This window comes from Rhododendron vialii, chromosome 12a (genome assembly GCF_030253575.1).
Source record: "Rhododendron vialii isolate Sample 1 chromosome 12a, ASM3025357v1".
In the NCBI taxonomy this organism is placed as follows: domain Eukaryota; kingdom Viridiplantae; phylum Streptophyta; class Magnoliopsida; order Ericales; family Ericaceae; genus Rhododendron; species Rhododendron vialii.
In genome coordinates, this window is record NC_080568.1 from 19,775,897 (window position 1) to 19,847,030 (window position 71,134).

Sequence of the window (71,134 nt, forward strand, 5' to 3'; positions counted from 1 at the left end):
TTTTTCTTAGTTCTTTTCTTGAATGGTTCGAGAGTAAGGAACTATTGCAAGGCGGGACCAGACAGAGACTTATGGAATAGTTGCGCCATAGCTTTCTTTTCGATTCCTCGCATGGTGAGAGAGCCAACATACCCCTGAAGGTGCGCCTTTGGATCACTAGTATCGTCAAATTTCGCAAAGTTCAAGCCTTTGAATTTTTCCAGTAGTTTGGCGCTTGGGAATAAGCATAGCTTGTTTATGTCGACCTCTCATTTCCCAGGTCGCTTGGTTTCTTGAACAGACTCCTCTAGCTTGCTGATTTTGGCAATAAGAGCGACCAGCTTGGGATCTGTAATAGACGCTTCTTCTTTGGGCTGCTCAGACTGTGGAGGAGACTTGGTTTGAAGCTTATCACTAATTTCTTGTATACTTTCCACTACCATGATCATGTCATTCTTCATGGATGCAACGGAAGCCTTGAGTTGTGCGTCGACATTGGCAATGGACTGTTTGAGTTGAGCATCCAAAACGGCCATATTTTGCCTGAGTTCTTCTACCCCATTTCCTTGATCAGCCATTGGTAAGGGATTTTCGGGCGGGATTTCGGTTAATGGTTCTCATGATGTTTCTGCTGAAGGTTGTCCTTCCTATACTACCTGAACCTCAAATAACTGAGTGCCTTTCAGGGTGTCTATGCGAACCAGTCTTTGGCGCGGACGAAACCAATTGGGTACAGTTTCTTCTCGCAGACGACCAATGTTTCAGAGCTGGCAATAAAGCAAAAAGGATCAACTCACAACTAATCTCGGATGCTCGCCCTGCCTTCTTCGTGCCTTCTAGAGACTAAACCTAAGACCTACCGCGATCCAGCCCTCACTTAAAGTGTTCGTACAGAAGATTTCTGATAATCCGGGTAGGTGCTGTCAGGCAAGTTAAATTCCGAATGCTTCGGAACTAGAGCCAATCTTCTTACCTTGACCATCTGAGGCAAAGCAATATGACTGCCAGAATCCAGATATGTACACACTTAAGGTTAGTCCTAGATCAAGGGAGTTGTTCGGGCACGACAAACACCGGAGGTATCTCAAACTCCATGGATTTAGAGTCTCCTAGACTGACCGGGAGAAGACAAAAAATCCTAAGGAAGCCCTATCCTCTAGCCTGCAGGATGCAATGATGCATGAATGATATGTTCATACAAAAAAGACGGGCACGTAAACAGGATATATCACATAAGTCCTAACCGGTTCCTGTCTTAATTGAGAAGGTTCTATGGTTATGTATAAGTGCAAAAGCCGGTTTTGGTCTCAGCAGGATTCCCTAGACTAGAGCTAAGATGCACTTCCAATTGTCAAGTGAATTGCAAAACAATGGTCGGGCAGTACGATGGCTCATCACGATCGAGGGTTGCTAGGCATCCTGGGAGAGCTTGTCGCCGACGAACCGGGCAAGATTGCCAGAACACACTAGCGAGGCTTGTGCAGTGCAGAGTGTGCAGGATAAAAGAGGTTTATTTTCCAAAAGATATTGAAAATCCCATTTGAATATGTCTTTCAAGTTTGGCTCTCAAAATTATTCAATTCTTTGAAAAAAAAAAAGTAAGTTCCAAAGTTTCGAATAATATAATTTCCCCAGCAGAGTCGCCACTGTGGGCTCCCCCGCCCGGCACGCTCGAAGAGTCGCCACCTGGATTTTTGGGATGGATTATCCGAGAAACCGAAAGTTTATTTTGAAAAAAAAAGGCTTTTGGTCTAGCAAAAACATTGAGATTTTGGGTTCGGGAGCCACGTTACGAATGGAGAAGGTTTTGGTGAAAAAGCACCCCGCTCGCCCGGCAAAATGAGTCTCTACTAAATATTTTTTTAAAAAGGGAGAAAATTTCTTATATCTTTTGAAAAATGGAACTCTTTAATAAACAAGTAAGGGGGGAAGGGATATCGGAAGATATATCACGTTAACGTGCACGTGGTGTTGTTTGTGCAGAAATGACAAGAGTATGATATTGTGAAATAAAAAAAATAACTAATCAGCAAACTGTCCGGATCAGAACCATTACTGCACGGCTTACCATAATGCCGCGCATGGCCTTATGATATACCGTGCGGTTTACCTGCTCTACCATCAAACTGTCATCAGTATCCAGAACAACGCCCTGTGTATTGTACATCCTGTGCGACGTTCCTTAAAAATATCAGAAAATTCACGACTACTAGCCCATTTCGGGAATAACACCATTTCTTCAAGCCATGGAGATAAAACAACTTTCGGTGCATTTGATCACTCGAGGTGATCAAGAAAACCTGTTTTAAAAATGAAACATGACTTCTAGATATGGTCTTGTTCTGAAAGTACTGGTGACAGTATCTCAGCAATACAAGCAAACCTTTGATCTTGAGCTTGAATAAGGATGGATAATAATGGATGAGTGTGGACAAGATCGGGTGAGAAATGATGAGTATATGTGTGAGTGGTTATTGTGTGTTTTTGGTAGGTAAGGTCTCAAAGTGAGTAAAAGACTAATTTTGATGGTGAGAAGAAAAATGGAGCATTTTAAGAAAGAAAATGCCTAGAGAATGTCTTTTTAGGACAACATTTCTCAAGGCTTGGAAATGGAAAGGGGATGTAAAGGCAAGATGAGAGAGAAAGATTCGGGAGCCCAGGGCCTTTTCTCTTGAGTGGAGGGGTGTATTTATAGGCAAGAGCCAATGATTTTGAATTCAAATGGGAGAGGGGTTTTCTAGGAGGGCTAGAAGTGTTTTTTCAGCTAAGCCATTTTTGCAGTTGTGGCTCAAACGGGCATGGCCGACAGCTTTCTGAGCCCGTCGGAACTTTTCCTTAACATGTGACTTCGTGCGGCATAATATGTTTTATTACACCGCGCAGTGTAGAAGTGTTCCGTGCGGTATTCTAGGTCCAGTCCAGGGCTTTTTGGGCTTATCTGGGTTTTTTGGATTTTTGGGCTTTTGGTTTGTCTGGGCTCTTGGTTTGTTTGGGTTTTTGGGTTAAGGAAGTCATTTATTCATGCTTTCAAAGGTATTGTTTCATTTATTTCATCATCGAGGCGTTCAAAGAACCTCCGAGGTCCAGATTGTAGTGTCTACAGGAAGGGGAGAGAGAAATGTCGTGGAGGTAGTTTTGATTTGGGGCAAAATTGATGGCTTATTGACACTTTTGGTCCCCAAAATATTACTTGCGTGCCATTTTGGTCCCCAACATATCAATTGCAGAGATTTCGTCCCCAACATTTGCATTTTGAGTTTAAAAGGTCCCTGAGGCCTCACTCCGTTAAATTGATTGGATAATTATAAATATCACCCTTAAGTTTTATATTTGGAGAACAATTAAGCCCCTGCATAATTTCTACCACGTTTATATATAAAAATTCGCATTGCTTTGATTTATGTCTTCTTTATTCTTGGATTATCTCAACGAGATGAATCCAAAAAGTAAAAAAAAAATTATTATCCAAAGTAAACTTTTTCTAAATAAATTACAAATATCACCTGATAAAACACAAACACCCAGAAAAACCACCTCCAATTTTTGTTTTTTTGAACAGTACTAACGTATAGTGACTAATGGCAAAGACCTATACAATGCCCACCAATCCACCGCCACACAATCACAGAAAAGTATCCAATTCAACACCACACAAAGGCATCCAACCACCAATATCTTTCTCAATTACAACACTATAAACCCCCACCCCCACCCCCACCCCCAATGACTCTAAATCTCTCACTAAAATTTGCCCAATCAGATACTTGCAAGTTCAATCCAATACACAAATTTTTTGCCTTTTTGAATTGTTGGTATGTCTTGACAAGAAGAATTTAAAAAGTAAACTTGTCTATTATTGAAGATATTTGAGCATGTGGTTACTAATAGTTGCGAAATATGATCGATGGGAAGAAGACATGATATCAATCTTTAGGAAACTTACCTCGTACTACCTGTAGTAAAACAGTGTGGAAAAAATAGTTATCGATTTTACTAATTTCTGAAAATTTACAATTGAACAGAAAATTACATGAAACGGAATTACATGATATGAAACATAAACATAAATTGTAAGCAAGGTATAGAGATACTGCAAACCGAGACCCGTTTTTATTGAACGGCCCCCTTGAGACAAATTCACTGTCTCACCGGTGCTGGAGGTTTTGTCAGTGTTTGTCTTATAGGGTTAACTTGGTTACCACTCATCTGCCGGAGCACCGCCGTAGATTAGTGATCGAACGAACTTGTGATTGTGTTCTCTCTCTCGAAAAGAACAATTGGATAGCAGAAGTAGAGAAGCTTTGGATTTTTGGTGTGTTGAAACAAAGGGAGAGAGTCTCTTTATATAGCTGAGGAGGAGCCTTCTCACTGAATACGAGAATTCAATAGGGGAGCCTACCCATTCTATAGGGTCAATTCAATATTTATATTGAATATAGGGAATTGAATTCGGGGAATTCAATTTCTGGAAAAAAAAAAAAAAAACTATTGCAGTTATTAATCCAACAATTGATTCCATAATTAAATCGGGGGTTTTTTTTTTTAGGTCAAACGGAAATTAAATCGTGGGTTTTATTCTAGGCATTCTATCCAGTATTAATCAGTCGCGCATAACTAGTTCTGTAACTAGACCATCCAAACATCCAAACACGAATGGTTCAGATCCAATAAAGCACAATCAATTCCAAACCTATCTAGACTAGACCATAGACTACAGACTACAGACCACAGACCTCGAACCACAGGTCGCGGGTCTAGGAATCTTAAGTCCTGGCCCCGGCCTAGGTCTCATCTAAATGTCTGGCGACGGCGAGCGCGCGCCCCTTGGCTTTTTCAATTCCCATAATGAGACAATTTCTCATTCATCTCTTAATAAAATTTGTTCACTACTGTTGGACCACCCCACGCGATGTGAATTCCACCAAATTATCTTTGGTAAAATTCCATTTTCCAAACACTACCTTCCATCAAAACTAATGTGGCACATCGGCCATGAAACTATCCACTGCTGACTGTTGAGGCCGTGATCTGAAATATAACTGGGGTCAACATGATTTCTACTATTTGAATACAAGATAGTATTGTTTTTGCAACAAAGAATGTTAAAAAATAAAAAAATGGATAAAATTGAAAATGGCTTAAGCATGAATAGAATAAGCCCCATCGGGGACAGCTGATCTATAGCAGATTATTGGGCCAATAATCTGCCATAGATTATTGGCTCAATAATCTACTTAAATAAGGTGATTAATTGTTGGGTTCGGAGTGCCCCGGCCCATGAATTTGGTTATACAATGTCACTCCCTGCGACCGCTTTAAAAACAGACTTATGGGTGAGATGTCGAATGTCATAAAAGACTTAATTGAAACCCTTCCTAACACCAAATTGATTTTAGGAGAGACAGTGAAAAAAGTGGTCCGACAAGTAGTATCAGAGCGGGTCGCTCTTCGGATTAAGAAAGTTTTTTTTCTTGAGCATATCCTTTATTTTATTACGATGAACTTGATCACGTACGCCTTCCAATCGTATATACGCCTTTACTGGATAGTGAAAACTTTGACTCTTGGAAGCCAAAAATTAAGAAGAAAAAAGGGAGGAAAAGGGAGACCCAAGTGTTTTCCATGTCATGGGTACGGTCATGTAACCCAAGATTGTGCTAAAAAAAGTTAAAGAAAAAGGCATACAATGTGAAAACTCGGGATGATAACAAGTCAGTTAAATCAATAGAGGACAATATTAACGGAAATTAGATGACATTAATGCTAACAGTGTTTTTGAGTGATGTAATACAGGTTTAAAGAAATTAGATGACATTCTTGGTGCTCAAAGACCAACAAGTGACATTTAGTCAGGTCCTGGCTTTCATGGAGCTTCATTATCAAATCCTTCGGAAGGTAAAGTGAATGTGGTGAAACCTATAGAGGTAACTCCTAAATCTCAAATCATAAACATTGCAAAGAAATTAACCTCATGATGTTAGTATTAAGAAAGCTAAGAATGCTAAATTTATTCCTATATGTTATTACTGTCAAGTTAGAGGTCACATTAGGCCTAACTGCTTTGAATTGCACGAATATCCTTGTATTGCTTACAGTAATTTCAATCATCAGAAAACAACTACCAGGCGTGACGAAATTAAAAAATCTAGGCCCAATTACGCTAATCATGATAAGGTCAATAACATGAAACCTATTTATGTGTCTAACAATTTGAGTAAAATAGTTCAAGTCAAAACTAGGCTGATTTGGGTTAGAAAGAGTTATTTGCGCTGCATGGTTGGTCCTACTGGGAATGGGGATGGTGTTGTGCAGTAGTGTGCGCAGCACCGTGCTGCACACTTCTGAGCTATTGGATCGTGCATCCGACAACTCGGATCTCATCTCGGCAATGAACGGTTCTCGATCGTTCATTGCATCCGAGCCGTTGGATGCATGATCCAATAACTCAAAGGTGCGCAGCACGGTGCTCCGCATATCACTGCACAACACCAACCCCAATTCCGTCATACTGCTTTTAAAGCCCAAAAGTCATATGTGCCATTTGGACCATGGCTGCTCTTGTTATTTGTCTGGCGATAATTATGTTTCATTGATTGAATCTTATCCGTTCATTCCATCTATTTTGGTGGTTCGATTCTATTTTTTCTTTTTCGTTGGCTATTGTTTTTTGAGTAATCATAATTTTTTTTCCTACGTGCGTTCTATTAACGAGAATCAAAAAACATTTCTATATCAAAAATCCCAAAAAGATTTTAAATTTTTTTTGTATGGGGCTGCATCCTCGATCTATCGAATTGCTTTCATTATTTACCATTAATATAGACATTCTGAATAAGGCATGAGCATCTGCTGTGATTTCTCTCTCTTAGATGCACTTAGATGGTGAGTATTGCATGCTACGTACATGGCCGTGTGTTTTTCACCATCTCACGTAAATGATAGATTGCTCCTTATTACTGTTCATCTAGTCTCATGTACCTTGCCATTTTCTTGTGTTCATGAGATTGACCTATGGCTACCGTTTCCTTTGTGATGTTATCATTTTTATTTTCCATTCTCTCCTGAAAGCACCTATTTGGTATTAGTTTATTCTATACCTATCCGGGCGTTCATTGAGTAACCGGCAATTGGAGTGAGATATTCTTCCTCTAAGTGTTCGCGTAAAAAGGTGGATAGACCTTGTGAAGGTACGCTTGTTGGACCACTTGCTTAGTAATCGGACAATTGGAGTGAGGTATTCTCCCTTTGAACGTTCGCGTCAAACGGCAATGGGATAAGAAAGAATTTCATTTGTACGATTATACGTACAAAGAGAAAAAGAAAAAGGGAAAATTATTATAATAAAGAAAAGGGAATGTGCTTTTGAGGGGGAGTTTGTACTTTCTCATTCTCTTCAAACCACATTGAGAACCGAGCTTGGTTTGACTTATTGAGAGAGAGTCGTTTTGAAGCTCCAAGTGTACATGAGAACCAACCACATTGACGAGTTGAGCTTGATGTGATTTCCGTGATTCACACACACTTTAACATTCGGCCATGTCTTATGTTACATTTTCCCTCTCAATAACCATTTGATGAGGCTTTACACCGTTTGCTCATGTTTTGATCTTGATGTGTGTGTATTGATGGTTTTAAATGATAGTGATAAGATCGGGTGCGTCGCCTTTGTTGCTCTAAAATTTACTTAACATATTGGCATTCTTGAATACAATTTTGTTTTTCCTTTTTTTGGTGGTCGTAGGTGTTGTTTATGTGATTATTCTTTTTCAGCCTAAATCTTAGTTGTTTTAAGTAAATAGAAAATGGATTAATCGGTGTGTTGATCTGCAGTCAGTCGGTGCCTCCTGACTTCTTCTTCTTTTTTTAACTTGTACATAATGGAATCAATCGGGTTTGCTAGTATTGTAACCCAAAAAAAAAAACAGAGGGAAATCGTTCCATTATCTTTTCATTTAGGTTTTGGGATCCTAAACCTAAATGAAAAGTTAGATGATTGGATCGAGCACCTTTAGGTATCGGACTGAGCTAGTTTTTTGAGAGAGCCCTTAAAAAAATATTTTAAATTTAATAAACGACTCGGATCATTTGTGTAGGATCCGTAGTGGGCCTTACTGTATGGGTAGACTTATTTGTAATATAAATACATGTGTTATCAAGTCTTTCGAGGGTATTGGATGAAAAAAGCGGCAGTCGGTTTATGCGTGTCATATAAATACACTAGTGCTTACCCATGCCTATGGCACTACTCACCGTAGTGCCGTAGGCACAGACATTTTTGTAATATATATATATATATATATATATATATATATATATATATATATATATATATTTTTTTTTTTTTTTTTTATGCCAACGCTAGAAGTCAAGCAGTTGGTAAAAAGAACCGATGACATTTTTGTAATATATTTGTAAAAGTGAGGGTATTTTTTTAAGAGAGCTGGAAAGCACACATCAGCCCTTGGATCAAATGAATCTTAGCCCTTTGTGTAATATAATTACACTAGTGCTTGCCCGTGCCTATGGCACTACGCACCATAGTGCCGTAGGCACGGACATTTTTTGTAAGATATTATTATTTTTAATGCCAACGCCAGAAGCCGAGCAGTTGGTAAAAAGAACCGATGGATTTTTGTAATATATTTGTAAGAGTGAGGGTATTTCTTAAGAGAGCTGGAGACCACACATCAGCCCTTGGATCAAATGAATCTTAGCCTTTCTTTCAACTTGTGTCTGTGTGATCCCCACACCTTTGTGTTTTATTTAGGTAGATGTTTTCTAGGGTACTGAAAAAAGCGGCAGTCAGAGGAACATAGCAGCCAAAACATATTGGCCTTGGGTTTTCAAATGCCGTGAAGAGTATGTCAACTTTGTACCTTGGAGTTGCCTTCAAAATGGTTGGAATGTCGAACCATTAATTAATCTCCAAGAGGTTCACGTGGATTTCTGGAAGGGTAATCGGAAGGCTTGAGGATTTGAGGCGGCGACAATCAAGTATGGGGTACGAGGATTCGGCTATCGTTTTTGAGTCGATTGTGAGGATTCTCAATTGTAGAGTAAGTTTGATTGTAATCATATAATATGTTTTTTTATAGTACTTGATTCGTTTCCATGGTTGTTTTCCACTTATATTTAGTGTTCATCATATTTTTCTTTGAGTCGCAGGAGCATCATCGTGAGGGAGGAATTGTTAGGCTTGGAGTGCCCCTATGGATTAGAATATGTGATTGCTATTGCAATTCAGCAATTCTTCTTCGATAAGCAGCCAAATTATACCTTTATATTTTTTTAATGACATATAAGGATTTCTTTGTAATTTCCTTATTCTTTGTTGCCAAAATCTAATTTTTCTGCTAATTGTCATTTATCCTTGTAAAAGTTCTCTGGTTAAGAAATCAGAAAGAGAATTATTTTCTCATTTTATATATTCAATATACTGCTTCAGATGAGTATTGGTGGAATATTGGGCATATGACTCCATTGTAATCTTACCCTGATTCAAGATTGGTCTACAATAATAAACTGTATCATGGCAACTTGACTTGAATTAAAATAATCAAACCAAATATTCGATGATGTTAACTCGATTTCCTTTAAATTGGTTTCCTGCTCTTGTTGCATGTAGCACGTTGTTAATAATTAAATGACTTCGCTAGTTCATAAGTATTCTGAAAACATGCCCTTATCAATGGACAAATGAGTTTTAAAACTACATTCTAATCCACCTTTTTGTTTTCTTCTTACAGGTCTGCCGGAGAAATTAGAACAGTTACTCTCTCTTTCTCTGGTTTCAATCTGAACGGACGGAATGCGATTGGCTGGAATGGCTAGACGGAAAACCAAGTTGCAGTCACAGTCAGTGCAAAAAGGGTACCAGACGAATTCCCCGGTACCTCCTTCTCACCCGAGATTTGCCAAAATCTCCGGTACTTGCCAGAAAGCAGCGGTATTGAAGTCGGGACGGTATTAAAGGTGTGGGATACCGATTTCATGCTGATCAGGTGCGTACTGGCCGGTTGATTTTAGTTTGGAAAGATTGTTCTTGGTTGATCTTGAGGTTTGGGGTCCGAGGACTTGAACCAACACCATATATTTCACTAACTTCTGATGCTTCGAAATCCCATTAAGGGCCAAGAAAGAAGATAACTGGCTATGACTTGCTTAGTATCAGTAATTAATTTAGTGCCCTTTCACTGTTTACAATAATATGTTGTCTGTTGGTGCCAATCTTAATTTTGATTAAATGGATTTCAAATTTTTATTGGTGTTGTAACTTTAAAAAATATTAGGTTACAAGTACTTTCAAAAGGCTTCACTTGGCAAAAGGCTTGAGGCTACCCAAAAATCCATCAGCACCTAGATGTGGTTGTAAAGATGCCTGCATAGATCTTACCGTTGCGCTTGTGCTAAACTCAATGGAAAGGATTTGAAGTAAGGAAAATCCGATCCATTGAGTTTAGCACAAGCGCAACAGTTAGGATCCATGTAGGCATCTTAACAACCACATCTAGGCGCCGACGGATTTTTGGGTAGCCTCAAGCCTTTTGCCGAGTGAAGCCTTTTAAAGTACTTGTAACCTAATGTTTTTGAGAGTTTCAACACCAATAAAAATTTGAAATCTAAGCAATGCAACATAGATAGATAAAGATAGAGTGATGATTTAATCTAGGGCTGTTAGCCAAGACCGGAAAAATCGAACCAGACCGAATTTTTTAAACCGGTCGAATAATTTCGATCCGGTTTATAAAATTTTATAAACCGAAAAAATAATTTCGATCCGGTTGATGTGTTTTAAAAACCAGTCGAAACCGGACTGGTTATATATATATATACAGTTAACCTCAAAGGAGGGAGTCCTTATTTTAGTTAAAATGCAGACCTTCTCATTTCTCCCATTTTCCGATCGAATTTTGATGATCTGAGCCGCTCAATATGTTCAGAACATGATTTTAAGGGTACCCGCGAGAAATCGGAAAAAAAAATGACCGAGAAGAGCTTCATCCGAGCAGTTTTTGTTTGAACCGTTCGATAAAAAACAAACAAAAACTGCTCGGATGAAGCCCTTCCCGGTCTTTTTTTTTTATTGATTTCTTGCGGGTACCCTTAAAATCACGTTCTAAACACATTGAGCGGCTCGGATCATCGAAATTCAATCAGGAAAGGGAGGTCCGCATTTTATTAAAATGAGGTGGTCCTTACGGGAGACGGACTGTATGTATGTGTGTGTGTGTATATATATATATATATATATATATATATATATATATATATATAAACATAGGGGAGGGTTGAATTAGGGAATTGATTTTGCTACTCCCCTTTTTGTTAATGTCACTTCCATTCTCTCACAAAACAAATCATCTTATATAGACACAAAGGGGAGTGGCATTAACAAAAAGGGGAGTGGCAAAATCACTCCCCGTGAATTATCGATTTTTGGTTGATATTTTGTGGTGTATATTTGTCTAATATATATATTTATTATATAAATACAATCATATATATATATATATATATATATATATATATATATATATATATATATATATATATATATATCGGGGCGGTTCCGGGGACCCTTAAAAAAAACCCCCCAAGTTCCCGATCGAATTTTGATGATTTGGGCTGCTCAATGTAATCAGAACGTGATTTTAAGGGTGCTTGTGTGGAATCAGCAAAAAAAATGACCGGGAAGGGCTTCATCCGAACAATTTTTTATTGAACTTTATTGAACGGTTCAATGAAAAATTGCCCAAATCAAGCCCTTCCAGGTTAGTTTTTTTGCCAGTTTTTTGAGGGCACCTTTGAAATCACGTTTTGAACACATTGAGCGGCTCGGATCATCAAAATTTGATCAGGAAATGTTTTTATGGGCTTAATTATATTTTTATGGGTTTTTTTTATGTATTGGGCTCAAAATTGATCCTTTTGTTGGGCCCAAAAAAAAAAAGGTTATTATGGATTTTTGGTTGATATTTTGTGGGTTGAATTGTGAATTTTTTGATGTATTAGGCCCAAAATATGGTCCATGAATGAAAATCGGATAAATCGGACCGAAATCAGTTGAGCCGGTCGAAACCGAACCGATTTATCTCAACCAGTTCCGGTTTCTAAAAATCTCAAACTGGATAACCAGTTTTGACCGAAAAATACACCCAAACCGATCGAAACCGGACCGCTATCACCCCTAATTTAATCAAAATTAAGATTGGTACCTATAGCACACCAACGGACAACATATTATTGTACACAAGCAATGAAAGGGCACTAAATTAATTACTAATACTAAGGAAGTCATAGCCAGATATCTTCTTTCTTGGCCCTTAATGGGATTTCGAAGCATCAAACACATCAGATAATTACTGATACTAAGAATGTCGTGCCATTTGGTCTGAAGATTGCTCCTTTAGAATTTCAAAACATAATGAATGAGATATTTTATTCTTATGCAGAATTTGCAATTTGTTATATAGATGATGTATTAATATTTTCTTAGAATATAGATCAGCATGCCAAGCATCTTCGAATGTTTAAAGGTGTGATTAAAAGAAATGGTCTAGTAGTGTTTGCACCAAAAATAAAATTATTCCAGACTACTGTTAGATTTTTAGGTCATAACGTGCACCAAGGGCAAATTATCCCTATTGATAGAATCATTGAATTTAGTTTGCTTCCAAATTCCTGGATGAAATAGAAGAACATTTTGGAAAATAGTACCAAATTATGATTTGCATCAACTTGTTAATTCCTAATTTTGATATAATCCAAAATAGGGATCTTCATTGTTGATTCAAGAGACGACTTATTTATTTGAACAATTGTTACAAATACTGGCTTAGTTTTGGAACCTAGAATACTTTGTTTGGATAATTGATGTAATGTAGTGTTGCAATCTCTTTTCAAACTTGTGGGATCAGATATCTAAGTGTTTATTGTAATCAAGTTTTTACATTTTTGGAATATGGAATAAAGTATTTCCACGTCATGAAGAAATTTGGTTGATGTAATTCGCGGATAAAATCGGCACCGAATCGTGAGATTTTCGGTCCAAACACTGATTTCAATGTCTAAAAACATGACTCACTGATCAATTGAATTCCTAGGAATTCAATTCGATCTGGACCATGCGCAGCCCTTAAAAAAAAAGGCAACAAAATTATACAATATTATAACATTGGTTCAAAGACACCAAAAACTTTTGTCCAACAACAAAATATCGAAAAACACGAACATCTAGTACGTACACCATATGTTCAAAGTCACTACATATTCATTGTCAAAACAACAAAATAAGTGTGTATATGGGTGTATTTTAGTATATAAGGGTATTTATGTAATAATATTTTGGTTCGGTTCGGTTTTCGGTGTAGTTATTATATAAAACCAAAATCGAACCGAGCAATTTTTTAAAATTAATAACCAAAATTAAAACCGTAATTAAAAATTCGGTTAAAAACTGCACCAATCGATTCGGTACGGTTTGATTAACCAATGGTTTGGACGGAATTGTCATCCCCACTCCTTATCTCCCTCTCCTATAACCTTAACAAATGGGACCTGATATGTGTTGTCCTCATTAATTTGATTGGAGCGTGCTTTTCATGTTGTTTTGTGGTAACCTTTTCTACGACTCGAATGAAGTTACATGAAGATACCTTCTAATACATTAACTTTAATCCCCCTTTCATATTGGCCTAAATGCTTAATTTCCTAAATACTTTTCACTTGTAATGACATTTGTCTTGCTTTATCCGTTTCTTTGATAGATGTAGTTAAATACTTTTTGGCCCTGATTGATTGGGGGACTAAGGATGAGATTGGACTATTAATCCCCTCATCTCTCCTAATTCCATGTTTGTTTTGTTTCTCTCTGCGTCAATTTTTTTTTTTTTTTTTGTAAAATGCAAACATTTGAAAATAAGCCTAATAATTTTTATATGTTGTTTTTCTGTGTTAGAAGCTTTCGATGGTTTACTTAATCCTTTGATGGTTTTTCCAAAAGAGTCTCCTTTGTGGAGTGTTATGTCTTGCTATAGAAGTGTATGGGTAGATTTGTAAATTACTTTGGAGGCAACATAGTCAATTGAAAATCTAGTTGTTTTTCCGAATCAAATTAATTGAGGTGGTTGTAAAGAGCAGTCGGGGTTAGAGATAATCTTTTGGGTTCCTATAGAATCACTCACCTATAAAGTGCACTATGGGCAATATGGACAATTGAGCCATTAATCCTTGTCAAACGGTATTCAAAATAAACGTAGTACACATGGGATTGACCTTGTTCGTTGTTGAATCTCATGCACAAACAAAAATGGGATAATAATCCCTTGACTACAATCCCATCTGATCCAATCCCTCCTATCAAACAGGGCCTTTGAGACTGTCCAAAAAAATAAGTATTTTTGAGACAACATTTGTGGGTGCATGTGATGCTCAATAATAATTAATATTGCAACCAACATTAATTGGACTAATTCAACTATCACCTAAAGATTCTCGTAATTTTCTATGGCTATTTAGGCTATTTATTACCATAAAACGCAAATTGCATGTAATTTTATGTTCTCATTTGCTGCTATGTCACTGAGTACGTAACAATCAACTATCTAATGCATTAAAGAAATAAATTTTAGATATTTGTGTTTTTTTTTTTTTTGGATAGATATTCGTGTTGAAATAGGATTATTCAAACAATAAGCATTACACGCTGTTGAGTGTGGCCTCAATTATGGGTTCGCAGCAATTCCCGTCCAGACGGAGCCTAGGGCCAGATGGCCCATAGCACACAAAACATCCGGCCGGGTTTGCCGTCCAGACAACCGGACACGAGAGAAAGCACAATTTTAGTTCTTTTTCTGCAGTCTTAGGATTAGTACTATTTGTTTAGGTGAGAGGAACCTAGAGAGATACAGTCAAGAGGAAATTGGGGCTTGTAAATTTGTAATCTTTATGATAATAGTGGATTGATTCGTCCCTTCCTCCCGTGGAGTAGATACACAACCTGCATATCAAACCATGTAAATCTCTTGTGTTCTTGTGTGCTTTGGTTTCTTGCTTTCCTTGTGTTCTAAATTGATATTGTTTGATAGAACCGATGTGTCTTCCGCATATTGCACAACACACGTACGTGTCATCTACTTCACGTTCTATTGATTGCAAATGTAACCAATAGTTCATTAGAAATTCATAAATAAAACCAAATTTTATGGCAAACCTATAACATATGGCACATCTTACTTATGATGTACATGACAATAGCTAGTAAAATCATTAAATGGCAGACATAAAACATGTGACTGGTTTTTACAGGGAGCTCACGTCTCTATTGTCGCCCATTTGGTCTGAGAATATGGTACGTACCTCTCGTTGAGTTCCACCACAAAAATAAATAACGTACAAAAAAGCGTGCCGCAAAGCACAACTGACGTGATGAAATTCATACCATAAAACGACATAATCAGGGGTTGAAATACACACACTCACACACAAAAGCGTACCACAAAACACAAATGATGTGATAAAATTCATTCATACCATAAAATGACATAGATATACATATATATACCAAACACTTTCATAGGTTTTGATTATGAGTTTCTTAATTAGAATCTAAAAGTATAATCTACAATCCGGCCAGAATAATACTATAATAGGCACAAACACCCCCTAAAATAAGAAATCCTTGGTACAACATGATATAACGGGCAGTACCATAATCTTGAGCCAGCTTTTTTCGACAAAAATACTACTAATAGTCTAATATTCTTGATTAGCAGCTAGCTGATCTTTATTACTGATTGAGGCAACGATCGATAATTCCATCTTTTTCTTAATTATTTTGCACATTTTATATATATAAAGTACACTTACACACATATGACTATGAGGAGGGGACTCAAAAGTCGAATTTGTTTTCAAATCCCATTTTGTGATCGACTCGACGCGCGAGAGCAGGTTTCCACATCTGCGTTGCGCTAGCTAGCTAGCTCCATTTAAGCTCATAGTGCAATGATTTAACATAAGTACTATTCGCTTGTAATTTCACTATATTTATATATTTATTCAAGGAGACACGTATCCATTGAAATTATATGGATTTCTTCTTATTAGGGAGTGATTTCCCTAAAGTAAGCGTATGGTATTTTTTGTCATCTTTTTTGAGCTATTGTTAGATTGGCATTAATTAGTTTTTAGTATGTATTATTCATTTGTTTTGAGGAGAGGAATCTAAAAAGTTCTATTTTGTAACCAAAACTATATATAAAAAAAAAAAAAAACAATTACCAAAGACGGAAACTGTTCGGAAAAGTCTGTGTTTTTTTTTTTTTTTTTTTTTGCTCAGCAAAAAAGATTTTATTAATCTTTGAAAATGATTACAAAGATTAAACGGATCTCGGGCACACCAACAAAAATGCTACCCAAGAACCAACCCAAAGGACGGCAAGATGTCATCCAAGATACCAACCAACGTTGGTCTATATTATTATGCTTTTTTGATACTTCTCTTCGAGGCCAAACGGTTAATTTGACGCAAAGCTAACATGAAGTTCACTAATTAAGCATGGAAATACCAAACTTCAAAAAATACCAAATGCCTAAGTAAGTATACTCGATGTTCATTAGTGGAACCTTTTTCTTTATCCACATTCATTAAGAGTAATGGTGATCATATTTATTCCCCTATACTGGATGTTAATAATTAATTCTTTACAACCCAATTAATATTTTTAATGAGGTTCGAACTTTCAAAAAATAGGGGAGATTTTAAAGGCACACCTTTTAGAGAGGTGGGGAGGGATGGCCCCTTTTGGAAAAGGAACTCAAAATGGCTCTAAAAGGAAAATGCCCACTACCAAAGCCCTTTATGTTAAAGAGAATTATTACTTTTAAAACAGATAGGGAGCATGATTGGGTGACTAATTAATAAATTGGAGGGATGAACTCCATGAAACTTCTCTTAAGTGGAGTACTCTTGCTTTTTTGCTAACTAAATTAATCCAAAGATAAGAATTTTACCTCCTTTTGTTGCTCTTCTATGATGCCCTAAGTGTTGTTCTCTGCCTATTTGTTCTTTTTTTTTTTTTTTTTGTCTTTTCTTTTTCTTATGAACTGATCATTCTCTTTATTATCATGACATGAAGATGCTGATTAATAAATAGTATGGAATCATTTGGTTCCACGTGTATGCCATAGGCTGGATGAGAGTTCGAGATGAGGGCATTAGAGAATTCATGCACGTTTTTGTTAGGATTGTTAAATGAACTAAGCTACTCAACTCAACTTTTATCCGTCACTTTGAAATTTACAATCTCATAATTTTTTTGAAATTAAGCTTGGGCAACTAGCTAGAAATTAAATTCAATAGGTTTAGGCAATTTTGAAAAATAGAAATCTTTCGACTCGCAATCAACTCGATTTCAAATTCATGTACAATTGGCACAAGTCTCAAACAGCTACCAACTAACAAGTCAAGTTTGATCATATCATAGTGGAAACCTTTAAGAGCACAAGTGCTAATGGCAAGGGGAAGGCCCCAAAGAGATCTTTTGGGCTATTCTTGAGAGTGTGATTGATCAACAGGTTGCAGGTAGTTTTTTGAGTAATTAAGTAAGCCCAACACAAGAGTCATATAAAAGGCCCTTATATATATATATATAGTCAGTATCAAATGAGGGAGTCCTTATTTTAGTTAAAATGCGGACCTCCTAATTTCTCCTATTTTCCGTTCGAATTTCGATGATCCGAGCCGCTCAATGTGTTCAGAACGTGATTTTAAGGGTACCCGCGAGAAATCGGAAAAAAAAATGACCAGGAAGGGCTTCATCCGAGCAGTTTTTGTTTGAACCGTTCGATAAAAAACAAACAAAAACTGCTCGGATGAAGCCCTTCCCGATCATATTTTTTGCTGATTTCTCACGGGTACCCTTAAAATCACGTTCTGAACACATTGAGCGGCTCGGATCATCAAAATTCGATCGGAAAAGTGAGGTCTGCATTTTATTAAAATGAGGTGGTCCTTACGGGAGACGGACTATATATATATATATATATATATATATATATATATATATATATATATATATATATTTATAGGGGCTTCATCCGAGCAGTTTTTGTTTATATTTTATCTAACGGTTCAAATAATAACTGCTCAAATCAAGTCATTCTCGGTCATTTTTTTTGCCGATTTCTCACGAGGTACCCTTAAAATCACGTTCTAAACACATTGAGCGGCTCGGATCATCGAAATCCGATAGGGAAAGGCGAGAAATGGGAGGTCCGCATATAAGGTTCTCATTTTAAGATCCTTACCTGAAGAATTATATATATATAGAGTCATTTTCAAATAAGGTCCTTATTTTAATAACTATGCGGTCCTCATTTTAAGGTCATTACTTGAAGATTTCTGTATATATATATATATATAGTCATTTTCAAATAAGGTCCTTATTTTAGTTAAAGTAAGGACCTCCCAATTTCTCTCATTTTCCGATCGAATTTCAATGATCCGAGCCATTCAATATGTCCAGAACGTGATTTTAAGGGTACCCGCAAAAAATCGGCAAAAAAAATGATAGGGAATGGTTTCATCCGAGCAGTTTTTGTTTGAACCGTTCAATAAAAAACAAACAATAACTGCTCGGATGAAGCCTTTTCCGATTATTTTTTTTGCTAATTTTTCGTGGGTACTCTTAAAATCACGTTCTGAACACATTGAGCGGATCGGATCATCAAAAATTCGATCGAAAAAGGAAGGTCCACATTTTATTAAGTTAAGGTGGTCCTTACGTAAAGTGGACTGTGTATATATCCACTTCCCGTAAGGACCACCTTAACTTAATAAAATGCGTACCTCCCTTTCCCGATCGAATTTCGATGATCCGATCCGCTCAATGTGTTCAGAACATGATTTTAAGGGTACCAGCGAGAAATTAGCGAAAAAAATGATCGGGAATGGCTTCATCCGAGCAGTTTTTGTTTATTTTTTATCGAACAGTTCAAACAAAAATTGCTCGGATGAAACCATTCCTTGTCATTTTTTTTGTAAATTTTTCGCGAGTACCTTTAAAATCACATTTTATACACATTGAACGGCTCGGATCATCGAAATTCGATCGGAAAATGGGAGAAATGGGGAGATTATTTTAGTTAAAATAAGAACCTCTCTATTTCTTCCATTTTCCATTCAAATTACAATGATCCGAGCCACTCAATATGTTCAAAACGTGATTCTAAGAGTACCCGCGAGGAATCAGCCAAAAAAATGACCGGAAAGGGCTTCATCCGAGCAGTTTTTATTTGAATCGTTCGATAAAAAATAAACAAAAACTACTCGGATGAAGCCTTTTCGATCTTTTTTTTTTGCTGATTTCTCGCGGGTGCCATTAAAATTACATTCTGAATACATTGAGTGGCTTGAATCATCGAAATTCTATCGGGAAATGGAGGTCCTTATTTTATTAAGTTAAGGTGGTCCTTAGGAGAAGGGGACTCTCTCTCTCTCTCTCTCTCTCTCTCTCTCTCTCTCTCTCTCTCTCTCTCTCTCTCTCTCTCTCTCTCTCTCTCTCTCTCTCTCTCTCTCTCTCTATATATATATATATATATATATATATATATATATATATATATATATATATATATCAGGCGGTTCAAGGGACACCCAAAAAAACACTTCATAGTTCTCGATCTCATAGTTTCCGATCAAATTTTTATGATCCAAACCGTTCAATGTGTGCAGAATGTGATTTTAAAGGTGCCCATTACAAATTAGCAAAAAAATGACCGGAAAAGGCTTGATTTGAGCAATTTTTATTTGAACCATTTAATAAAAAACTGTTCGAAACTGTTCGGATCAAGCCCTTCCCGGTCAATTTTTTTTTTGCTGATTTCTCGCGGGTACCTTTAAAATCACGTTCTAATCACATTGAGCGGCTCGGATCATCAAAATTTGATCGGAAACTATGAGATGTTTTTTTGGATGTTCCCGAAACCGCTCTGTGTGTGTGTATATATAATATATAACATCTCTCCAAGGAATTATGTCCTGCTCCGCTAAGTTTCTTATTTTTTAAGTACTTATTTACAAAACAGGTCATTCTCTCACAATATATATATTACCTCTGATTCAAAAAATAAGTACTTATTCCAATAAGTATTTATTTTTTTAAGCAGAAGGGGACCTTCAACCACAGCGTTAAGAATGCAGAGGATATTAGGTTCTCCACAAATTAAGAGTTTGATTCATGATCAATCGTACATATTCCATAACAAGCATCTCAACTTACATGCATTTTCCAATCCAACACTCAGGTTCCAAAAAACTGAGTTGGATTTAGGTAAATCTAGATATCTTTACTAGGACGGTTAGTTGTATATACATCTGCTTAAAACAGCCCAATACCGAGACCATATATACAATGGGTGAGCATTTGTTTCATACCCGAACCCATTCTTCATCGACTAGATCAGGTAATCATAGAGAAACAAATGCGGTTCAGGCACCATGAGTGGCAAGTTCTCAATGTATGTATAGAAGAGCCTAAAATTCTCCTTTGCCAGAGAAATAATGTCGATAACATCATCGGGACTAGTCAACACCCATAAATCTCTGGAGCCTACTCTCTTCAGACAGCCTCGACAAAAGGGACATGATTCAGACCGGAAACTCCTGTTTTCACACATTTTCACATATCCATTCGTATTAAATCCTTTACATTACAGAAACAGCAAGAAACTGAACAATGGAAGTGGGAAGTGTGACGTGTGTCTACCATTCGTGGAAGCATCTGTTGCACATGGAGTGGCCACAATCGGGTAATACAATCTTGGTGCAACATTCCATACAAATCCCGCATTCATCATCTCTCTCAATGTTGTTAGTACCAGATAAATCCCTCTTCCCTTCTATTGCCTCGATACCCAAAGCTTCAGGGAATTGAGTTCTACTGTTATTGTCTTGCACCAACACATTGACAAAGCCTTCAAGTTGCTGAAGTGAAGGATACACAACAGCTGCCAAAATTTTCCAGTTAAAAATTAACATGAGTATCAAATGTGTTCCGATATACATTACAGTATAGCATGGTAAATGAGGGACTTGAATTTGGTTAAATAAGTATCAAATGTGTTCCGATATACATTACAGTATATCAAATGTGTTCCGATATACATTACAGTATCCAAGGTGTTCCGTTTTCAGTACCATAAAATTCCCTCAGAGTAGCTTTCCTATCTTGTGACGACATTGTTGGCATACCATCAATATATACCTGTAAACTACTAGATACTGACATCAGTTTTTAAGGGAAAAACAAAACAAAAATACAAACAAAAAAGGCGCATCCACCTGCAAAAGAGCTGCATTCAAATGGCACAAGTGGAGAAACAATAAGTCAAGTAGAACAACAGACCTTATATACAAGTATGTGAAGAATGCCTAAATAACTTGGGAGACTATCTGTACAACTATAGTCCAGCCATTCTATCAAAAACAGCAAGAAGGGAGCAAAGGTGCTGTAAGACAACTTAAACTGAATACAATCTCCATCGTAATCTGTTGGTAAAGCAGCCGCCCTGAAATGTCAACATCCCAAAATGGAAATTATAATTTGTAAATGGCTCTTATTGGTAAGTTCTCAGCATTGAACACTTTGTTGAAGTAATCAACCATGTATTTAAGCTCTTGGCCGCCCTCCCCTTGCAACAAGCCCCTTTCAAGAATCAGTTACATTATTATTTTATCAGCAAAAAAGGAATTATTGTTGGAGAAAACAAACTACTTATTACAAATGATTTTGTCCTAAGAGTCGTCGTAGCAAAAATGGACATCCCAACTAGCTTGGCACCCCTATTTAAGCCAACCGCGCACGTAACAAACTACAATGGAACTTTGGTGCCCCAATTTAAACCCATCATACAGATCAGACCCGAACCAGACAAACTAAATCATTACATACCAAAATGCGTAGTTGGTGAAAAGTCAGTCAGCCATAAATATGCCTATGGCCCCTGATTCTTTGCAATCCATAGACAATAACATCGAAAGTGAAAGGCCTGAATTCTACCTTTATTTTCACCCATCTTGCTTCTCTAAGCTTAATAGTATCACAAGCCTCATCCGAATTAGGTTCTTTATTTTCCAAAGCATAGAGATCCCTCCATTTTCTGAAGGACCAAGATTATAACTAGGGGTAAACCAGTATGCATTGGTTTCTTAAAATTTCACCGTCTCCACCATTCCAGAACCACCCTAATGGACCTTAGCATTACCCACACAACACAACACCATTTTAAGCAATCTCTCCAAATCTACCAAGCTTTGAAGCACGAGAGTAGAGTATCATCATCTGATTTTGAATCCCCCCACAAAATCTACATACTATATCCTGTCAATAATGCCCCATTTTCCCACAAAACTGAATTATTGGCAGAGCGAAATTTTCCCAAATGAGGCTCTTTACCACTACATAAGGACGTAATTCTGAACCCAACCTGGATAAGATCCCATATTATAGTCTCCTGGCCATTCCTTAACTGAATCAAAGACTCCTGTAAATGTAACTTGAATTCTCATTAGTTCCTCTTCCTCCAATGGGTACAAGCTACTCCTAAATGATGCAGAGCGACGCTGGTATTCGTCCCTCCTCATCATAACCCCTCTCGGGCTCTCGGCTCTCTCGGCTATGGAGAGTTAGTTTTACACTACCCAAGATTTTGTACCAACCAATGTATAAGCTAACATGCAAATGGTTTCTAGACCCAAATACTTTTGACAACAATTCTCAATAGTAATATGCATGATAAAAATTCTAAACTTTACCTTATGAGAAGACCCAAATACTTCTCACAATATTTGACAAGCGAAATATGCATCACCAAATTCCAATTTTAATTACTTAGGAGACAAACACTAATTAACCACTGCAATTTTGTTCAAAAAAACCACTATCCCAACAATGTATTTTGTGCGTACATTGGATATAGTTATCTATTTCTTAGTCCCTCTGTATAAATAACTTGTTCTTAAAGCATAATCGAGATTATGTATCAAAACTTGGGTTTTGTTTTGGACAAATAAGATCATCAAAACATAAAAGGTACAAGCATACACAAACGCAGGTACATATGTTGCTAAAGGAAATAAAGAAAAAGTGCTTACAGGGTATTGGCATGTTGAACATCAGCTTCAAGGGTTTTGATGGATTCTCTGTAAGAAGATTTGTGGGGCTGTTTCTGCCACATTCGTCCTTTGGTCTCACCCCTTTTGTGTTCGTTTCCTGATAGAAAAAGACAGAACCAACCCAGATGACAAAAGGAAAGCTTTTTGGAAGGAAGGGCTGCAAGGGCACTCTAAACTTTAAGAGAGAGAGAGCGCCGGGGGGGGGGGGGGGGGGGGGGGGGGAGAAGAGGTTTTCTGAGTGCTGAAATCTTTGGCACTTTCAAGTAAAGAATGGGATTCATACCTTCTCTCTCTTACGCGTCCTTAGCTTTGCCTTCTCTGTTTTTGATCAGATCCTTAGCTTTGCCTTCATTTCTTTCTTAACTGCTATTTGGGGCCTCGGATCCTGTACATTTGCTTCCGATCAGTTCGGTCTATTTGGGTGCATTCGAGCCGTCCAAAAGTATTTTGAACGGCTCAAATTTAAAGAGAGTGTTTTTGATTTTGTTTATTTAAAAACACCCCTTTAAATATGAACCATTCAAAACATTTTTGAACGAATCAAATGCACCAAATTAACCAAACTGATATGAAGCAAATGGGGGCCACCGTTGTTAGGTTTGAAAGCCCATTTCTTCCCTTGTACCTTCATTTTACTTTTTATTTATACGCCTAATTTTTGTAATAAAAAATGATAGGTTGACATATCTATTAAACTTAAGGAATTCTGGACTAAATCAATGAAAAAACTGGTTAAGAGTCCACCATCTTTATTGAACTCGAACGCGGGACAATCCAGAATCGCTTCGGGTGGGGGAAAGATATCTACACTGACAGGAAAGGGAAGCACTACTTTCCTCTAGGATAATATGGAGTAAAATTTTCTTGGAAAAAAATAATAATAACGCTACGGACATGCCTAATGGCTACTAGCCGACCATTTCTCTCTCACTCTCACATCTGTGTAGGGCCCATCCCACAATTAAATGTATAGAGCCGACACATATGTGAGAAATAAATAATCTGAGAGTGATCAGTAGGAATGTACGTAGCATTATAAGAAATTTGTTAGTTTGTTGATACTAAACAGGCAACACTGTAGCAAGAATTTGATTTTTGCACTCAATTTTTTTTATAAGTACACTCTCAAATTTATGTATCAGTTCTTACGTTAATTTTAAATATGAAAAGACAAATTTTAAAGTGCATGTATAAGAAATTGAAGTGCAAAAATGATAACCCTAGTGTAATTTTTTGGGATAAAATCAAAAGTATATAGTAAATATATACTCTATATCATGTGACCCTGCCCCCACGTGCAATCGCCAATATCAAGATTTAACTCTCAACCCACCTCCACTACTTGGGTTAGTGCATCTCCGTTCATAGACATTTGCCTAGGAAAAATGTTAGTCATTGTTTATTTTGGCTAGCCATCAAATAAATGCAATCCCAACAGCCTAGACGTTTAGTTTATCCAAAAAATACAATCACAAAAACTACACATACTCAAAACAGGCATACATATCCCAAAAATGAATGGACCAAGATTTGTGATTGGGCTTCCACGGCTGAATCTTCATCGGATGTCAACTAAACCCAAACCCACTGGATTGAAACTGCGAGAGTATGGAGGGAGGGATTGGAGTATTAAGGACAGCTCATCCCTTAGTACAATTGCACTCATATTTTTCATGCTTTTTGGAAAAAAGTAGGGCAGATATTGAAAGAAAGTAATTAATTCGAAGGCCGATTGATCGACCAGTTACAGGGCCGAAGACAGGGCAAGAAGAGATAGATCTCATTTCAAAGAAGATCGATTCACCAAAGCGATTGATCCAAAAAAACGACTGGAAGATCTATTTCAAGAGAGATTCGCACTTGGACCAGCTCCGAAGTTGGGCATTCCTTCCGCAATAGAGGACTAGTCTTATATATTTCCCAGTATCAAATCGCCTATTCATATGTCCGAACGGGTGCTTTCTTTCCTGGTCTTGCCCTTTGTTGGAAAAACGGTGCTACAAATTCTGAACTGTTGACGAAATCTCCACCAAACCTGAAACACACTTCGAGTCACGACTATGTCGCTTTCCTAAAGACAATATTTGCCCCCACCAAATGGTATGCAAAGGGTTACAGCAAATCTGCCTTCAAGATAAATCGAAGCCCGAACTCGAAGTTCTTTCTATTTGCGTTTGCACTAACAAAACGGACAGAACACCTGTTGAACGAATATAAGAACCAAGAATTCTGTTTTCTGCAGCAAAACAGAATGCAGAATGAATGCTAGGAAATAGAGAGAGAGTTGTGGGCGAAATTCGGCATATGTGTGTGTGTGGATTCTGACAAGTAGTGGTCTATTTATAGGCCACTACGCACCCATTGAGAATGGGTATGCACCCGATCTAGTCTGACCGTTGGATTAGATCCTACGGTCTTGATCGACCAGTCACACTGAACTGATGTACTGTTTCTTTCACACCCAATCGAATTTGATCTAATCCGTTGGATCGTGCCCATTCAGGGCCAACGGCTGCGATCACAACTCCACGAACTAGTGCACCAGTACGCTCGAGTCACACTCGATCGGAACCGCTCCATGTGACTCACCTGCCATGTGTTGACACATGACATCCACGTCAGCGCCACCTTACTGCCAACTCGCAATAAAAAATAAAAAATGACACGACATCCACGTCAGCGCCACGTTACTGCCAACTTGCAATAAGAAATGGCGCATGACGTGCTAAGTGCAAAGTGCGCCGCTAAAGCGCCACAATGCACCACAGCCCACGCCAGGCGCGCGCATGTGAGTTTGTAATGGTGCGAAGCACTGGCTCCGCCTATATGGTGCAAAGCACCATAGGGCTACACCACACTAGATCATTATTTACTCATACTAGGAATATTCCCTAATATATACCACTCCAACATCTCTCAACTAACCAATGTGGGACAAAGCTCACAAAGAGGAAAACAAGCATTCTAAGGAAACAAGGAAATTTACAAAACCAAAACGACGACTCTTTTATTTTGAAAATCTCTAACAGCCCTCAGGCGGGCCTTTTTCTCATTCGCCCCCTTTGTCCCGCGCGGACTGCAATTGATAATGCTTCTTCTATTTAAAGACGAAGTCATCGCTCGTGACAACTAGACTTGCACACTCCTTACTTCTACTATAAGCTATCAAAAAAATAGGGCGGGGAGCTTGTGACTAAGCCGCTAGGGAGACTAATACGAACCCGAATCCAGGAAAGGATCCGTAGGTAGCACTGTGGATGAAGTACCGCTCACTGCACGGCTAAGGGAACTTTGTCTTGTATGTTAGGATTAAGTCTTCGGTACAACTCCTCTTTCCTCTATTCACTTCTCTTATAATCCAGGCAAGGCAGCAAGAAAGCTCTTAGCGCTTCAGTCTTCCATTCCAGGTAAGCAATGCCCTCTTGTCTGTCTTTCTTAGAAAGTAGGTAAGTCTCTCCTGTCTGTTCACAAATCGTCTCTTTGAACGAAGGAGTTTCGGTAATCAAGTCAAATGTCTCCTAGCCAGCTGTCTCTTATCAAATCGGCTGCTTGAGTGAAAGTAGGAATGCCAGTTTTTGGTAGGATTCTATAATGCCTCCTTTTGCTTTTTAGACGAGGAAAGCAATCCAATCAGTGCGGTCATTCCAGTCATGTCCTTGACTTCGATCGTAGGTTGAAAGTCAAGAAGTAGCTGCTCCAAGAAGAAATTCCGTTCTCCCTATTGTTTCTTATAGATTTTGAATAGGTATACGTGCGCACTCTACTTAAGTATTTCAAGTTATTTGATTCATCTTTTCATCTCTCTCAGTCATCTAGCTCTACTCCTGTCCCTTTTGGTTGGGACTCGGTCCTTTTTGGTCCCATTCTAACGATCGAACCATTTGTGTTTAAGAGCTCATCAGGACATCAATAACGTTAAAAATCATGTAGATCGGATGTTGAATTCACATGATAACAACTTATATATATCGCAATGAATGCGTTTCAAACCAGTAAGTTGAACTTTTTTTTCCAACTTAAACGTGTCCTGAAATCGTATTACTCAAACTCCAATCATTATGGTTTTTAGCATGGTTGAACCCGATGAGTTCTAAAACGTGAATGACTTCCATCAATAGTAATAATCCCAATAGCGGGGAGTCGGGGACTGGGATTGGAGAGCTACTTGCTAATGTGTTCACGTTCCCAATAGCTAGTAATAATGAAAGCCATGATCTCCAAGCCTGATTACACATCTTTGATCTGTTTATTAGCTCGGAGTGCATGAACTCTGGATATACCATCAAATAGGCCCTACATATCTGTAATGAATGACATGCATATTTGGAAAACCAAATGGGACGTGGTCAAATGAACCTCATTTTTTGGTACGTAAATGTAACTCAATTTTCTGGTGCATATGCCAACAGGATCTTAGCCATAATCTTGTGTGATTAATTCTCATTCTAGCATAATTATTATCATGGATGCAACAACCTATTCTTTCTTTTTTGCTAATTGGAACTGTCTGAATTTAGAGCATAATTTTAAGGTTCTTTCGATGAGCAGTACAGTCCCATCACAGAGAGAGAACAGATGGGATGGAGAAAGAGGCTCGAGCAGACCCAAATGCTCTGCTAGAAGGCCAAGCAGAAATATGGTTGTGCATATTTTCTGTTGTTGAGACCATGGCTTTGAAAGGTGTTGTGGAGCTCTGCATAGCCGAGATTATCCACTCCCACGCTAGACCCATCACCTTGTCATAAATTGCCAGTGATATTGGCTCTCCATCTTTAGACCTCTCGTCCCTGGCTCGCATAATGAAATTACTCGTCCATATGAAGGTTTTTGATGCAGATTCTAAATCCGGTTGCAAAGAGACTCTTTACAGCCTGAATGCCTCCTCCAAATGGTTGTTATATGACAACGAGCTAAGCCTAGCACCTTTTGTGTCCATGATTGATCACACACCAATTTCTACCATGAATTTCCTTAGCCAGTGTGTGAAAGAGGGTGGCAGTGACTTCCAGAAGGCTCATGGCGTCTAGTTTTAGGATTTTGTATCTTTAGATCCTGAATTCCAGAAGAACTTCTGCTATAGCATGGAATTTACTTCAAGGATATCAATGAAGGCAATGCTGACAGAATATAAAGATGGGTTTGATTCCATTGGATCTTTAGTGGACGTTAGGGGAGGGTCTGGATTTGCAATGGCAGAGGTTGTGAAGGCCCATCCACATATCAAAGGAACCAACTTTGATTTGCCACACATTGTTGACACTACACCAGTGTACCTAGGGGTAGCTCATGTTGGAGGTGACATGTTTGAGTCCATTCCTCGTGCAGATGTGATTCTCATGAAGGTACACATCTTTCTTACATTTAAGTCACATGCCATCGTTCATCCATCTTTATTTGTCTATATGTATCTATAGATAAACTAGTTGATTGTGACACATGGGTGTAGTTTGTTTTGGTTTGGTTACTTCTAATAAATGTTTCATTAACCCGGAAGAGGAACATGAGCATGTGTTTTTGTTTTTTCACTTGCTTTCTAAAACCTAATGGGTCAGCTCAAATTGACTTCGATTTCGCCTTGCATTAAAAGGGGTTCCTAACATGATCTGGTATCCGCCATGTAAGTTGTAAGATGGTACCAAAAACAATACACAAGTATGGTAACTATTGAAGTACTTAGTATGAGTTATAAATTTGTTCTCTACATACTTTATTTTGTTAATGAGGAGGTGATTCAGTAGTAATAATTTCTAATTGATAGTTTTTGTTGTATCACTTCCTTTTTGTACGTTGAGCCACAAGCGAACGTCGACATGAATTGAGGCTGCGATTTGTATTTTCATGTTTTGTAGCGGATCTTGCACGGTTGGAGTGATGAAGATTGTATCAGGATTTTAAGAAAATGTCAAAAAGCAATTCCAAAGAAAGCGGGGAAGGTTTTCATCCTTGATGTGGTTCTGCAGCTTGGGGGTGATGGCTTGTTTAATGAGGTAGGCATGATTTTCGATATTCTAATGTTGGCTCAGTGTTTGGGGGGAAGGAGAGGTCAGAGATCGAGTGGAAAAGGGTATTGGAAGGAGGAGCGTTTCCGCGCTACAAAATTATAAAGGTTCCTGCAATAGAGTCAATCATTGAGGCCTATCCTGAGTGACTTCAATGGTTTACAATGAATTCATCTCATGATGCAAAGTGCAATTTTCCTCAAAATAGTGAATATGAGGACAAGATAATATTATACATTTTTCTTGCAAATTGGCTAACTTAGTTTGGGTGGATAGTGTTGGAATGTATAGGTGAAAAAGTGAGTAGACCAAATAAAGAGTGCACCTTTTTGTATTTCTAACTAGCTAATGCAACTAGTAGTGTTAGAGATGTTGTAACTAGCTAAGAGTGTTAATTGGTTTTATATTGTTTTTTGGTTGCTGAAAAACTGATTTCATAGTTGTGGGAAGGGAAAAGATCAGGGGAGTAGATGCAAAGGGTTAGAGTTGGTGTTTTGGAATAATCGAATGTGATGCAATCAAAAGCTGTTAGTAAACTTAACTGGCAGTTGACGGGGGGAGGTACTTAGTGTAGTAATGCATATGTAAAGATGAGGGAGGGAGTTGTAACTTTTTGTACCTCAAGGGCTCCAAAGGTTTTAGTAAAAAAACCTGAGGGAATATTGGTATGATTCACCATTTTTCTTATTATCATTTTATGTGGCTTATTATTCAGTGCACTCTCAAATCCCTTTTTCAACATACATCGTGGTGGAGCTCATACGCTTGCCGAAATGTATAATGAAAAATGGGTATGGGGCACTTTACAAGTAATAGCATTTTCGCAAAAATAATGCAGGTCCCACGTAATAGCTTCACTTGGCCTGATTAATAGGCACATGACCACCACATGCACATTTTCTGTCTCTTGTATTACTACAACCATTATCGATTTAACCAAATCCATACAAATTGGAAACTACAAGGGCTAATCGTAACCAATTGAAACTACATGGACAAAATCAAGACTCGAGGTAAACTACAGGGACAATTTCAAAATTCTCTCTCTCTCTCTCTCTCTCTCTCTCTCTCTCTCTCTCTCTTCTTTTTTTTTTTATGGAGATCAATAAGATAACTTTTTCTACCAACTCCCTCTCTCTCTTTTTTGTACAAAACTTTGCCACTGGGCCGGTTGATTGAACCAAATGGAACAGAACTTGTTCTTTATTAAAACGGTCCCACACAGCCAATTTGCAACAAGCCAATGGCCAAGAGCCAAAGCAAAATGGAAAGGCCTTGATTTTATCGCTCTTTTTTTATTAATGTTATTTTTTTGTAAGTGTATTTTTAATGTAAAAATATATTTGTTGATTTTGTCGTTTTTTTTATTAATATTATTTTTTTTGTAAGTGTATTTTTAGTGTACAAATATATTTGTAGAAGAGTGGGGTTAAAAAGAAATAAAGTGCCGAATGGAAAACCCATGTTGAGTGGCTTGACTTAAAGACGATTATCTTCAATTTTCAGTTTTAGGGTCATCTGATTTTGACAGCTGATTTCTGATGAATTTCATTTCTATTATGCTTTTCACAAATTGATGAAGTAGGATTTTTATTTCCATCTCTCATAGAATCGTTTCCACTTCATAATTTGCACTCTTTTTCTCACCTTCTGGAGTCTGGACTACAAGCTTTGACAGAGGTATGGTATTTGAATTTGGTTGCTTTTAATCTTTTATTATTTGTTTTCTTTTTGATAACTCAGTTGTCGGGCCTGCTTGTTATTTGTTTTCTTTATTGATGTTTTTTCACCATTTGTGTTTTGGGGGTGTTAAAAGCTAGCAAGGAAAGCACAACATTAATGGGTTTGCTCGCTATGAGGTCTCCGTGGACGACTCAACCAAACAATTCATCGGCAACTTTCCTGGGCTGTGCTAATTTTGCTGTCACAAGTTAGTTTCCTCGTTCTTCTTTGAATTTCACCCCATTTTGTGGATTCTTGTAACTTTCTACGAGGATATTAACCATGAAAGTGTATTAGGGGGATTGGTTAGTTTTCCTCATTCTTCTTGGGATTTCACCTCATTTTTTTTGTTTCTTATAGATTTTATACACATTGATATAAATAGCATGAAAGTGTACTAGTGCAATTGGTTAGTTTGGTCATTCTTCTTTGTATTTCACCCCATTTATCTGGTTTCTTGTGTAAAGTTTTATAAATAATTATATTGAGCATGAAAGTGTAGTATTGCAACTGGGTACCGTGCGGGTGAAACCGGTGCTCAGATATGGACCTCGAACTTGAACGGGTTCTCCTCCATCCACCGACCCATCTGCAAAGAGTAACACAAAGAGTTAGTGCCTCTTGACCGAGACTGGCTGGAGAGACACTCTGTTGCTAAAGTCAGTGACTGGAAAGAGAGAAGTTATGGGAACTCTAGATTAGGGTTTCTAGGGAGGAATAGTCATGTATGTGGCATGGGGTAACCATCTCACATGATGATCCCGCCAAGTTTGAGATTTCCCAAGCATGGACCACTATTCTATTAGGCTCATGTTTCCCGTTTGGGCATTGTATGGCAAGCTGCTATGTGACTCTCTTTGACCGCCCTTTGCCCAATTTAGCAAGGCCGTTGCGGTAGAGCTTGTTAAGGAAATAGAGTCCCAAATTGCTTGGGAGTGGAATAGGTGATCACTTAATAACAGTTGGGACTATCTTAGTTTGTCTCATATCCACCTAGGCCACTTAACTCGGCCTAGACTTAGCCAAATAGTTGCTTGGTCATCCATGACTCTACTTTGGACTGGTAGGTAATATGATCGTGTGGGCCTCGGTTTGCTAGACGCCCACCACAGGATGTCTTATAATGATCCTGTGCACGACCTAACCTTCAAAGGTGTCGTGTCCTGTATTCTTCCCTTCACTGGTACACTTCAAATCTTTCATATGCTTCTTCCTATTAATTCCCATCATGATCTTCCATTACAGTACTGCACTATTGCTTGTAGTTTGAATTTATGTTCACATGTCTGGAGTTGATTTGTAATGCAATTTCGTATCCTGCATAATTGGAACCCCAATTTCCAGTAGAGCAGTACTTTCTCTTTTCACTCAATGATAGTTGTTCATTATAGGTTTGTTTTGTGGAATTTATTTAGGTGGGAAGTTCCATGGCCATGATGATCTATGTTGCTTGGACTCGGGTGCGGGAATCGGGTGCGGGAATCGGGTGCGGGTGTGAATCTAGGTGTCGGGCACCTCAAGTTGAAAAATATAGGATACGTGGATATGGATCCAGATTTGGACACGGGTACGGGGATACGATATACTATTAGTTTATAATATATATATATATCATAAGTTTGTAACAGCTCAATAAATAGAAACTGACAATTCAATTAGAGAAATGCACTTGTGTCTTAAATAACCCAAATAACATCCAAATATCCAATTCATAGTTCAAAAACTTCCAAACATAACAGTCTTACTTTTTTTGATCGGCAACATAATACTCTTATTTTAACTAGTCCCAACACCAAAAACAATGACGTATTCCTTGGTCCAACATACTAATACGACCTACTACTCAGTACTTGCAACTTGCAACAAAACAAATCATAAAATCCATCTTCTAAAACTCATCTCCATTCAACTGCTCTTCACCCGCTCAACATCCTAAAAAGTCAACTTCTCCAACTCTGGTTCATCAAGGGAAAGTTGTGCAAGCTCTGCCACCTCTTGTCCTTCTCTATCAAACTGATCTCCACTTGAAAACCCATACAGAAACAAATTTTAAAATGCAGTAAACATGAAATGCTTGTTAAATATTAGGAGAAAAGTGTACATACTTATGTCCCAATATTTCGAAGAACCTACTGTGTACTCCTCGCTCTTCCTTGAGAGAAGGCGGAGATTGCAATGCACAAAGACTAGGTCTTCAGCTCGACTTGTTGCTAGCCGGTTTCTCTTCACACTTTGAATCACAGAATATGTGCTCCAATTCCTCTCACAGCAAGAGGAAGATGCGGGCTGCGAAAGCAATTTGAAGGCCAAGGCTTGTAGCAATGGGGTTGAAGCCCCATGATTGGCCCACCATGAAATAGGTTCCTCAAACATTCGGGAATCGATAACACGAGCGTGGCTAAAATAATCAGACCCACTAGAAAATGCTCCATATTCTGAATAAGCCTTTCGCAAGTCAGATTCATTAGGAAAAAGCCTTTTGAAACATTTGCTTCTATTTAGGGAGACCTCGTGATCCTCATGTGGAGAGATCCGTGCAACACCAATACCTCCACTATTCAGCCAAGCATCACAATAATACTTTGGGACCAATGAATGAGCCATACAATGTAGAGGGGTATTACTTTTGTTCCACCTACTCTCTAAAATTTGGTGCACAACATCGAAAAAGTCAGATTTACCAAACTCCATGTCTTCTCCTTCTTGTTCAAATATCCTCTTTTTCACATTCTCAATCATTGTATCCCACATATCATATATGAGATGCAAAACGGGAGAGTCTGTGTCAACTATCCTCAACATGTCAATGATTGGTTCGGTGAAACTTAAAAGATAATCTAACTGATCCCAAAATGTGTCATCAACAATGCATTTTTTCACCTCACGAGCTTTAGTTTCAGCTAAAGTGTTTCCATCTGCCCTATAGGTTTTCCAGCTTGCATCCATCACCATTTTTTCGAGAGATGTCTTAACTTCCCTTAAGCGTTCAGCCATGATAAAACTAGAGGCAAATCTAGTTTCTGCTACACTTAGCAGTTTCGGATTAAAGTAGTGATTGAAGATGTAATTTGCCTTGCTATGGTTGAGAACAAAATTACGAATATCATGCACTTGCTTTATCAAATCTGAAATCCACTTACATTGGGCATATTGAGGTGTTTTTTCTCCTGGCTCACAGATGCTCTTCAAGGCCAAGTTGAGACTATGCGCAACGCATGGAGTCCAAAATACATGTGGGTATTTGGCTTCAATAGTTAACCCAGCAGCCTTGTAGTTTAAGGCATTGTCTGTCACATTTGAACCACATTTGCTTCTCCTAAATCCTTGATCCTCTGTAAGAACAAGTTTGCAACATAATCTGCATCCTTGGTATTTCCACTCGCATCAATGGCTTTTATAAACATAGCTCCCCCAGTAGATGCTGCCATTATGTTAATCAAAGACCTGCGCTGCCTATCAGACCACCCATCGGAGACCAATGAAACACCTCTCTTCTTCCATGTATCTTTCACTGGCTGTAACAACCTGTTGATATGCTCTTTTTCCTGGGAAAGCAAAGTGGTACGCAACCTATTGTATGAAGGAGGAATGTATCCGGCTAACCTGTTAATTGAAAGGATTAATGAGTACTTTCAAAAATAGGGAGAACTTGTAAAAAAAAAAAAGGCAAAATGAAGGAGTAAGATAGCCACAAAACCTGCTATTTGCAAGGGTCAGTGAGTACTTTCGAAAATAGGGGGATCTTGCAAGATTAAATGCCAATCCACTAGCATAGAACATTCGTGCACAATCTTTGTCAGCAACATCTCTCTGCGCAACATTGAACGCATCAGTTAAAGCACCTCCGGTGGCCATTCCCTTGCGTTTTTTCTGCCGGAGAAGGTCAGAACCTTCTGGGATGGTGATGCACTCTGCTTTTTTCCTTGCATTTAGGGCTAGTTGAGCCTTTTTAGCTTCAGCTGCTTCATGCTCCTTCCTTATAGCTTCAAGCACTTGATCACTTATGGATAAGCAACCTTCAACATTATGGTGAGGAAGCCTCAACAGGTGGCCTTTCACCTTTGTGTAAGATCCAACGACTCTCTTGTTGCAGTAATTGCAAATCCAGGTTCAATTTCCCCCTCCTCCGTCAGCCACGTTCATAACCTGGACATGATTCCACATAGGCTTATCATCAAATCTAGCTCCTTGAGCTGTTGATGGACGCAAAGATTGGGATGAAGACATTTGTTGATAGTTGAGGAACAACAGAAGAATTGTGGATTGGATTTGGATGGTTGATCATTATAGCAAGTCTCGATTTATAGGCTTTCTGGCCGAAATTGGTTTATCGATTGGGTTCCTTCGACCCTTTGAAAATTGGGGCTTTCAGCTTTGGAATACAGTGAAGGAATAATGAAGGGGTGGGTGGGTGGGTGTTGTGGTTTATTGTGAGAGCATTAGTAGAAATATACGTGGCAATCAAAAAAGAGTTTGACTGATGTGTTTTTTTTTTTCTTTTTGCTAAGTGACATGTATTTGTTTTCATATGGCAGGACATTATATATTTATATATTATATATACGGGACGGTTCTGGAAAAACCCCAAAGTTCCCAATCGAATTAAAAAAACACCCCAAAGTTTTCGATCGAGAACTTTGGAGTGTTTTTTTTAGATTTTTTTACGTGTCCCTGGAACCGTTCCGATATATATATATATATATATATATATATATATATATATATATATATATATATATATAATAATAATAATTAAAATGACTTTGGGTAATACTGACACGTTGGATTCTTTGCTTTTTCAAATTTTTTTTTTTATCAAATTAGATAGCAATTGATGTAATTCAATTATCTATTTGTAAGATTGAGAAACAAATAGTTCATTAGTAGCCACGTGATCAATGTAACCCTAACGAAGATTAGTGAATCGTGATTAGCTAGTTGTACTATGTTTCGTTAGAGTGTGACAAAGGATGATCGTTATCTGTGATCGTGATTAGTATAGACATTATATCTTGAACTTAGCTTGGTTAGAGTATGAAAAATGAAGATTATTGTTGCATGTGATCGTGAATAGTTAGTTGTACTATGTTTCGTTAGAATGTGAGAAAGGATGATCATTATCTGTGATCGTGATTAGTATAGACATTATATCTTGAACTTAGCTTGGTTAGAGTGTGAAAAACGAAGATTGAACTTAGCTTGGTTAGAGTGTGATGGTTAGAGTGTGAAAAATGAAGATTGAACTTAGCTTGGTTAGAGTGTGAAAAATGAAGATTGAGAAACAAATAGTTCATTAGCAGTCCCATGATCAATGTAACCTTGACTAGTTAGTTGTATTGTGTTTCATTATAGTGTGATAAATAATGATCAATATCTGTGATTTTGATTAGTAATTCCCATTCGCTAATGTTTGTTTACCGTATTTTGAGTATAGGTCACTCAAAATCATATTACTAGACTCTTAAGTACTTTGATTTCGAATATAATACCAAGGTTTTAATTTTGAACATAATATGGCACATAGAATGAGATTCGATGTAAAGATGACTAGTTAAGGGTGTTTTGGCAAAAAATATATAAGCCAAATTATTATTTTTGTCCTTACTCAAAATAATAAGAGAAATTATTGATTCGTCTCGTTGAGAGGAATTATTATTGTTGTCTTTATTCACAAATTTTTAAATTTAGTTGATAGTTTTTACTCCTACTTTTTAAATAAGGACAAAAAAAAATTTTAGATTAACTATTTAGCCAAAAGACCCCTACTGTGTAATTTTACTTTTTCCATACATTAGAACCTCCCCCAATATTGAAATTGAAAATAATAAACGATAATTTGCAAGTATACCAAGTGTATACAAATTAAGAAAAATGCTAAGAATAACTTAACTTAAAAAAATTTAAATAGATTATATTTTGTTGAACTGAAATAGATAGTTGGTACATGTAAAATTAAATCTTGATTAATAAAAGACATACAATATTCGGTGAATCAACATCACAATTTTTTTTATATAGGTACTTTATTTTCCACAATTCAATTGGGAGGAGAAGTTAACATAGATAATTATGGCCTCCCAACTACCACCAAAATATATTCATTTTGTTTTTTTCCTTTGTCTCTCTCTCTCTCTCTTATTCATTTTAAGAAAATGAAAAAATATTCTCAAAACCACCCAAAGAAATAAAAACACACAATTGGGCTTTTCAACATTGAGGTCTCATTCCACAATAACTTCTTAAAAAATAAGTACTTATTTATATTTTCAAACTCAAAAAATTTATATTGCCGAAATGAATTTTCGATATTTTTTTTTGCACCGTATTAAAAGTTTCAATGGGATCTATAAAGATACTTATTACTATAAAAATTATTTGCTTAAACACATTATTTTTGAATTCAATGTTTTTAAATAAGTATATTTTGAAAGTTGAAACAGTCATTAAGTGCTACATATATCCATACATTGGGGGAACATAAACACTCTAATTATTTCTTCAGTTGAGAAAATGAAAAGCCTTTACTCTTTTTCTTTTTCTTTTTTTTTATTTTCAACAGAGCAACACGCCTTTACTCTTATTACTAGTTATTAACTGTGAACTGAACACGTACACTAGCGTTGTAGTAGATAAAAGCCTTAGGCTCCGTTCCGGAAACGGAAAAAAGCCCTTATTTTTTAGGGGAAATTATATTAAGCCCCCTCCAACTATACTTCGGTAACGAGTTGCCCCCTTCATCGTTTAACTCGGACACTTAACCCCCTTCATCTTTTATCTCGCGCAAAATGGAAGATGCCGTTAACGGAATTGCTGAAATTACCAATTTACCCTCTTTCAGCCCTAAATAAGATGAGGGGAAATTACATTAAACCCCCTTCAATTATACCTCGGTAACAAGTTGCCCCATTCATCGTTTAACTCGGACACTTAACCCCCTTCATCTTTTATCTCGCGCAAAATGGAAGATGCCATTAACAGAATTGCTGAAATTACCAATTTACCCTCTTTCAGCCCTGAATAAGATGATGCCCTGATGATAAACCGGTCGTCCATTCGGTCGACCACCAGGTCGACCACTCTGTCAACCGGCCAGTGTAAAATGACCTCCAACGGCTAGTTCCCACTGTAGTTCCTACCAGCAAATTCCATACTAGCGTTCCACCCATTCTATACACGGGCAAAACTAACCCGTTCTAGCGTTGTACCCGTTCGATGCATGGGCCAATTAAAAAAAGTAGGTTGTCTTTTTGGGTAACAACTACCATTTCCAGTAATTTTGTTTCTGGGTTGTAATCTTTATTGGAATGCACTACGTTAATCAACAAATACTCATTCATATTGTACCTAAGTCAAAGCAGGATACTTTTCAGTCACCATTTTCTTGTACATGTGGGATAAAAAAAAAGAGAACAATCAAAAGAAAACCTATTTTCTTCCACCACGATTTCTTCTTCAAACATAGGACTTCCTTCTGCATTTGCCCAATTTTTTTCGCATTTGTTGAACTTCTTTATGCATTTGTTTTTTCATTGCTTCCAACACTTCCACTCTACTTTCCAATTCATCAACCTTTCTCTGCAACTCTAACTTGCGGATTTGTAAATTCTGGGTGCTCTCTATGTTGGACTGGATGCTCTCAGATTTTGGTGGGTCAACCCAAATGAAAAATCCACAACCAAATTTTGTCTGTAACCACAAATACAATGAGACCCAGTGCTACATTCCATCACAGAGAGAAAGAGAGAAAGATTTCAGAGAAAAAGAGAGAGGGAGAGAGTATCGTTGGGAGGAGCAGAGAGAGAGAGATTTCATAGAAAGAGAGAGAGAGAGAGTACCGTTGGGAGGGGCAGAGAAATAGAGAGAGAGAGAGTGTGTGTGTGTGTGTGTGTGTACCGTTGTATGTATTCTTGACTAACGGCTCACTAACGAATGGTGGTTAAGTGTCATGCGATAAAAGATGAAGGGGGTTAAGTGTCCGAGTTAAACGATGAAGGGGGCAACTCGTTACCGAGGTATAGTTAGAGGGGGCTTACTGTAATTTTCCCTATTTTTTAAGAAGGCAATTTCAAGCTCAAAAATGAGGGGTTTATTGAAATCTAAAAATATACACTATGGATCTTGTTTGAAAGATCTCATTGAGATCTTTTATACGATGCAAAAAAAATTAAAAATTTATTTTTTATTTACATTATTTTTGAGTTTGAAAATGTGAAATAAGCTGCTTATTTTTTAAGAAGGTTTCTGGAACGGGGTCTTAACAAATCAATACACAGATCGTCCCCTCTCTCTCTCTCTCTCTCTCTCTTAATCGTCGATTTGCCTGCCTTCAATTTACAAACCCAACCCTAAATAGGTTATAGCCCAACTTCAGGCAGCCATGGCTGCTTCGTCTTCCACGATGCTGCTTCGTCTTCCACGAGAAAGCCCAGGTAATCTTCAGTTCAAAGTCTGGCGACCATCTCCGATCTGCCTCGCCCTTCTTCTCAAAGCCCAGGTAATCTTCCATTCTCTCCTCCTTCTCTCTTCATCCTCTTCTTCTTTCTTCCTGCAAATCTTCTTCCTGCAAATCAAGCGTACTGAGATTTAGACCGCCGTATCCGAATTTAGACCGCCGTACGGGGTACGAATTCCGTACCCGTACCCGTACCGTGTCGCGTCGACACTGGTACTCCGCCATTTTTGGCGAGTCCGCGTAACGCAGATGATGATTCTCCTAAGTTCAGAGTCTTCAGACCTGCCAAAATATGGAGTGTGAGTTATCAATTTTCACATCTTCCTAACAAAAACATGTCAAATCATCGCATTATATTTCTTTAGCTTTGAGATTAGTTTGTTGTGCTCGAATATCAGATAAGGGCTTTTGCAAGTAAGAAGTCGGTTAAGAACTTTAGAAGACAAAGGGAAGCACAAAAGGATTTAACTCCACAACTTAATAGGAGTCCATCAGATGAAAAAGATGGGCTGGCTCCTGGAGATATTGTTGAAGAGAGCAATAAGGAGTCCTCTGTTGAGAATTTGGATGTGCAAAAGTCGGTTAACATTCCATCAAGAGGTGCTGTGCTTCAGGCATGCACCGTGACCTCTGGTCTTATAGCTGCATTGGGTATTGTAATTCGGCAGGTCTGTCGTATTTTTCTAATTTCATGAGCAGATATTTTGTTTGCAGTGTAAAATAAATTTTGTTGCTGTACACCTGTGGATCAAATTATTATATATGGTTGTGATTTGGTACTCAAAACGTTAATATCCTTTTGTTTGTTTTCCTTGTTGGGGCGGTGGTAGTTTCAGCTTAAAATATTTAGTTTCATGGCTACCCCACTATTGACTATTTACGTGGCATTTCAATTGAGTATTGGTTGATTGGAACTTGCAGGTTTCTCATGTTGCATCAGCAGAAGGATGGCCGATCGTTGACTGCTCTACAGAAGTATCACGTAAAATTTTCCCCCATCTTCATGGTTTAACAATGTTTCCTGATTGCAAAGGAAAAAACTACTTTAATCTTCATTTATAAAAAGTTGAATATTATCTCTCTCCCTTTCAGTGACAGCAAAATATTTTAGTTACAGCTGTGCAAATAGGCAATAGCTGCAGTAGTTGAAACCTGCTAAACCTTGTAAGAGGCCATTCAATGAGATAAGTTTTTGCAAAAAATGCATGGATCATATCAATATAGCTTTCTTGTGTTTTTAGCTACTGTATACAAGTCCCTTAGAGCATCATTAATGGAATGCTAAGGACCATCCAGCAATTTTTCTCGACTATGTGTCTAGATTATTTGTCAATATCACATGGTGTGGCCCCAGTTACATTTAGTGTATGCTTAGTTAGGCCAGAAGGTGATTTTTGCCTCAATTTAGCAATCTTCATGGGTCTCTGTGCGACAGTTGGTCTCTATTGTATTTGGACATGATAAAGCTATCTTACCTTATTTTAATTCGTGTTTTCACTTGGGGTTATTTATAACTCAGAACGTGGCCTCGTGGCTCTAGATTTTTTGAAATGGTGGAAGAGTGCATAGAATTGCCGCCATGATAATATTCCTAATTTTGCTTCTGATGATGTACTCCCTCTGTCCGGATTTAATAGTCCTTTTTTGGAGTTCGTGTCACTTTCAAATCGATTTTATCTTGTAATTTATAATATTTTATGTAATTTTGAAAACTTTATCATATAGAACTAATTGAGATCTATCAAACAAGATCCATATTGGATATAAAATTCATTACTAATTTAAAGATATAACTCATGTTTTATCTGGTTAGGATTGAACTAGGGACTATTAAATCCGGACGGAGGGCGTAACTATGGTGAGCTATTCTATCTATTAGATAAAGTGACTTGGTGATGTTTACTTATATGTTTGCACAGTAGATTTTCAATTGTGGCATCTTCAGCTGATTACTGAAGTGGTTATATTGATATCTTCATGCCGATACTTGCTGTTGAAGACGTGGCCGGATTTTGCAAAGTCTAGTGAAGCAGCCAATCAGCAGGTAGCTCCATTGTTGTAATTAGGTTTGGTAAATAGTATCAAAATTCCAGGGCCGGCCTTGAGGTGAAGCCCATGGTGCGGCCGCTTTAGGCCTCGGGATTTTATGCGAAAAGTAGGGCCTTGAGGTCCATATAATACCAATACCAATATCATATATATATATATATATATATATATATATATATATATATATTAAAAGTTGTTCCGTTATTTAACTAAAGAGTGCTCTCAGTCAAGTGGTGTGTGCAGTCGTACAGGGACACAGTGTCCTTGGATCGAATCCCCAAAGGGGTATCGTTTTGCCAACTTTCTTTTCCTTCTAATTTTCCTGTTTTATTTATCTTGCCAATAATCTTGGTATCGATAATGTACACTACTCGCATATATATATATATATATATATATATATATATATATATATATATATATATATATACAGTGAGCTTCCTGTGAGGACCTTAAATAGGCTCCTTAAGTGCGGACCTCCTCATTTCTCTCATTTTCCGATTGAATTTCGATGATCCGAGCCGCTCAATGTGAGCAGAACGTGATTTTGAGGGTACCCGCGAGAAATCGGCAAAAAAAAATGACCGGAAGGGGCTTGATTTGAGCAGTTTTTGTTTGAACCGTTTAATAAAAAACTGTTCGGATGAAGTCCTTCCCGACCATTTTTTTTGACGATTTCTCGCTACAACCCTTAAAATCACGTTTTGATCACATTGAGCGGCTCGGATCATCGAAATTCGATTGGTATCTATGAGGTCCGCACTTAAGCTAAGTAGGGGATCCCTCATAAGAAGGGGACTCTCTCTCTCTCTCTCTATATATATATATATATATATATATATATATATATATATATATATACAGTTATTTTCAAATAAGGAGGTCCTTATTTTAGTTAAAATAAGGACCTCCCCATTTCTCCCATTTTCCAATTGAATTTCGATGATCCAATCCGCTCAATGTGTTTAGAACGTGATTTTAAGGGTACCCGCGAGAAATCGGCAAAAAAAATGACCGGGAAGGGCTTGATTTAAGCAGTTTTTATTTGAACCGTTTGATAAAAACATAACAAAAACTGCTCGGATGAAGCCCTTTCCGGTTTTTTTTTTTGCTGATTTCTCGCGGGTACCCTTAAAATCACGTTCTGAATACATTGAGCGGCTCGGATCATCAAAATTTGATCGGGAAATGGAGGTCCTTATTTTATTAAAATAAGGTGGTCCTTAGGAGAAGGGGACTTATATATATATATATATATATATATATATATATATATATATATATATATATATATATATATATATATATATATATATATATATATATAAGTTCTGTTATTTAACTAAAGAGTGCTCTCAGTCAAGTGGTGTGTCCAGTCATACAGGGACACTGGGTCCCTGGATCGAATTCCCAAAGGGGTATCGTTTTGCCAACTTTCTTTTCCTTCTAATTTTCCTGTTTTATTTATCTTGCCAATAATCTTGGCATCGATAATGTACACTACTCGCATACCTCTTATATTTTAAACTACTTAAGCTTTAGTAATTGTACACCACAAATGTTTTGATAAGTTTGTTTTTTGTAATTTATTTTCACACTCCCCATTTTAATACTCCACTACACTCTGTTTTTTGTCTTATTGTGATGTGAATATACAATTTTGTTCTTTCAAGTGTGAAAGAGTATACAAATGAAATATTATTTTTTTTAAATTCACATCACAAGAAAAAAAAGAGAGTGGTTACAAAAAAGGGGAGAGTGAAAATCACTACCATAGCTTCTTCTTTTTTTTTGAAATTTTACTTTTAACTTTGAATATCAAATTTTCAAATGAAACGCAGTTGATTAAAAATAAACTAAAATAATTTATTTTCACTCAACAAGCACCGGTAAAAAATATGTTCAAATAACCGTTAGAGAAAACAAATTGTATGACCTATACTTCGTTATGTTTGATTTATATTTTACTAATATCATAATTTTCTTACTTAAATTAGGAAGCTAAATTAGCATGTTTAATCCTTTCTTTTAGTAACAAAAAAAACCTTTTACCTCATATTAGCACCTATAGTGATTTTTTTGTTAAAATGAACTAGGCCCCATTTTAGAATTGGCTTTAGGCCTCTAAAATCTCAGGGCCAGCCCTGCAAAATTCAATACCCTCTTTCTTTTCGACAGTATAAAACAATCTACAAGACTACAGCAAACACATCACCATTTTTCACATTTATCTTGCCAAAACTCCACTTTCAGCATATTTTCAGTTTATAACATCTTGTTTTTAGGAGAAACTTTGGGGATCACTAAATTGATTTTTTCGGGGACAAAATTATATCATGTTTCAGTATGTGAGTTACGAAATGTAAATTGCTGGATAACACCGTCCACTGGGAATTCAACTCTAAATTTTACCTTGGCTGCTTTACCAACCTACTAAGGTGATGTTTTTTCTGAGTTCAGGTCCTTACTTCATTGCAACCTTTAGATTACATGATTGTAGCTTTCCTACCTGGAGTTACCGAGGTTAGCCTAGTTTTTTATTCTCTCTCCCCCTTTTGCTCTCTCTCCCCATAGTTGCTCCTCCATTTTCCTCTGTTTGTTTTTCAAACAGGTGTTATGTTCTGACATAGATGTGATGGTTGTCTAGGAACTCCTTTTTCGTGGTGCATTATTGCCACTTTTTGGAATCAATTGGAAAAGTTCCTTGCTGGTGGCTGCTCTTTTTGGTTTTTTGCACTTGGGAAGTGGCCGAAAGTACTCTTTTGCAATTTGGTACTCATATCTTCGTTGACTTGATGCTTGATTGATAAAGTACTCTATAAATTTTTTCTATGCATTTCTATGAGCAGTCATCTCCTCCAACATGCAAGCCTCTAATATTGTTTAAGTGTTAGAAAAACTCAGCCCATAAAGTCTCTTTAAAACCCAGGTATTAAGGAGAGGGAAGCTAGGGCCTTTAACAAGCATAGAGGGGGCATGTCCAGGCGATGTGGGACACAATCCAACACAACCTCCTGGCCCACAAAGCATGGCAACCAGACAAAGGTCCACCATGGAAAAGACCAACCAAAGCTCTGATACCATGTTAGAAAAGCTAAGCCCATAAAGTCTCCTTAAAACCTAGGTATTAAGGAGAGGGAAGTTAGGGCCTTATAACCAGCATAGAGGGGGCATGTCTAGGCGATGTGGGACACAATCCAACATTAAGCTTCATTAGTTTCCCAGCTAAACTTATATAAACTCCATAAGGATTCCAGTCAGTTGATAACTACTGGGGATTTCAGTGAAGTGGCATTTACGAAAGTTGTGTTTCTTTGTCAATTTTTTTGAACTCAAGGACAGAAGACAATATGAAATTGTTTGAAGAAATATTAAACAGAGTTATTGAATTGTGTTAAATGTTTTTCAGGGCAACATTTGTTGGGTTTGTCTATGGTTTTGCGACAATACTATCCTCGAGTCTGTTTGTACCAATGGCTTCTCATGCAGCAAGTAATTTGGTTGGAGGGATTCTATGGCGGTACACATCAAAGTTGTCAAAATAGATTAGGTATATCCTAGCACACTTTTTTATAGATACAAAAATTGACATTATACTTGCACAACGGTTGTAATGAATCTTTACATGCATTTACTAGCATCATAACCTCATTTCCGTCGATATACTGTTGAGTCTTGGGAGATTAACTGAAATAGAGTGGTGCTGGACCTCCACTGCCTTTTGTTTGTCAACTACAGTCTTTTTTAGACTCCTATTAGTTTGAACTGCACTGCAATATTTTTGCCAGAAAAATCTAGGCTAACCGAGGTTGGAAGATAAGAACGTTTTGTCAAATAAGTGTAAGAGCATCCAAACATAATTTTGTGGTGGATTCGTCTTTTCACCACAAAAGTGATGTTCATCTAATATATATAGTTATAGATAGCAGAGCAACTTCTCAGTATCATTCTTCCTGGCGAGAGGTTTTTTGGCTTTAGAGAACCATTTCCATAGTTTCAATTTATAACTTCAAGTTTTGTTTGATTTCATGAAAACGTTATCTGAGACAGTTGATCTCTTAAATAAAACATTATATTTTCTGCTTTATCATATTTTGTTTCATTATATCCATTTTGTTAGTCCAACAGTGAATCCTAAGGAATTATATACCTCTTAAGCAGTCCCAAAAAAAAAAAAAAACCTTGTATAAGTAATCAACTATATTTTTGAATAAGATGTCTTATGCTCTTACTAAAATCCATTGGAGACCACTCGTATTTACAAGATCATATTGAGGTGGTATTCAGACTGCGAGTTCGAAGTCGAATGTTGGCCAGATTGAAAATGTGAAGGAAGTTCTTACCTTTTCACCGTAAGAACACTAATGCAGTCTATGTTGCATGGACTCTGGTGCGGGCAGGGTATGTTTCTATTTTCTAAGTGTCGGATTTATATAATTTCTATCTCGAGGGTTCGGGAATATGCAGAAATATTCAATTTTCTTAGTATATTTCTTTATTTTCTATGATAAATAGTGTTTACAATGTGTCTTGGGGCATTTCTTGCATAATATTGGAGTTCCATTCATAGTTCAAGGTAATTATGAATTACAAAACACACTTGCCAGTTGAATTTCCAACTATAATATGTCCGACTCAAATTCCATATCTTTATCCGATTGTTGAGCTTCCAACACGGGTATTTGGTATATTTAGAAGGGAAAAAAAGAATCAACTGGTAACCTAGCACACTGTCAAGAAGCAAAAGATCAAGTGAGGAATCCAAATCTTCCAAATAATGTATCCATTTGCTTGGATTTAATGTACAGATGTATTGAAGCAACCACCTGGTAGAGGCCAATGACTTCATGAAGCTGGCCATAATTCAATTAATCTAATAAGGCATCAAATTTGTTGGTTTAAAAAACCTTTTTGTGCTCTATTCTCTCCCTCTATTTCATGAGGAGCAACGATACTGACTCAGATGACCAAACACAGATGTGTTTGGAGTTCTCATGTGTGTCGGTCATGTGCATCAGACTCGAGTTATGCTACGTACACAAATTTTCATGCGCAGATCTGGACACAAATGTGTCCAGAATCGTCCATGTACGTGAGCCCCGCAAAACAACGAGGGGTCTATCTACATGCATCAAGCGGTTCCGTACACATTCGTGTCCGCATCTGTGCACTAAGTATGTGTGCACAGACTTTTCGATTGTGGAATGGGGGTGCTAGTGTCAAATTATATCGAAACCTACAGAAACTCAGACTAGATGGGCCACTAATTGTCATGTCCTTATCATTTCTATTCCCTTGTTCTTGTACTTACTATAGAAATTTTCTGAAGTGGTTGTTTCACAACCCTTGATGATGGACGAATGAAGATGCTGATGATATGCTTTTATTGAGGCATTTCATTTTCATTCCTTAAACATTTTCATTCCTTAACTTGATCCGCAGAATCTCCATTGCGAATTTCTGGATTCTGTTGTATTATTGACATAATACAGCTTATAAATGAGTTGGGAGTCTTGGGACCATTCTTTACTTAAGCTCTGAAATTTAAGCCTTCTATCCAAGAATCATCATGCAGTCATCTACAATAGTTTGCATGCTAATTTCTACCCTCTTCTCTTGCCAGTTCAAGCTAGATGCTGCAAATGATAGACTTCCGATGATCCTCAACCCTAAGGATCTTAAACCAAGTGCTGATGTCATTAAAGTGTACCGTACTGTATGGACACCCCGCTCTTCTTCTTTTCTTTTTTCCTACGCCGTTTATTCCAGTTTGCTATAGTTAAAAATCTTCATGTGATGTTATTGTTTTTTTTTTTATGCTTATTGAGTTCAGGATTTTGACCTTGTTGGAATGTGCAGCGTGCAAGACCATCTGCAGTTTGGGTGATTGTTACTGCAACATAAAAAAATCCCACCTGTCTTGTGAGAGGTGTTGTTTTGAAAATTGATGGTACCATGGTTCATAACTCATAATCAACTCATTGAAATGCCCTTTTATACAAGATGAGGATTTACAAGTGTTTGTAGACTTTTAGTCATGAATAAAATCTCTGATTGGGAGGCTCTCTCTCTCTCTCTCTCTCTCTCTCTCTCTCTCTCTCTCTCTCTCTCTCTCTCTCTCAGTAGACATGGTCATGTTGCAAATTGAGAATTTGCTTTCATAATTCATATGCCATTTCTGGTCTTCAACAGTACAAAATGGTTCTTATTTGAATCTATTGGTTAGTTATGGCGAATCTTTTCATTGAAGTGCTGTGTACTGTTCTTATATACAGAGAGACAGACAGGCTGATTTCAAAGCAAGATTATGCCTCGAATTCTGGTGTTTGGGCTGCCCAGACAGTTGGTACCCATACCCATATGGTGGAAGCATCCTTTTTTCAAAGAAAAAATAATTAAAGTTTATATAGACTAAAATCATATAACTACACGGCTTTCGAGTCTAAAGTAGTACCCCCTCCATCTCTTTTTAATTGTCCTGTTTCGTAACTTCAATTTATTAAAAAGACATCATTATTATACTTTTTACATCAACTTTTTCCTCCACTTTTTTTACTTACCTATCATCATTACACTTTTACTCATTAATTTTTTCAAAATGGAATATACTTTTAGGGACAAAAAAGTCAATGTATTAACTTTTATCCATTAAAAAATGGACAGTTATTAAGGTACAAGCCAAAATGAAATACCGGACTTTAAATAAAGGACGGAGGGAGTATAAGAAAAACTATGAGCATCTCTAAAGGAAGCAATAGGATTCTATTTAGCTTCGATAACACGTGGCAAATTGGAAAACTATTTGCAATAAGTGCACTCCAAGGGATCTTCAATTGTTATGTACCAGCCGATGCCTTCGGAACCTAATATAATCTCAACATAAATAAACTGTTCGTTCTATCTGGGTGCCTTACCCGAAAAATGTAATCTATACATTTGAAAATATAGCAGTTTATGGAAAAGGCATGTGCATTCCGATGAAGGTTCATAATGGGAATATAATCTTTTGGTTCGGTCCGGTCCGGTTTGACTAGTCTAATCCGATTTTTATGGCATGATAACAAAACATGAACTTTTGGTGATTTCAACTAATGTAGGCTGGTCGGGTCGGGTGCGTCCGATCAAAACCGAAGTAAACTATATGAATTCGTTACCTTTTGGTCGGGTCGGGTAAGAAAAAACAGCCCTCCGAGCCCGAACCGAAAACTGCTTTTTTTGGAAAAATGTACCCGTACCCGACCGAACCACATGTTCGGCTCCGCCCGAAACCCTTCAGATCGGGTCGGATCGGGTCCGTCGGGGCTCGGTTTTTTTGCACACCCCTATCTCTCATTTACCCTTGAGTTGGTTGCTTACCCTTGCCTCTTAATTCACCCTTGCCTTGGTTGTTTTGCTACATGAAGAATTATCCAAAAACTGCACCGTTTAATTGCCCCACAAAAGGCTGCAGACAGTACAGCATCGCCCAGTCCCATATACACACACACATAGGTACTGCAGCCTTCCCCAGGGCCAGTTCCATATACACACACAGGTACATACGCAGACACCTAAATGTGTGTATATCCGATTATCTGGTCCCATTTAATTCGGATTAGAAGATAGCAAATCAAACCAACCAAACCAAATTTTCTTTGATTTCATTATTAAAAGAACCCATTACCTGTAAAAACCAAACAAAACCACCAATTTGATCCGGTTTCTCGATTTTGTTCGGTCTAACATGAGATGGTCAAATATGAGCAACGGGAAAAGTAGACTATTGGACTATTGAGCAAAAGAACCAAAAAAAAAAGAGAGAAGAGAGAAACGAGAAAGCCAATACTTGGACGCTTCGAGGACTCGGAAAACAGCGACTAGATGTTCCCGATATGCAGACTTTTTGTTTCTCTTTCGCCAATGAAATCATCGATACCCAGTTCACAATTGGGGGAAATTTCGAAGAGAGAGAGAGAGTAGCAGCCGGAAATCCCAACTGCAATGCCCAGCTGCGCCGTGGACGGAGGCTGTCCCACGGACTACATTTCCATCTCCATCTCCCTCCTCTCCATCATCTTGTACCTTCCTCAACTCTTAGAATCACGTTTACGCATATGAGTTTTGATTGTATTTTTTTTTTTTACTTCCCTTAGGAGGTCACATGTAAATCAGAGACATGATTGCTAGTGATAATTGGCCCATTTTAAAGCGACTTTGGTTGTTTATGAGGCTGTTTTCTTCGTTTGGGTGATTTGATCTGTACAAGTTGGAGGTTTGGGTTGAGTTAAACGGGACTGTGATGCTTAATTGGGTATGGGTATTTCGTGAACTAAAATAAGTGCAGATTGTGGTTGACATTGGTTCGATCTTCTTTCCAATAGGGAAACGCTTCGTTTGATAGACGTGGATACAAATCAAGGGATCTATTTGTGCAAGTTTTGACCAAATTGGAAGTTGTTTAGCTACTAGTGATTGTGAAAGCAGAGTCCAAGATTGGTGGTTAGAGGTATATGAGAGGTGGGCTTTGTGGGGATACTGTATGACTACGATCTTTAGCATGAAGGATTTAGATCAATTTTTTGGCCAAACGGTAGGATGTTAGTATGTTAGTTAAGTTGGATTACTACAAGAGGGTATCGACGCTATTCCATCAGCAAGAACTCATAACCTCCTAGCACCGAAGTACTGGTACATGACCAACTGAGCTAGAGGCCTTGGTCGAGGGATTTAGATCACTCATATCCTTCTTCCCACTAATTTTATCAATCTCATTGTCAAAATCAATATGTTGAGTAGTAAATCTGAATTTGAGCTATTCTTATTGACCAGTAATGTCAAATCCCTTAGTTGAGATCCATACCTGTTCAAACAGAGGCTTAGATTTTGCCAATGAACAATCTGCTGTCTATATTGTTATATTGTTTTCAATTTCACAGTTTTCTTCTCTTTGAGACATAAATTTACCTGGAAGATGAAACAAAACTTGATGGTCTGTTCTTTGTATCCAACTAATTTGCTTTTTGCTCATCCTATTCTTCTCCTTATTTGTTTCACTTGCATATAGGGTCATGCGCTTACAATAATTTCAAAAAAGAAAAGAAAAGCAAATACAATCAAAGAATCTTTTGGAGCCTTCTTTTGTTTAGTGGTAGGAACATACCAGGGACGACCGGTGACTCGTCCTTTTAGTTTCCTATCGTTACCTGATATGATTAATGTACTTACGTATGGTTGGAACATTCCATTATGATTGTTGTATTCCTTTCTATTTCTAGGTGGGCTTGTTTCAGAGGCTTTTTTTTTTTGCTGCTGTTTTTTGACTGCTCTCTTGTTTCAGGCTTCTCATATGGTCAACATCGCCTTTTCTAATTCACAAGGTTCCTCTTCCTAAAGGCAGCAATTTTTGGCTCCCGGTGATTCAAGTTTTTGCTAGCTTAAACCTTTTGTTGTCAATTGTGGTAGGGTTGAATTTCTATTTCTTGGTCCATTTTATGATGTTGTAAATGCCACATTTATGATAATGCCTCTGTAGGTTGATGTTTGCTTTTACACGATGATTTATGCAGATGTCCGTCAATTTCCTGAAATATAAGAAAAGCCATTGGTGGCAATCTTGCTATCTCTGGGCAGGTTATCCCCGTTATTTTTCCTTTATGTTTCATTATTAGTAACTTTCTTGTTTGTTGTTTTCGCCATGTTGTCTTCTGTCTTTAGTACTTTGTCTTGAATACCTATCTGTACCAAGCATTTGTTTAAGGACAATTTCCTTACAGTTTGGGTTGAAGGGCCTCTTGGATTTGGTTTGTTGTTGAGCTGCCGCATTGTCCAAGCTTTCCAACTGTATTTCATATTTGTGAGGTATGGCACATTTCATAGACTCTAAAATTTTCTCTCTGGATTTTAAATGTGATTCATATAAGTAAAGGATGGATATGAACAAAGAGGAATATACTGGAAATAGAGGCCAACAAACTTATGCCTTGTTCGGTTGCCTTTTTGGTTTTTTCTTTGTTTGGTTTTTGGGGTAATGAGTGGAGAGAGAAATTAGGATAATAATTAGAGATAGGGGTAATGAATGGAGAGAGATAGAGAGACAAATGAGAGTAATGATTGGAGATAGGGGTAATGAGTGAAGAGAGAAATGAGAGTAATGATTGGAGATAGGGGTAATGAGTGAAGAGAGAAATGAGAGTAATGATTGGAAGTAGGGATAATGAGTATTTTTGGAATTGGAATTTTTTTTCCAAGTTTACTACCAAATGAAGCATTAGATAGTGCAAATTTTATTTGTTCAATGCCAATTTTTGTCGGTCGGCTGTTGCATGATGCTCCATTCAAGAGTTGACAACTTGTTGGTTGCAATGAATTAGTGGATGTTGAGTTTCATGGAATGAACGGGCATAGGATTGTTGAAGATGATGAGCTTTTGGCGAATGCATGCATCACAGTTGTCTTCAACTCTTTGAAGCATGGACAATAAAAAGGTGGCGTTGTCCATGTCGAACACTGACGGTCCTCAAACAAGTGTCTAATATTCTTTTTTCCGTGTCTATTATTAGGAAATATTAATTCGGGCACGTGTCCGACACTTCTTGGTATCTATAACTAAGAAATAAGATGTGATTGACAAGAAACTTGCTAACATGTGATTATCAAAGATTTCAGAATTTGACACAACACTATAGTATACAAAGTTGGGAAAATAGTAATTCTTAAGACTAATCAGTTTTTTTTTTCTTTTCTTTTTAATTCAATTGAAAATTTCTAAGAATTTCTGGATGAAACCTAAACCGTGCTCATCATGGCTTTTAAGGATGTTTTAAGTCCCATGTCAATCTAGATTCTTCATAACTTATTGTATTTGATCTATTATACAAATTGGGATGTATGCTTATGGTGATATATGTGCACAATTATACATTCGCGTACGTATAATTGGATGTATCCCCAACGTGTCTGTGTCCAACCTTTTAGATAAATAAGATGTCCGCGTGTCATGTTGTGTCGTATCCGTGTCCCCTGTCCATATCTGTACCCTTATCCTTGCTCATTTATTGCATTCAGTTTCATGCTGCTCTCTCATGTTGTTTTACTCTAGTTGAACGAGTTGTGGTGTTGTTTTTTTTTTTTTTTTTGCTTCTACAATACTTACTTTCTCACTTTTGATTTTCAGGAGGCGCTTACCACCCATGAGATCACATATTTTTCTTCCCTTGATTCTGTTGCCTTGGATTGCTGGCGCTGCGCGTAAGAATTACAGTCATGTTAGTCTTGTATGGAAGATTGGTTTTAATTTTCTTGCAAATAAACTTGTTATTCTATCTCCCCAAGGCCTCTAAGTTTTAATGTTCCTTGTGGCCCTCTTGCCTGAATCTGTGACAGAACCAATGTGTTAGGTCTTCATAACCGATCTTTTGCTTTATTTCGTAGGTCTTTTTTGTCCTTTCTTCTCTTTGATTGAGGTTTTAAGGTAATCTCGACATAATGTTTTTTTGTGTAGTTATCCACATCGCAAGACCTCTAAATGATCGGTGCCACATGAGGACTCAATGGACCATCCCAGTCGTTTGCTTCCATGCACTGTATGTTGCTGCTTTGGTTGGCCTTACGGGTGCCATTCGTCACATAGAGTTCCGGTTTCATGAACTCAAAGACCTCTGGCGTGGAATACTTATGTCCACTTCTTCCATAGGTAGATATTGCGGATTTCCTCTCAGTTTTTTCTATACTGTATGGGTACATATTGAATGTTATATACATAGTTGAGAAAGAAATACGGCCCTTTTGGTGCACTGCTAGAATTTAAAAGAAATCAAAAGAGATGGTCCACCACATCAAAGGAGTCATTTGAAGAAAAACACACTTTTATGGTCAAAATTTTGGTTTATGTGGCATTTTGTACCATTCATACTTCTCCTCTCCGCATGGATAACTTATGGAATTTATAAAATACTATTTTCCAATCTATCCTAAAATTTAGGAACTGGAATTATGGATGGTAAGTAAATACTCTTCACACAAGGAATGTGCCATATGCACGAGTTATTTTAGAAAGTGGTGCCATCAAAGAGGCTTTTCATTAGTTGCTGGTTTGACTGAAGAGAAGTTTCTACATGACACTACACACCAGCATATGAATGTCCCGTCATTGCAGAGACTCGAGTTCCCGAACTCTGGATCATGTAGTTCTGTTTTTGTGGTTAGAACTTAGAAGCTGTATGTTTTCCTAGATTTTGCTTAATACTTTTAAAACATTACTATCTACCTCAAATGTGTTCGCTTTAACTTACCTCACTTGTGCTGCTAATATTGGCACTACCCTCTTATACCGGTGTTCAAAGATTTGGTCACAGTCTTGATGGAAATCCCTCTATTCACACCCACTTGTTATTCTACGCCCAGGAATATGGGTGGTTGCTTACGTTTTGAATGAAATTCATGACGATATTGAAGAGCTTCAGGTTGCCTCAAGGTTTCTGCTCTTAACTATGGTATGCTTTTCTTATTTTCTATTATGTTAAACCTTTCCTTTAATATGCAGATCTGGTCAAATATTCTGAATTTCTGATTACTTTCTCCAGATACAATTAGGCTTATGTTTAGGCATGCGTTTGGCTTGTGTTTCAGCATTCATTTGTATAGTTGCCCTTTTTTTGTCTTCTTTTGCATTCCCTTCGTCCCATAAAGTCAACGATAAAAATGCGTAGATTTCCAAAAACTAACCGTCAGTTGAGGTCCCCATAGAGGATAAGCAATGTGAGATGGAGGGAGTAATTGATAAACATCTCGAAGTGAATAGAAAAGAATGATGAAGAAATTACATGTCTTTCGTAATTTTATCAGCTTAGATTGAATTGAAGTTATTCATAATGGAACCCTGCAAGTATTTGCTATTATATGTGCAGTAATCTTACTTCCACAGGCAAGTATATATGTGCTGGCTTTCTTCTCTATATCGAGTTCTCAACCTCTGGTCTCCCAAATGAGTCTAAGGAAAAAGGACGGTCCGGACTTTGAGACAATGGGTCAGGCTCTGGGCATACCTGATAGTGGGCTACTTGTACAGAGGGAATCAACTCAAGTCATAGATCCTAAGGAACCTCTTGATAAACTTCTTCCGAACAAACGATTTCGTCAATCTTTCATGGCATTTGCAGACAGGTGTTTCCTCCGTAAACAAATTGGGTTATATCACGGTTATGATTAAGTTTTGTTGTAGATGAGTATTATTTTTTTGATTTTCTAAGAGTTGCAGTTGTTTAGCTGGGGAAAGCGTGCATTTCTACGAGGAAGTGCATGAGCTTAACAAGATACGTGTGGATGATACTGTTAGAAGACTTTACATGGCACGACATATCATCGAAAAGTACATAGTTCCGGGTAAATAGACTTTTTGTATTGTTTGGCTTACAATTCCTTAACCAAACAACTCATGAAAGTGAACAAAGATCATTCGACGACTAAGAATATTCGGCTGCTCCTTTGCATAGATATCCACTTCTGGGCAATTGGCATATTCTGACTATACTTTGCCCAATAATTCCTTGCACAGGTTCGACAATGGAAGTGAATATATCATATCGAAGCCGGCAAGACATTTTGAGCACTGCTGATCTGGCACAACCTGATCTCTTCCGAAATGCACTAAATGAACTTGTGCAGCTCATGATAATGGTTAGTTCCTCACCTGAGAAATTCATAATACTGCTTGCTTGCCTCTGTATGAGGCCTGATACAACGATCATTAATCTAACTTTTTCTTTTTTGTATCTTCTCTCTCGCTCTCTTTTGAAGAATTTGGCAAAAGATTACTGGTCATCAACGTTCTTCCTTAAATTTAAAGAAGAAGCCAATATGTGGGCAATTGACCATGATCTGGAACAGGCGACTACTGGTTGGAACTTCTCTCCTCGGTTGAGTTCTGTTCATGGCATTGATGACCCATTTAACCAAGATCAACCTTCCAAGGACCCTGACCACGTTCATGATTTGGATCTACAATGACATTGGGGCTGTCCAACAATAGTACTACTAGTTCTCTTTGCTCAAACGGGTACGATTACTGATTCTGCAGAGGCAGATACTCTTTCCACCCGTTGGCATATAAATTAGTTGAAATAGATACGCATGTCGAACGTGGAAGCTGATCAAACCTGTTGATATGGGAAATCAAATTCATAGCTATAACATTTGGATACTTGATCACATTGGCGGAATCAGCAAATTTTTGCCAAACTTATGCATTTGCTGCTTATTGCAAATCAATGCATACTGTTCACCAGTCAGATGTTGTAATGGAAAAGCTCTTTTTGTGCATATTTCATTATTTCCTAGTGATACGAGTGTTCAAAGGATTGATACATCAAGGACATGGAGTTGCGCTCTGCTGAATATGATTGCAGTGCAGTTGAATCTTGGACACGGGCGAAGCGTCGGATGAGGGAGTGGAAAATTATTAATTTGGTGTTCCTCTTTCTCTCATAAAAATGATGGTTGTAGGACAATTTTAGCTTGCGATCTATGAGGAAAGTAACAGCAGAATTTTGAGATTCAGCTCTTGTACTGGTAGTACCAACTATGCACAAATTTTTTTTTTTTTTTTTTTGACATTATTATTGTTATGTATGCCAGTATTTCACACGGTATACATTTTTCAGCGTGCTTTTGATTTCTCCTCATCAATTGCCGTAAAATGCTTTGGATCTTGATGAGTAACACTAAAATGGGCATGCGTTTACTGGGCCTTTTCAACACTGGGCCTTTTCGAGATCTCTCTCATTTTTTCTTTGAATGGGCAAGAAGTGTTAATTGTTAGCTGTAGTTGGAGAGGGTTAGAATCTACGTGTTATGCATGAAAGTAAAAGGTGTCTATTAATTGACCACAACTCTGCTTGAAAAAAATAAAAAAATAAAAACATCTCACTCATTTGGAGTCGTTATAATTGAGGAATCGTTTAGGGACCACTTATCATGAAATGCCTCAACAAATAATAGCTCTATGTGGCTAATGAAGATCAATACCGTGGGGAGGTGGTGTGCCATCCAGACCGTTGATCTCAGCAATCAACGGTCCGGATTCCACAACACAGTGCCGCACAACACCTCCCCCGAGCTACCACAAGCCCATCTTATTCTAGATGTGATCAATTCATGTTCCGATATATGTAATGTATGCCATAGGAGTCAAAAGCAGAGACTAATTATACCATTACTAGGAGTCACATTATCGGTTGTAAAATTTGTGTCACCCATAATCCTCTAGTACGACCATCCACTTCTCTTTTGAACTCTCATTTTGTGTCCTCACTCTAAGTTCTCTGTCTCACAAACTTTAATAATTTGTCATGTTTTGAAACACGATTTTGCTCTCTCTCTCTCTCTCTCTCTCTCTCTCTCGTGTTCCCTTCTTTTGCTCGTGTTCACGCATGCATGTACATTACGTGATACATGTCAATACTATTCAACATTTTATTCGGTTAATTAGGGAAGTTTGTAAGGAAAAACTCATGAAACTTCGAATGTCGTGGGACTCTTTAACTTGTTTGTACTCTCAAATAGTTCACATTTCACCGAGGATATAAGATTTCAATGAGATGAAGAAACGGACTTCTAATTACTTTAAGATAACGATTCGAGCTTTGAGTAGGAACTTAGGAATCACAAAGCCACCCCTTACACCAAACATGGGATATATTTTAATTATTCACATGAAGATCAGGTAATTGATTAGACATTGACAGTCAAATTAATGATAGGTTCACGTTTATCTTACAAATTTGTTATCATAATCTTTGTTAGACCCATTTTATATTTTCAAGACAAACGTGATCCAATCATGTAACTAATGATGCATGCATGCATGCGTCCTTCCGCCAGCACTATAAAGGAGAAAATGGTGGAAAAATAGATAGCACATTTAAAATGCGGATAGATGTGGGCTCTCCGACCGGCGCGTACCCGAGAGAGTCATCACCCTGATTTTTGAGATGGATGACTCGAGAAACCAATGACTTATTTGAAAATGACTTTTGGTCTAGCAAAAAACGTCGAGACTTTGGGTCCGGGAGCCATGTTACGAATCGGGAAGATTTTGTTGAAAAGCACCCCACTCGTCTCGTGAAACCGGTCTCTACTAAACATTTTCAAAAGGAAAAATTTTCATGAATCTTTTGGAAAATAAAGCTCTTTAATAAGCAAATAAGAGGGGAAGAGACATGGGAAATATATCACATTGACGTGTACGTGGTGCTATCAGTACAGAGGTGACAAAGATGATGCAATGCATAAAAGAAAGGAGAAACTTCTTGAAAAATTGTCTAGACTACTATGATCTCCTTCACGGCATACTATAATGCCACACACGACTTTGCAATATGCCATGCGGGATATCTGTTCTGTTATCAAACTGTCATCAACTCTCAGAATGTTACTTTCAACGTTTTTGAGAGGCATCCGAAGATGCTCAGTCATTGGGTCACTTTAGGACAGTACCATTTCATCAAGCCATGGACGTAAAACAACTTTTAGTACGTTTAATCGCATGAAATGGTCAAGGAAACCTTGTTTATAAAACGGAACATGGCTTGTAGATATGATCTTATTCTGAGAACACTGATAACTGATTTCTCAACAACAGAAACAGACCTTATAAAAGATAACTTTGATGCAGACAGTTTAAACAAGAAAACAATAGATGATGAAAGGCCGTGCACTTGAACACACTACGCCGCGTGGCATAGTGCCTTCAGGAGCGTAGCTGTTTTATTTTCTAAAAATGATTTTTAAGTCAAAACTTAACCAAAGGGGGTTAAGTCTGACTGTAAAAAAAGGTCCTTCAGGGTCAAAACTGAGCCTAACCCAAGGAAACTTAATTTTTACCTTCGATCTTGAGTTTGGATGAGGACGGATGACAGTGGATGAGCGTTGGTAAGGTCGGTTGAGAAAAAAGAGGCGTGGATGTGTGTAATAGATGGGTATATTGGGTAGTTGGGATCTTAAAGTGAGTAAAATGACTCACTTTTAATGGTGAGGAGAAAAATAGAAGACTCTGAGAAAGGAGAAACTTAGAGAATAATGTTTTTAGAACAAATTTTCTCAAGACTTGGAAGTAAGGAGTGGGTGTGAAAGCATGATGAGAGAGAAAGAGAGTTCAAGACTCTTTCCCCGGGGGGGGGGGGGGGGGGGGGGGGGATATTTATAGACAAGAGTCAAGGATTTTGAATTCAAATGGTGGAAGTATTTTCTGTGCGGGTCAGAAGTGCTTTTTCAGCTTAGTCAACTTGTAGCTGTTGCTCAAGTGGGCGTGACCGAGAACTAGCTGAGTCAGTTAGAACTTTACCTAAAATGCCATGCAGTTAACCTGATCATGACCTCGCGCGGCATAATGAATTCTATTATTGTAACGACCCTGATTTTTGGTAAATAAAAATTTCGTTAAATATTTAAATTTTATTTTAATTACTTGGATTACTACTAAAAATTTCTTTTTAATTTTAATAATCCGTCATAATTAGATTTGAAACTTATAAAATTATATCTTTCACGCCGAGCAATATAGTCATTTTTCTAAAGATAAGTATGCTTATAAAACCACTTGTATATTTTCCTAACGAGTTAGATAAAATCTTTAAATCATATTTCTTGGCTAGAAATCCTACTTGGCAAGTAGAATTAGTTTCCAACCAATTCGTTAGAAAACCCTAATTACCGTTTCAATCTAGTTACAATTTCCTAACCCTAGATGGACCTTTTGACCGTCTTTGAGCCTTATGAAACCCTCCGAACCCTATTGAACCATTAGACTATAGGAGTAATCATTTTATTCCTATGTTTAGTCATTTCACTTTACCTAGCATCATTACTTACCCTACCTATTGGATAATAAAGGCAAGGGAAAACTTTAACCTTTGGTCCATAAATGTTAGGGAAAATATTATCCCTTGGACAATAGATTCCCATGACTAGTCATATCAAATTATTACCAATATTCCTTTACCCCTTGGTCCATAATTGTTAGGGGAATTTCTATCCCTTGGTTATTAGACCTTTGACTTGCCAAAATGCATGACAAGACAAGTCATACAAAGAATTCCATCATTTTGCTTCCAAGGAAGCAAGGCTAGCCATGCATGCATGCACACCTATGTCCTAAGCCTAACTATCATAGGTTTTACTTTCCTAGATGAATATATACATGTACTTATATATATATATATATATATATATATATATATATATATATATATATATATATATATATATATACCTAGGAGAGAGAGAGAGAGAGAGAGAGAGAGAGAGAGGCCGGATGGAGAGAGTGGGGTGGAGTGTGTGCATGAGTTTTGATTACTTACACAAGCAACATTTATAGCCTTAAGCCTATTTTTTTGACTACATGCCAACCCATTCTAGTCTTCCAAAGTACAAAGCTAGCCCATGATTATATTCTTTCTTGCAAGCAATCTCCCCATAGACTTGACAAGTCCAAAACCCTTCATGATGACTTAAGATTTGGCCTACAAATGGAAGTGACAAGTCATGGAAGACTTGGCATGCTTTCAAGCTTGATTGGACATGACAATGGAGCAAATCCATGGGAGAAAGGAGAGAAGGGGGGGCCGGCCATAGAGGAGGGAGGAGGAGCTCAAGTGTTGGCTATAAATAGCACCCCATGCCTTCCATTCAACTCACACCATCACTTCTTGCTCTCACTTCTCTCTAGAAACCATTTCTGTTTTTCCAGGCAGCTTACTGCCCTCCACGAATCTCCATTTTTCTCCTGCTTAAAGTAGTTTTTAGAACCAACTCCCTTCGAGAAAGTTGTAGAGCACTTCGAAACCTTCAAGTTAGACCCAAGAACCATCCTAATCGGTGAAGAAATGACAAAGATATCGGCATCCGAAGTTCAGTAAAAATCTCGGATTTCTATTTCCAGACAGCATACTGTCTTCTCCTTTATCACCATTTTTCTCCTACCTAAAGTAGTTTCTAGGATCAACTTCCTTCACGAAAGTCGTAGAGCACTTCGAGAGCTTCAACTTCGACCCAAGAACGATCGTATTCGGCCAAATATTGACCGAGTTACTGCCATCCAAAGTTTGGTCCAGATTTGCAAGTTTCACCGCCCGTAGAAATCTTCCAACTAGCTTATTCGGCCCCGACTAAGTTTCGGATCAAGGTAGATTTTCTCTACTCACTTCCTTAAGTATAAGTATAACCCCTTGTTCCCTAAACTCTACGTATAGAATCGTACGTTAGATAATAGAATGCTATTGATTCAAAGTATCAATATCCTTATTGTTTTCCTTAAGTAGATAATGTTATCTATTGTTTAGTTTCAAGTAGATAAGGTTATCTATCGTTTAAAATGCATGATTGTCAATAAGTTTATCTCACTAATGGAGGTATGAGCATGTTAGATAAATGACTTTGTCTTAAATAAACATATGTTGTATCGAATTTCTCAAAAAGTAAGATAGAACGATTTTCGAAAAAGAAGATTTTAACGCTTGATTGAAGTATTCATATTTTGATCTTTGAATGGTTATGAGCATGATTATTAATATAGAATTGGATGATCTTGCTAGTTAGTTTCAAGATTTCAATGAATGATTTATGTTTGTAAAAAAGTCCTACCGCGGAGTCTATGCATGAAAACGTGACACGGAAATCGAGAAAATTAGAAACATGACACCTAGGGTGTGGTTAACGAAAAGGCGTGTTTTAAAAAGATGAAATGTTTTGGAAACCGCAATGTGGCCGGACATGGTAGCCCGTTGTGTGGTGTGTGTTTTGTGTGCCAATGGGAATCCGGTGCGGCAGAACCATTGTGATGATACTCGGGAGACCGGAACGGCGGAACCGAGGTTGGGTGTGTGGCTTGGTTATCCGCGTTACGGAGCCAATGCAATTGTGTGCCAATGGGAACCCGGTACGGCGGAACCATTGTGAGGATACTCGGGAGACCGGAACGGTGGAACCGAGGTTGGGTGTGTAGCTTGGTTATCCGCGGTACGGAGCCAATGCAAATGATTTTGAAAGGTTGGGTGTGTAGCTTGGTTATCCGCGGTGCGGAGCCAATACAAATGATTTTGAAAGGTTGAAATGTTGACACGGTCTACGATGAGTCGCGTAGGAGAAACACGGAAATCTTGGACACCAACGATAGATGATTAACGAATGTGGATGTGTCATTGTTAGCTGTATATACATGTATCATGTGGAAATCGATGATTGTATAACCTGTTGTTTGTAAGTTATGGGTTAGCGGGTATGAGTTTGTTCTATTGAGCGTTGTAGCTCACGGTGTTACCTTTTGGTGACCCTGACATATTATATCGGTGGCGACGTTGGTATAATGTGTCAGACTCCTTAGATGAACAGGATAAGATGTACACCGTGGAAGCTTTTGGAGCAGAGGAGCTTGCTAGGATGGAAGAGCAAGCAGAGTAGTGTTAGGAACCCTAGTTTCCTTTCTTGTTGAATAAATGTACCCTTTCCTTATGATGTATTTATGATGTAATAATAAGCCAGACTATCTTTATTATATAAGAAATGCCTCATTTAACGTACCCAAAATTGGGGGCGTTACAATTATGCCGTGCGGTGTAGACGTGTTCCACGCAGTATTCTAGGTCCAATCCAGGATTTTTGGGCTTTTGGGGTTTGACTTGAAGGAGTTCTTTACCCAAGCTTTCAAAGGTATTGTTTCCTTTATTTTATCATCGGGTTGTTCAAAGACTCTCCAAAGTCTGGATTGAGGTGTCTACAATAGAATTATGAGGAAGGTGGTTAGATCAATACACATATGTAATTAGCTTAAGGCCCATTCCGGAATATAAAATAAGTACTTATTTTTTAAGAAGGAAATTTCAAACTTAAAAATAATGTATTTACGCAAATAATTTTTCTACCAATATGGATCTTGTTTAATAGATCTCGTCAAGAACTTTAATACGTTGCAAAAAAAATTAAAAAATTATTTTTTACTTACACTATTTTTAAGTTTGAAAATATAAAATAAGCTATTTATTTTTTAAGAAGATTTCTGGAACAATGCCTAATTATATACCTACTTTACTTTTACATGCCCAGCCCCACAACAGTATCAATTAATAGTCACATGATATGTGACATCGATCCATGACTAGCTAGGCAAATACTCCATAAATACCCTGCTCCTATCCGACCCACCACCCTCTCCTTCGGGCAAATACTCATTTCTCATTAAGTACTATAGCCCCTTTGAATGAAGAGATTTCATGAAAGGAAAATTCTAAAATCGGCCTATTGGACTGACAATAATAAATGTGTGAATATGTATTAAAGGGTGCAAAAAATACACAGAATTACGTGTTTTTCTTGTTTTCAAGTGTATTTATCGTCAGCCCAGTGAGCTGACAATAGCAAGACCGTTCATGAAAAAAGAAAGAAAAGGGTTGTAGTTTCTTAAGATGTTACTCATTTAGATTGAACATTTTGGTGAAAAATGGAGAAAAAAGTAAAAAAAAAAAGTTTTGATTGGTCTTTCTTCTTTCTCACCCAATATCACCAAAAATGGAGAGAAAGAGCTTCCCTTTCTTTTCTCCTCCTTTCTCATCATCCAAAGAGAGTGTTAAGGGTGTTTGGCCACTTTTATTACTAAATTATTGAATGTTATATTTTTGCATTTTGAAGGTTTGAGAGCAAATTGATTTTAAAATCTATTTTAAAAGGCATTCTCCAATTTATTTTTAAAATTTTGTTTTCCAAATTTGTTGTCACATCCGCAGGTTCCTTGTGAATTCTCCATACAAATTTACACATGCACCACACAAATTTACACACCAGCCTTCTGCAAGATTTACATTATTAATATCAAAATGCTTTTACAGGTTCTAGTTATAATTCTAAAATTCATAGTCAACCATGCATAATCCATAATATGAAAAGTAATTAACTCCCGGATACCCTCTTGCAATTACATTTTTGTGTTGAGGCTTTAATTACTACAGAACACTTGAAGAGGATATGTCATGGGTCATTAATCTACCCCTGAGGTGGTAGTTCAAGTGGTTGAAGCAGCTAGCATAATATTGCTCTTCTTCTATCATTTTTTAGTTTGATACTTGGGACCAGACGGTGGAGAGAAGGAGCTCCAATTTAATTTGTACTTCTGGGGGTATATTTATAGGCAAGAGCCAAGGATTTTGAATTCAAATGGTGGAGGTATTTTCAGGGTGGGCTAGAAGTGCTTTTTCAGCTTAGCCAACTTGTAGTTGTGGCTCAAGTGGGTGTGACCGACAGCTAGCTGAGCCAGTTAGAACTTCACCTAAAATGTCGTGCGGTTAACCTGATCATGACCTCGTGCGGCATAATGAATTCTATTATGCCATGCGGTGTAAAAGTGTTCCGCGCGGTATTGTAGGTCCAGTCCAGGATTTTTGGGCTTTTGGGGTTTGACCTGAAGGAGTCCTTAATTTATCCAAGTTCTCAAATGTATTGTTTCATTTATTTCATCATCGGGATGTTCAAAGACCCTCCAAGGTCCGGATTGGGGTGTCTACAATAGAATTATGGGGAAGGTGGTTAGATCAATACATATATGTAATTAGCTTAAGGCCCCGTTTCGGAACGTAAAATAAGTACTTATTTTTTAAGAAGGCAATTTCAATATAAAAAATAATGTATTCACGCAAATAATTTTCCTACTAATATGGATTTTGTTTAATAGATCTCATCAAGAACTTTAATACGTTGCAAAAAAAAAATTTAAAAATTATTTTTTATTTTCATTATTTTTAAGTTTGAAAATATAAAATAATCTATTTATTTTTTAAGAAGATTTCTGGAACAATGCCTAATTATATACCTACTTTACATTTACATGCCCAGCCCCACAACAGTATCAATTAATAGTCACATGATATGTGACATCGATCCATGACTAGCTAGGCAAATACTCCATAACTACCCTGCTCCTATCCGACCCACCACCCTCCTCCGTCGGGCAAATACTCATTTCTCATTAAGTACTATAGCCCCTTTGGATGAAGAGATTTCATGAAAAAAGAAAGAAAAGGGTTGTAGTTTCTTAAGAAATTACTCATTTAAATTGAACATTTTGGTAAAAAATGGAGAAAAAAGTACAAAAAAAAGAGTTTTGATTGGTCCTTCTTCTTTCTCACCCAATCTCACCAAAAATGGAGAGAAAGAGCTTCCCTTTCTTTTCTCCTCCTTTCTCATCATCCAAAGGGAGTGTTAAGGGTGTTTGGCCACTTTTATTATTAAATTATTGAATGTTATATTTTTGCATTTTGAAGGTTTGAGAGCAAATTGATTTTAAAATCTATTTTAAAAGGCATTCTCCAATTTATTTTTAAAATTTTGTTTTCCAAATTTGTTGTCACATCCGCAGGTTCCTTGTGAATTCTCCATACAAATTTACACATGCACCACACAAATTTACACACCAGCCTTCTGCAAGATTTACATTATTAATATCAAAATGCTTTTACAGGTTCTAGTTATAATTCTAAAATTCATAGTCAACCATGCATAATCCATAATATGAAAAGTAATTAACTCCCGGATACCCTCTTGCAATTACATTTTTGTGTTGAGGCTTTAATTACTACAGTACACTTGAAGAGGATATGTCATGGGTCATTAATCTACCCCTGAGGTGGTAGTTTAAGTGGTTGGAGCAGCTAGCATAACGTTGCTCTTCTTCCATCATTTTTTAGTTTGATACTTGGGACCAGATGGTGGGGAGAAGGAGCTCCAATTTAATTTGTACTTCAGTGGAGGCCTAGTGACGGAGCTCGCAACGTGGTGACTAATCAATAAATATCCTGCCGGGACGTATCAGCTATAAGTTAAGTCCAAACATTCTAAATCAGGTGGGTTTCCCAGTTGATGGGGAAGTCGCTATGCGTTAGTTGATCAATCCAGACTATCCTTTCCCGGGACAAATTAATTAGTCTAAGTTATGGGTCATTCTTGATGTTTCTACTCATCGAACCAAAGTGTCTCACCGTGCACTGGTTGAATTTGTTGAAAGGGAAAATTATATACCAGTCAGTGTTGGAGAGAGAAAAAAATTATACCGATTTAGTGGTCTCGAGTTCAGAAATGATCACCAGAAACATGGCATCGATCCCTACCAATATATGATAACTATTACTTGTCCAGACCATTTTGCCTTTGTCTTAGGGTACTGTAAGTCCAATAAAAACAAGAAACAAGTACATGAAGTAGAGAGTAAATCCATCTACAACAAAGGGTAACCCCAAAAATGCTGACGCGGAATTCACAATAGATTAGTTAGCGTATTAGTTCAAACAAGATAAACAACTTGAGTCCACAAGCAAATCTTGCGCACAAGGAAAAAAGAGAGAAATTCGGAGTAATTTATTGATGTAGAAGATGATCAAAACATTTCAATACTTTCCTAAAACGGTAAAAAACTTAAATTGAAGGCCTAAACGAAGGAATTGGGCCGAAAAATACTATGGCTCACGACTTAGAGTGGCGAGTCTTGACTGTAACGCGAAAATAAATCAGCCCATCAAGTTTGGGCCCGATTAGAGCTTGTCCGAATTTTTTCAAATCGGGAAATCTGCAATTAAGCATCGTTTGAACTTCTGAGGCTTCGATCGGTCCAATTTATCATGAAATTGGGTCTCCACATGTTCTATATCAAATGCTCACCCTTAGTGAGCCCATTGATTAATTACTCTCTGAGGGATATGTAGTCTGTAGAGGTGCAAATCTTACATTAAGAAAAAGAAAAGAAAAAAAAGTTCATAAAGTTATGGCAGCATCTCCTGATACGTAGGGCAAGTCCAAAAATGAAAATTCAAGTAGGCCCATAAAGTGATTACTCTCTTGCGGAATGTGCATGCTTTTTGGGATCATTAAAAAAAATATAAATAAAACAAGAAACAAGCAATATTCTCGCGTTTCTTAAATTTGTTAGAGTTGCACTCTAAAAAGTCTTGGGGTATTTTCGGGTAAAAAGGCCCGGCCAAGTCACGTACACCATGTAGTGATCATTATTATTATAGGCAATTTTTTTAAAAGTCAGACACTCTTAAAAAAGTCAAACATAAGATAAACAAATCGGGATGAAAAGAGTAGTTCTTACCATGTTCAGGTGATTTCAGAACTTCCAAAAAGCATGCACATTCCGCAGAGAGTATAATAAAGTAAGAGAACTTCCAACCACTGAATCAGTAATTTATTAGTGGGGATTTTCCCATTGTTCACTTCAAACTATGATGTGAATATATAGTGTCCGCATGAGTGTTGAATAATCCACTCGAAGGGGGTAAAGCAGTTATGACTTCTTCTTCCTTTTTTTGCCAAGTTATATACATTAACGAGGGAGATATATAGTTAATGAATTGTCTATAGAGGTTAAAAGCATGTTCATAGTCTTAAACCACAAACATTTTTGACAGAATTCGAACCCTAACCTCCTATAAAGAAAGGACTAGGACATACTACCATTGAGAGCTACAAGACCTTTGACAAACAATTATGACTTTGCCTACCTTCTTTAGTGGAGTATTACTCTATTTTATACAGCTTTCTTTTATTGACTAGACCTTAGCACGCTAGTTTTTAAAATTTATTGGGTGCCCCTGCCTCAACATCACTTAATGATGTTGGTGGTGGTGTGGGGGAGGGGGGTTGGGTGGTGGTTCTTCATTGTATAGATATTAATTCTACACAAAAATGTACGTTGTTAAGAGGTGTTGGGGCACTACTTGGCATTAGTTGGTAATGTTCCAAAACTAGGTAAATAGTACCCCCATTAGTTAAAAATGCAACATGAACTTACAAAATTGGTAGCAAACGAGCATCGATGGCTTTTGATTACAACATTACTTTTGTTTCTATTAACTTATTATGATCCGGAAAGTCTATTAAACCAACTTGCACAATAACACGCACACATGCTTATGCGGCATTGTATTACTGGGTAGTGTAAAATGGCATTTCATAAATTACCCGATGATACAGTACCACCTAAGTATGGTGCATGTGCATATTATTGCGCAAAATGCATGTTACTATGTAGGGCTTGTTTGTTGGAGGGAGAAGGGGGTAGGATTGGGTGGGCCCGGGATAAACTAAGAAGGGTTGGTCTTTATCCGATGTTGGTTTGCCCTTAATCAGCAACCAGATTGCTTATCCCATCCCACACCTTATTGTTAGCTTATCTGGTAGTTGGGAATTACCAACATTTCCCCCAAAACCCTCTTAAGTGTTTTTTGTATTTTCCTTGCAAAGATTCTACAAAGACAATCAAGTAATTTGTCATATTATTTCTTTATCCACCTACCCTTATCCACTCATATCAACTACCAAACAAACTCCTTAGCTAACATGCACCCTCTTCTTAACTAATGCTCCTTATACCATATACATTTCTTGTTACCATCCTTTCTTAAACCACAAAACTTTATTCACCCGACAAACAGGCTGTTCATTAAACATGAAAGGATGCTCGTCACTTTTTGAGGAGATGAGGATAAAGTGAGGGGTGTGGGTCAAATATGGTAAATTCGGTTGGTTCATGTATTTTCCCGTTAGGCTAAATAAGCCAATTGGCTTATTTTTTTGTTCTTATTCAATTTTTTTTTGTATTTGTTAGTTTTTCGTTAATTTTTGGGGATTATTGCATCGTCATAACAAGAGGAATCTAAAAAGTAAAAAAATTACGATCGAAACCTAATTTTTTCGAATAAAGACAAAAATAAGCCAAAAAGCCAATTTTTTCGTATTTATTCAAAAAAAATTGGATTTCGATCATAATTTTACTTTTTAAATTCCTCTCATCATAATAACGCAATAATCCCCAAAAAATTGACGAAAAACTAACATAAAAGAAAAAAAATTTGAATAAGAACAAAAAAATAAGCCAATTGACTTATTTAACCGAACGGATATTCTCTATTGTACTTCCGGTCACCAAATGTAAATAGTATGTGACCCGCCCTGTTTCAAAGTTTTTATTTTCTTTTTTGTCATTCGTTAATCTACTCTATCCTAAAAAAAGAAAAAAGAACTTGAGGAGGGGAATGAGTACTTACGGGAATCAAACACTGCTCATGTGCATGGAAGTATAAGAGATGCACCAACTACAATACTCCACTCCACTTACCCCCATTTCAAAGTGTGACCATTACGAAATCATGCAATTTTCAAATAAACGAAACAATAATTTATGTGCAAAAATTTATAATTTCCTGTACCAATTTAAAAATGTAGTTGAGATATTTAAATCGGTGCAAAAAGATTTTAAAAATTGCATGAAAAATAATTTTATTTAGCTCCACTTTAATTACTCCGTATTTGGTGTGACCGAATATCAACAAACGAGACTGAATATGACGTGATGGTCCCGAAACACCGGATAAATTTCCATACACCCTCCTCTTATTTATATGCATAATATTATTCTAAGTGTTCCTCATAACATAGAAAAGATGTTCATGTTCTCAACTTGCATAAACCAACTAAAAGCCCAACCCCTATGGATACTTCTTCTCTCCTCTCTTGGCTTCCTCTCTATCCTCAAACACACCATCTCTCTCCTCAAATGGCTCTTCATCACACTCCTACGGCCTCCCAAAACCCTCAAGAACTACGGTTCTTGGGCTCTCATCACTGGCTCCACTGACGGCATTGGAAAGGCCTTTGCTTTCCAACTGGCCCAAAATGGCCTAGACCTCATCCTGGTCAGCAGAAACTCCCCAAAACTCAACTCAGTCTCGAGTGAGATTCAAGCTAAGTACCCACGTACGAAAGTGAAGGTGGTGGTGGTAGATTTTTCGGGCGATGTCAAGGAGGGAGCCGGAGCGGTGGAGGAGGTGGTGAGAGGGTTGGACGTGGGTATTTTGGTGAATAATGTGGGTGTTTCGTACCCGGCGGCGAGGTTCTTCAGCGAGGTGGAGGAGGAGGTGTGGAGGAAGGTGGTTAGGGTAAATTTGGAAGGTACGACTAGAGTTACAAGAGCAGTTTTAGGAGGGATGGTCGAAAGGAAGAGAGGTGCTATTGTTAGCATTGGCTCCGGTGCGGCTATTGTTGTGCCTTCTCATCCTCTCTATGCTATCTATGCTGCTACCAAAGCGTACGTATGCCTCTCTCTCTCTCTCTCATCTTTTTTCCGAAGAACCAGTACGTACATCAGTGTGTGTATATATATATATATAGTAAGCTTATAATGCGGATCTCCACATCCAAGCAAAATGCGGACCACCGCATTTCTTCCCTTTTCCGATTGAATTTTGATGATCCGAGCCGTTCAATATGTTCAGAGCGTGATTTTAAAGGTAGCCGCCAGAAATCGGCAAAAAAAATGACCAGGAAGGGCTTGATTTGAGCAGTTTTTATTTGAACCGTTCAATAAAAAATAAACAAAAAACTGCTTGGATGAAGCCCTTTCCGATTTTCTTTTTTGCAAATTTAGCACGGGTACCCTAAAAATCACGTTCTGAACATATTGAGCGGCTCGGATCATCGAAATTCGATCGGAAAAGGAGAGGTCCGCACTTTGCTTGGATGTGGAGGTCCGCATTAGAAGCTCTTACTATATATATATGAAACTGAAAAAATTAAAACAACACCACAAAACGCCTGTCGAAAAGAATTCTTCAAAATTGGTTCTAGAAAGAGACATTACCAAATTAATTGTAGCAAAATAAAGTTGCACTTGCAAACTTTCGGTGATCTGACCTTGCTCGGTTAAGGGTTTTAGATTTTGGATTCTAATCATTATCCTATTTCTCTCTATACTCATTACCTACAAATCTAACTCCAAAATTCCAAAACGAAGAGGGGATCTTCAATTTTGATAAGGCGAATTCACATTTTCAAAGCACAGCCAAACAAAACCTTCAATTTTACTTACCAAAAAAAAAAAAAAAAATACCTTTCAATTTCGTTTGAAAAATAAAGTTAAATGGAACATTTAAATAAATATGTATATGTCGATTTTATTCTAATTCTCGCTGTCGATGGTACTCCAGTTCTTCATGATATATATTGTGCTGAAAGAGCTTTTTCTACAATTCTAATCACTAATGGTCAGCCCAGACTTTTCAGGGGTTTAAAGTGAAAATAAAAAATAAGGCCTTTTTGTTGGACTATTATTTAGGGATAAAAAAGTACAAGGGACCCTTGAAATTCAAAAAATTTTTGAGGCTTAAAGTGGTCGACCAACACAAGTTTTAGCTGAGGACCGGCTCATTAGAAAAAAAATTATTTCTACTAGCACATTGTGCTTGATTTCTCCGGCGGGCTAAATAATTTAATTGCAGTGAATTCGATGGAGTGCGAAGTCAACGAGTTAAACGTCACATGAACTTGTAACGGAAGGGAAAATAAATTTTTTTTTACCATTCTAGCCTTCTAGGAAAAGAAATTCAGTGACATTTTTTTGACTAACTATTACTTTTCCTTGCCCTAAACATTTTCAAACTCTTATTCAAGTAGCATTATAATTGATTGTTTCAAATTATGGCTTAAAAAAAATATTTGATTTCGTAATTGTTTGCCATTATTAATTTTTTACATAATCGAGGTGGTGAAATTGCATGCGAAGCAGATATATTGATAAAATTTCAAGATGCCTGTACGTGGAATACAAGCAGTTTGGGATAGATGTGCAGTGCCAGGTACGTACGAATGTATGCATCCATAACTTAGTTAATTATTACCTTTCTAGTAATTTTTTGAGCTTCAGTTTACTAAAGAGAACATTTGGCCTAAAAACATTTTACCAAAGCT

General features: G+C 37.4%; 6 protein-coding genes and 1 long non-coding RNA gene across 13 annotated transcripts in view; 5 read left to right on the forward strand and 2 right to left on the reverse strand.

The window, feature by feature from the left end:
- Positions 1–20,173: 20,173 nt before the first annotated feature.
- Positions 20,174–23,479, reverse strand: LOC131309990 (E3 ubiquitin-protein ligase AIRP2-like). Of its 2 annotated transcripts, XM_058336752.1 has the most exons (6): positions 23,439–23,479; positions 23,135–23,252; positions 21,387–21,549; positions 21,179–21,245; positions 20,748–20,988; positions 20,174–20,644 (listed from the first exon to the last, which is right to left on the reverse strand). In XM_058336752.1, exons 2-6 carry the CDS (start codon positions 23,215–23,217, stop codon positions 20,437–20,439), a joined length of 762 nt encoding a protein of 253 aa, XP_058192735.1. In that variant the 5' UTR covers positions 23,218–23,252; positions 23,439–23,479; the 3' UTR covers positions 20,174–20,436. The 2 variants fall into 2 exon arrangements, with proteins under 2 accessions (XP_058192735.1, XP_058192734.1); XM_058336751.1 differs by lacking the exon at positions 23,439–23,479 and having other exon boundaries at positions 23,135–23,335.
- Positions 23,480–27,708: 4,229 nt separating this feature from the next.
- On the forward strand, positions 27,709–29,573 carry LOC131309989 ((R,S)-reticuline 7-O-methyltransferase-like). The gene is given in 3 exon segments (XM_058336749.1): positions 27,709–28,497; positions 29,005–29,179; positions 29,182–29,573. Coding segments are annotated over 3 exon segments (1,059 nt in total). The 5' UTR covers positions 27,709–27,735; the 3' UTR covers positions 29,304–29,573.
- A 1,037-nt stretch (positions 29,574–30,610) lies between these two features.
- Positions 30,611–32,318, forward strand: LOC131309991 (uncharacterized). 2 transcript variants are annotated; one of them, XR_009195073.1, is made up of 3 exons: positions 30,611–30,834; positions 30,971–31,084; positions 32,292–32,318. It is a non-coding gene; the product is annotated as an uncharacterized LOC131309991 (long non-coding RNA). The 2 variants fall into 2 exon arrangements; XR_009195074.1 differs by lacking the exon at positions 32,292–32,318 and adding an exon at positions 31,944–32,285.
- Positions 32,319–32,808: 490 nt separating this feature from the next.
- LOC131309535 (uncharacterized) lies at positions 32,809–35,103 on the reverse strand. The gene is made up of 5 exons (XM_058336152.1): positions 35,023–35,103; positions 34,574–34,935; positions 34,256–34,479; positions 32,978–34,208; positions 32,809–32,899 (listed from the first exon to the last, which is right to left on the reverse strand). The coding sequence occupies exons 1-5, from the start codon at positions 35,101–35,103 to the stop codon at positions 32,809–32,811; spliced, it is 1,989 nt and encodes a 662-aa protein (XP_058192135.1).
- A 4,057-nt stretch (positions 35,104–39,160) lies between these two features.
- LOC131309992 (uncharacterized) lies at positions 39,161–47,442 on the forward strand. Of its 4 annotated transcripts, none has more exons than XR_009195076.1 (10): positions 39,166–39,370; positions 39,484–39,627; positions 39,727–39,996; positions 40,250–40,310; positions 41,248–41,372; positions 43,838–43,900; positions 44,025–44,149; positions 44,787–44,927; positions 47,001–47,093; positions 47,211–47,442. XR_009195076.1 is itself a non-coding variant. In XM_058336753.1 (9 exons), exons 1-8 carry the CDS (start codon positions 39,254–39,256, stop codon positions 44,920–44,922), a joined length of 1,041 nt encoding a protein of 346 aa, XP_058192736.1. In that variant the 5' UTR covers positions 39,166–39,253; the 3' UTR covers positions 44,923–44,927; positions 47,001–47,442. The 4 variants fall into 4 exon arrangements, 1 of the variants encoding a protein (XP_058192736.1); XR_009195075.1 differs by having other exon boundaries at positions 47,237–47,442; XR_009195077.1 differs by lacking the exon at positions 44,025–44,149 and having other exon boundaries at positions 39,161–39,370; positions 39,706–39,996.
- Positions 47,443–49,124: 1,682 nt separating this feature from the next.
- On the forward strand, positions 49,125–56,049 carry LOC131309993 (regulator of G-protein signaling 1). Of its 2 annotated transcripts, XM_058336754.1 has the most exons (11): positions 49,125–49,434; positions 50,694–50,814; positions 50,923–50,986; positions 51,130–51,214; positions 52,530–52,603; positions 52,857–53,048; positions 53,759–53,847; positions 54,279–54,517; positions 54,612–54,736; positions 54,909–55,030; positions 55,151–56,049. In XM_058336754.1, exons 1-11 carry the CDS (start codon positions 49,358–49,360, stop codon positions 55,358–55,360), a joined length of 1,398 nt encoding a protein of 465 aa, XP_058192737.1. In that variant the 5' UTR covers positions 49,125–49,357; the 3' UTR covers positions 55,361–56,049. The 2 variants fall into 2 exon arrangements, with proteins under 2 accessions (XP_058192737.1, XP_058192738.1); XM_058336755.1 differs by lacking the exon at positions 49,125–49,434 and having other exon boundaries at positions 50,759–50,814; positions 50,889–50,986.
- A 12,765-nt stretch (positions 56,050–68,814) lies between these two features.
- Positions 68,815–71,134, forward strand: part of LOC131309994 (very-long-chain 3-oxoacyl-CoA reductase-like protein At1g24470) — a 4,732-nt gene continuing 2,412 nt past the window's right edge. The window contains exons 1-2 of the mRNA XM_058336756.1: positions 68,815–69,476; positions 70,953–71,022. Of these exons, the coding sequence (XP_058192739.1) occupies positions 68,833–69,476; positions 70,953–71,022 (714 nt within the window). The 5' untranslated portion in view covers positions 68,815–68,832. The remainder of the gene's footprint in view (positions 69,477–70,952; positions 71,023–71,134) is intronic.

Bases quoted from the DNA above. Each gene is read 5' to 3' on its own strand.
- LOC131309990 (XM_058336752.1), bottom strand. From the start codon at position 23,217: ATGTGGCAGAAACAGCCCCACAAATCTTCTTACAGAGAATCCATCAAA. The intron at 21,550-23,134 runs GTAAGCACTTTT...TTGACATTTCAG, and splicing joins GTTCAACATGCCAATACCCT to GGCGGCTGCTTTACCAACAG. The intron at 20,989-21,178 runs GTACTGAAAACG...AAATTTTGGCAG, and splicing joins TACTCTGAGGGAATTTTATG to CTGTTGTGTATCCTTCACTT.
- LOC131309535 (XM_058336152.1), bottom strand. From the start codon at position 35,103: ATGTCTTCATCCCAATCTTTGCGTCCATCAACAGCTCAAGGAGCTAGA. The intron at 34,936-35,022 runs GTTATGAACGTG...TCTTACACAAAG, and splicing joins CTATGTGGAATCATGTCCAG to GTGAAAGGCCACCTGTTGAG. The intron at 32,900-32,977 runs GTACACTTTTCT...TGGGTTTTCAAG, and splicing joins AAATATTGGGACATAAGTAT to TGGAGATCAGTTTGATAGAG.
- LOC131309992 (XM_058336753.1), top strand. From the start codon at position 39,254: ATGGCTGCTTCGTCTTCCACGATGCTGCTTCGTCTTCCACGAGAAAGC. The intron at 43,901-44,024 runs GTTAGCCTAGTT...ATGGTTGTCTAG, and splicing joins TCCTACCTGGAGTTACCGAG to GAACTCCTTTTTCGTGGTGC. The intron at 44,150-44,786 runs GTACTCATATCT...AATGTTTTTCAG, and splicing joins AAGTACTCTTTTGCAATTTG to GGCAACATTTGTTGGGTTTG.
- LOC131309993 (XM_058336754.1), top strand. From the start codon at position 49,358: ATGCCCAGCTGCGCCGTGGACGGAGGCTGTCCCACGGACTACATTTCC. The intron at 50,987-51,129 runs GTTATCCCCGTT...ATTTCCTTACAG, and splicing joins ATCTTGCTATCTCTGGGCAG to TTTGGGTTGAAGGGCCTCTT. The intron at 53,848-54,278 runs GTATGCTTTTCT...TTACTTCCACAG, and splicing joins GGTTTCTGCTCTTAACTATG to GCAAGTATATATGTGCTGGC.